Source organism: Coloeus monedula, assembly GCF_965178545.1.
Source record: "Coloeus monedula genome assembly, chromosome: 1".
In the NCBI taxonomy this organism is placed as follows: Eukaryota; Metazoa; Chordata; class Aves; order Passeriformes; family Corvidae; genus Coloeus; species Coloeus monedula.
Window position 1 is genome coordinate 15,359,038 of NC_138781.1, and position 72,089 is coordinate 15,431,126.

General features: G+C 43.0%; 2 protein-coding genes across 2 annotated transcripts; one reads left to right on the plus strand and one right to left on the minus strand.

Annotated features, from left to right (window-relative positions):
* Window positions 1–22,282: 22,282 nt before the first annotated feature.
* Window positions 22,283–36,281, minus strand: MTPAP (mitochondrial poly(A) polymerase; the record flags this gene model as incomplete). The annotated part of the gene is made up of 9 exons (XM_082282758.1): window positions 22,283–23,461; window positions 25,128–25,201; window positions 25,301–25,393; window positions 26,599–26,825; window positions 29,010–29,221; window positions 32,967–33,191; window positions 33,515–33,748; window positions 34,196–34,368; window positions 36,140–36,281. The coding sequence occupies 9 exons, from the start codon at window positions 36,279–36,281 to the stop codon at window positions 23,123–23,125; spliced, it is 1,719 nt and encodes a 572-aa protein (XP_082138884.1). The 3' UTR covers window positions 22,283–23,122.
* Window positions 36,282–43,907: 7,626 nt separating this feature from the next.
* Window positions 43,908–57,758, plus strand: MAP3K8 (mitogen-activated protein kinase kinase kinase 8; the record flags this gene model as incomplete). Its single annotated transcript, XM_082277209.1, has 7 exons — window positions 43,908–44,258; window positions 47,314–47,478; window positions 48,944–49,205; window positions 51,759–51,865; window positions 55,859–56,011; window positions 56,621–56,867; window positions 57,625–57,758. The coding sequence occupies exons 1-7, from the start codon at window positions 43,923–43,925 to the stop codon at window positions 57,756–57,758; spliced, it is 1,404 nt and encodes a 467-aa protein (XP_082133335.1). The 5' UTR covers window positions 43,908–43,922.
* Between the last annotated feature and the right edge of the window lie 14,331 nt (window positions 57,759–72,089).

The window sequence follows — 72,089 nt, forward strand, 5'->3', positions numbered from 1 at the left end:
TGGCTTTCAGCAGCAGAGATTTTGTGCCTCTTGTCTACTAAAGTGGACAGTCTGGTCCAGGGTTTTTGCTGGTGCTAGGGCAAGCGGATGCTGGGTGCAATGTGCAAGTGTCCTCCAGGCAGGAAAGGCCATGAGGAAGGTCACTTTGCAGCTGCAAAGCCCAGGTCTGGGTCTCTCTCTGGTTGAAATCTGGCTTCACTCCCAGTCAAAGCCCCAGGGACAGAGTGACCACATGGACCTGCAGGAAGAAAAGGAAGGGGCAGATCAGCCCAGCTGGTTTCCCCTGCTTGCACCACTTGCCAGGCAGCTCAGTGGTGTCCTCTGCTCTGATGGTGTCTCTGCTCTGGTCCTGCAAAGCACCTGGCTGCTGCAGTCAAGCATGGCCTTTGTGCTATTAAAGGTGGAATTGCTTCAGGATGCCTTGGTTAACAAAGGAAAACCAGCAAGAGGAGGCTTTTCCCATCTGAAAGGGAGCGTGGGAGGAAGTGTGGTGGGTGACTCACACAATGCCAACCCAACAATTGCAGGAACTTGCTGCAGGAAATGACTAAAATAGCCACGTGGGGCAGCCCTGGAGAGCAGGCTTCAGATAAATAACCAGAACATGAAAGACGAACTGCACCAGGTGAGGGAAAGCAAGCAGGGAGGGAGAGAGAGGAGGTCTCAGAAGAGGATGGTGGAGGAAATGGCTGCCAAACTCAGTGGCAAAGGACCCTCCATGGTGATGGGCTGGGAGGTCAGCATCAGTGCCAAGGGTTACAGAAGGAACCTGGACTTTCAGAGATTCTCTAGGACAGGCATTGCAGTTCATCCTTCGTTCCTCTTGATCTGGACTAGGCAGCAATTAGATGCGCCCAAAAAAAGCCAAGCAAAGGTTTTTTTCTCCCTCTTTCCCTTTTGGAAAAACATGGCCAGAGGCAGTTATATCAGCCTGACTGCACCAGGAGGAAAGTATTTCCCATGTAACTGAGAAGAAAGGTGCAGCCCCCACCCCTCCAGTGGCAGAGCTGCTGCCCTGGCGCCGTGAGCCCGGAGAGCCCAGCTCCATCACTGCGCGTGCCTTGGCCTCAGCCTCAGGAGAACGAGTGGCTTCATGCAAAGTACACAAGCCTTTGCAGAGTTTATGTTAAAGTGAGGGCTCTAATAATCAATCTCCCTGCAAAACAAGTAAACAGAGGGATGTCACTGCACCAGCCTTTGTTTTCAGAGAGTTCTCCCTGTTGGCTATTACTGAGACGAATTTACTTCTTCATCATAGATATTTCTTATAAAAAATATATAGTTCAATAGCTTTGATCTCTCCATATGCAGTACTTGAAGCTGATTCCAAGTTTTATACAGTTAAACACTACCACATGCTTCAAGTACTCAGTTCAGCCTTCTCTATAAACTAGTGTAAATCAGAGTAAGAATGTGAACTGCTTCTTGCCAAAATAGAGGGTGTGCCTCTTGCCCACGCTAAATTCCTTTCTTCGTCTCTGCTCTGCTCACAGTTAACCTGCAGTGTAGCAGCCTGGGTTTATGTGACACCCTTTACATCCCACAGAGGAACACAGCAGCTTTCCAGTGACTCATGCAGACCAAAGATTAACAGTCCAAATTACCAAATCAAGAAAGCCTTTTCAATCCTGGTTAATCCCTTCAGCATCCTGGTTACATTTGTTTGTCAAAAAACATGAAATCTTGGGAAAAAAATAGGAAAAGGGGGGAAGTCATCTGCACAACATAGAGGACAGCAAGCTTCTGGAAACTTATCTCGTCCTTCTCCATCTCACTATCCACAAGGCCATTTTAAACACAGGGGTATAATTCATTAACATGACAGCCCAGTTCAGTCCCAGGGCATCAAACATCCCTGTCTTTGTGGGAAACTACACCCTTCAGCATCTTCATGAGGGGATGAAGCCAAGGGCTTGCAGGGGTAGCAGGGTCTCATTGCTGCTGAAGGCAGCCAGTCTGTTAAAAATCAGATTGAAGCAGAGCCCAGTTTGGCCTTTGGGTGCTTGAAGATTTGTTTCCGAAGGATGCGTGCTAGGGCTAAAATAAATAGCACACTTCCGGGAGGGCAAGGAGGGAGAGTTAAAAATTCCAGTGAAGGGGAAACTCCTGCATAGCCTAGGGGTGACACAAAGACATGCAAACATGTGGGCAGCCAGGGACTTCGACTGTGGCTTTATTTGGGATGAGAACTTGATCCAAAATGGTTGATGCTTTCCGTGGTACTCAGCTGCTGCAGACAGTGAGAGTACCATGCTCTGATGTGTAGTGCAAAGCTGTGTGATTTGCCTCCATCCAAACATCCTCACAGAGCCTGGTTATCATCAGGACCAGGGCATAGGGAGCATGGCTGGTGCTGAAAATCAAGTGAGTTTTTGGAAATCCCTCTTTCTCTTTGCTTCGGGTGAAGCCCCACTGTTCTGGATTTCATAGCATAGGAGACCACACTTTCCTAGGGCAAACATGAAACAGAGCCATTGGAAACAAGGTATCAGGAGCTCATGTGTTCACCAAAGGGCTGGTTTTCACATGAGCATATTTTCCTCCTGCAGTGTCCAAGGGCTGTCAGGGGTCAGAGCCCTGTGCTGTGGTCCCTTGATGGTGGTGGCAGCTGTGAAGGCAGGACTCGGCTTTCAAGGCTGATCATTGCCCTGCTGCACTCAGAAGGTGACCCAGTAAGATTTCCAGACATTTCTCTAGATCTGTCCCAGTTTGGGTCTGGATACCACCATTTTGATCCACTGAGAAGTGGGCTTTTTGCTGTTCTGTCCTCTGCAGAGGCCTGGAGCACTGGGGGAGCTTGTCCTTGCCCTGGACCAATAACAAGAAAAGCAAGCACCTCAAGGGGGGAGGAGGATGTGGATTGATTGATTGATTTGATTTCAGTGTGTGCTGCTTGCACACACCAAGGGCTCTTTGCAGTGGTCTGAAAAATCCACTTGATTAGAAAATACAGAAACAGTTAAGCAATTACTGCTGTTTACTTTTGCAATAGGAACAATTGATCTTTCTTCCTTCTGACTTCCATCTCTAACCCTAATTCCTTGCTCAGCCAAGCACAGTTCAAACTGGGGAAACAGTAAGAGAGATTAAGATTCTGGACTTCAGTTAGAAACATAAATCAGCTTTGAAATAGTCACGTTTTTTGGCCTAACTAAAGGAAGTCATCTGTACAAAACAGGCTATGGCCACTTTCTTTGTTATAGCTAGAAATATGCCAACTTCCTGGCTGCTGGAAAATACTTCTTTTTGTTGCTTTTTTCATGAAAGTGGGATCATGTAGCTGGCAATGCTTAAAGAGAATCTTAGATCGGGGGAAGAAAGAGGCAATATAAAGGCACTGCTGTGGCAGTGGCTGACGGCATGGCCAGGCAAGAACCCCTTGGTGATACACAAAAAAGGAGCTGAATGGAGGATATAGCACAGGGTCCTGGTCTGTAAATGGAGCACATTGGAAGGAGCAAAAATGCCTCCTAATGCCCCTGCTCCTTTGGGCCATTTATTTTCATGGCTTTATTCTGTATTTGCCACACTGGGGATGACATTTCCCAATGCTGTGTTACTGGTGGATTTTCTGGAGTTGGTGACTTCCAACTCATCCCTTGCTAGCTGGCAGGTAGGTCCTGGCATGTCCTGGGACACGATCATAAGCTCATTACCACACCAGCAGAACCAGACCCTGTTCCAAGACCTGCCTGGGGGTCCCAGTGGCGTCCAGCATGGAACCTTTGTACCCTGTGGCTGCACAGCTGCGGGCACAGCTAGCCCAGCGTCTCACCTCACATGCCAGCAGACAGTTACACTTCTGAAAGTGGGTAATAAAAGCAAACTATTTGATCTGCTTGAACATATATTAAACAGATGCAGCTTTCCCCCTTTTGATTGTTGCGTCTTAACCCAAAACACGTCGCTGATTTAGTTTATGCTACAGCCCTCGAAAAGAGTTGCATTGACTCAACTGAAGAGGACAGTGGGAATGACCATGGTCTCTGCTGGAACAAAAAATTCAGCATCAAGCTTCCGCCTCATGCATGACGAAGACCGAGAGAGACCCCAGAACAGCCTTTGGGATAATTACTTTGTGTGTGAGAGGCAGTAATATATTTTCTTTTTCCAGTAAAGTGACGTTACGAAGATATGATCTAAATACCTCAGGACTATAGCAATGGGAGGGGAAGTGCATTGGGGTATAAAACATATGAAATGTCTCATGGCAGAGAATAGCTGAGAAATGCACAGGAATTACAGGACTTCAGCTTCACATCTGTTCTTAAATATGTAAAACAGGTAAAACTCCACTAGACACTTTCTACTGACAAATCTGAACAGGCTGGAATTTATATTAAAACTATTTTCTCTCTGTAACCAGCTACTGAAACTTCAAAGCAAAACGTACTGTCCTTCACTTTGGTGTCCCACTGTCCTTCTGGTGCTTAGTGTCCCATGTGACACTGATGCTAGATGAGAGGCTATTGCTCCACAAGATCTCTTCCCTAAAGAGGGAGCATCTCCTGCAAACACAGTGCCTACACAGCTCTTGGCTTCAAAGACAGGAAAATGCCATCTATTTTTCTGAAGCCTGGAATACAACCACCTTCCCGCTGGCCATGTCAAGGTGGCTGCTGCCAGCTGAGACTGAGGCTCTGTAAACAGAACTCAGAGAGGTGGGGATGCTGCCTTTGTGCTGCCAGCACTGACATCCCCTGCGGTGGGTTACCTCAGCCTGGACAGCAGTGTGCTGACAGCACTGCTTGGGTGCCTCTGCTCACCTTGCAGCAGCACATGCTGGTCTCCAGGCACCTCTCTGGTAGCAGAAGCCTGCACAGGCACACAGCCTGTCCACAGCATCCTTCACAAACTGCTCAAACACACATGGACTCTGATTTTGCAGCTCTTTGCAGGCTGCTATGTTTTTATTTCATTTCTGAATGGTGATGGTTTCCCACTGAGCTCCAGAAAAATGGTGTATGGTTATGGGTGCGATAATGGTTTGTGCTGTATCATTAGGTAAGTGAAGGGATTGCACAGGGAGAAGATCAGGGAGGGCAGAACCAGGGGGATGTGGATTACCAGGGGGCAGTTTGTCTCTGGTGGCATTTAAAGTGTGACACAGATCTGAAGAGAGATTTTTTCATGGAGTAAATGCATTATGACCTGGTTCCTGGTGCAGTTAGGTAAAGTGTCCACTCTGACCTTCCCTCCCCAAGGCAAATGACTGATCTTCACATCTACTTGGAGAAATACAGATAAATATACTGATATATATGTCTATAGATCCACATAAATATTCTGCTGGTCCAGGCATCTTCCAATGCAGTTCTTATTTCTCCCGTATGGCAGTGAGTATCTTCAGGGGAAAAAGCCTCCCAGAACAGGGTTGCAAGAAGCAGCATGTACCATCATGTCTCTACCCTTCCATCTCCAATATCCACCATGGAAAAGGACAGCAGTTGTGCAACTGTCACTGCTCATCAGCATCCAGCACCAGAGAGACACAAAGAGCACCAGAATTTAGTCTAATCATCTCTATCCATTGAGTGTGGTTGCAGAAAGTCAGATGTGATCAACCTCAGAGCACAAGTGATTGCTTCAGTGCTTCTCCTTTGTCATGTCAGAGGCAAAACAGAGGCTGCATGGATCCAGTTTTTTCCTCTGGAAGCAGTGCCACAGAGGAGCCTGGCTCATCATGGTGAGGCTCCTCCAGTAGCAAGCAGTTGCATAGTTAATTTGGTTTCTACCCCATCAGTATCCTCCACAACAGTTTCTGGTGACTCATTTAACAGGTGTTTTTCAGGGTGTACCTTGGCAGTGGGATTAACACACTGGGTTCTGTAGAAACCACTCACTGGTCATATGCAGATTAATAGAGAAGGATACCAGGTAATTAATTTTTTGTTACATGCAGAAAAAGAAAGTGCTTTATGGGATGCATCTCATTTTCTAACCAAACCTATGGGTAGGATTTCCCTCCCTTCAAGTTAAAACTGCATGCTCTAGAACGTGGAATTGAAATATTTTCAGAAGAATCCCAAACTGGCAGGGGCATAGGCTTGCAGTCAGAGACCATCAGTTCTGTCTGTTCAGGGGTTCAGTGTGCCCACTGTGTACTTGGCTTTAGACATCTGGTTTATGGCAAATGCAGCCTGCTCTGGGCTTGCAAACACAATCTGGATGTGCAGAAACAATCTGGAGATGAAGCCTGGCTCTCCACACTCACTGTCAACAGATTTCCCAGGATGGGATCGTAAGTTGCTAAATGTTTTCTCCTTTTTTTTTGTCCTGCAGCATGGGTAATATTTTGTTGGATAGAAGATCTTCTCGGCTAGCAATGTCCAAAATCCAACTGTCACACCATGGCTGAAACTACAGAAGGATCCAGTGTCACTGAAAGAGCTAGGAAGGAAAAAAGTGTCAGTGTGGGGAAAAGAAGAAGGTTTTGGCATCCAGACCAGGCAGGAAGATGGGGAGCAGGCTGGGGCCGAGGCAGGTTGCTGGGGTGACGTGGGCACATACAGAAAGAAATGGAGCGGGGCTCATCCGTTCCACAAGCCCGCTGAGGGGCTCTGCAGATGGGCAGGCAAAGGCCAGGCCAATATTTCTGAAAAGGCTGCAGTGGTGAATTAATGCAGAGAGTGTTCTTCTGCTTGAGGAGGCAAACATAAAAGACAAACAAGCACTTTGGAAAAAAACCTGTCATTTCAGAGTACGCCTACTCTCTGGAAGGGTGAGGACCAGCACGCTTGACAGCAACCACCAGGAACTCTTCCCCAAGCCTGTCCAAGGCTTGTCAAGAGCACAGTCAACTCAGGCCAGGCTCACAGTGGCAGGTGGGCTGCCATGCCGTGCTGTGCTATCCCATGCATGGGGCAGCCAGGAGAAGGTCCCCAGGGAGCAGCTCCACAGCCTGCACCACCCCTGTGCTGGCACGTACGGTGGTGCTCTTGCCTGCCATTAGCACATTTTAACATCATTAATCTTTCAGGAAAATTCTGCAGTATTCTAAAGCACACCCTGGGTAGCAAGTTAAATTTGTATGTTTAAACAGAGTCTTTTCACCTTTTCACTGTGAAGATGCAGCAACAATACCCCTTGCTGGGGATTTGATGATGTCAGTGCTGGGGACAGGATGAGGTCAATGGAAAATCTTCACCAGAGCTCACCTCATCTGCAAAATGGAGCTGAAATTTTCAAGCATACACCCACAAGGGTTTAAGCATGCAACTCTTGTGCCCCTCAGAGCAGTCAGTGTGAGTCCATGGACATGCTGCACTGCCTGTGTTCTCTCATAGGTACTGAGGGAGGAGGAGGATTTAGAAACAGGGTGCTGGAGGTGAGTGGGAGGAAAAGGGAGGGAAGGAAGGTAGATACAGAGGTTATAATTACATGAAAACCTGCTGTTGAGGTAATTTTTTTTTCTGGAGAATACTGTAGAACTGAACAGGGAAAAAATCTCATCGTCCTGTGAGCACTGCAGAGAATTAAGAGAAAATTGCATCCTTACTATATGATGCTATAACTACCCTGAGGTCAGAGCAAGAAAGACTTACTTTCAGTGGTCATGTTAGGGAGCATTTAAACAAACTGGACAGATGCAGGCCTATGAGACTTCACAGGATGTACCCATGAGTGCTGAGGGGCTGGCCAATGTTGCTGCAAGGTCACTCTGTAATCTTGGCAATTAGGAGAGATACCTGAAGACTGGAAGAAAGAAAATACTCCTCCTCTTTCAGGAGAGCGTATAATAAGATCTGGGAAACTTTGGCAAAGAAGACCGATGGTGTCATGGGCTGCATGAGACAAAGCTTTGCAGCAGGTCCCTTCTTGCACCTGGAGTGCTGTGTCCAGTTCGGGATTCCTCACTACAAGAGGGACACGGACATACTGGAGAGAGTCCAGTGAAGGATCCGGAAGCTGGTTACAGGACTGGACCCATCTCTTATAGAGGGGCAAATTGAGGGAGCTGAGACTGCTCAGCCTGGAGAAGACTCAGGGAGGAAGGATCTCACCCTTAGGTATAAATACCTGACAAAAGGGTTTACAGGAGATGGAGTAAAGTTCTTTTTAGTGGTGCCCAGTGACAGGACAAGAGGCAATGAGCAGAAGCTGAAACACAAGAAATTCCCTTTAAACACAAGGAAAACATGCTCTACTATGAGTGTGGTCAAGCACTGCAGCAGGCTGCCCTGAGACGTAAATGGAAAAAATTGCAGACATTCAACAACAGGACATGGCCCTGGGCAGTCTGTTTTAGCTGACCTGCTTTGAGCAGGAGGTTGGATGAGATGATCTCCAGAGGTCCCCACTGGTCTTATCCAGCCTTATCAGTTTGTGATTTCAATGTTACCTGGCTTCAATTTGTTACTATTTTTATCTCTTCATTCAATGATTGATCAAATGACTTTTTTAGTGAATAAGAGTTATTTGTTGGTAAGAAGCATCTGATATACCAGACTTTGTCAGCTCTCAGCCCAAACAGAAAAGTCTACAGCTCTTCACAGGGATTAAACACTGCAGCTACTACATGTACCCAACAGGTCTTGAAAGAATTACCCTGGAATAATGAGAAATTTGTAGGAAAATGTCCCAGAATAAATGGTAATATTATTCTGGTTCACGCTTACAGGACTGTGAACAAACCCTCTGGGAGGACTCTTTCAAATTCAGTTTTAGAGAAATCCATGGAGGGATGGGAAAGGTTTCCTAGTTCACCTGGGATGTCAGCAAAGCCCTTTCTGATCAATAGCCTCATGCTCCAGCCTCAGGAGAGAAGTCCAAGCAGGTTCAGAGGCTGCAAGGAGTGCTGTGGAGTCTTTGTTGTGTGCTCCTGCAGAAGCAGCTATTTCATGTTAAAAATATGTATTTTTAGCACAGCAGCTTGCAGCCTCATGCTGAGAGAAAGAAGCTGAGCCAAGGGAGGGAGGGCTGATGCCGCAAGGTCTGTGGCAGGCAGAACAGATGCATAATTTCATACTGAAAAAAGTCACCTCCTTATACAAACTGCCTCCTTTATCCCTCCCACCACTATTGGTGGCGTTTGTCTTTCTGGAAAGCGAGCCTACCATGTAGAAAAAGTAATTTATCTTCTCTTTTTAGGAGATGTTTTTGCTGGCACAGCCAGAGATCTTCTTTGCTTTTCATAGTTTTCCAAGCACTTGTGGTGGAACATTTCTAAACATCCTCGAGTAGAGCTCATCAGCACAGTCATTGTCTGGCTGGGAGCACATGCCTGCCAGGGAGAAGTGCTCAGCTTTGTCAGCCCCTTGCACCTCTGCTGGTGCAGGGCCATGTACCCCGAGAGCAGCACAACCTGCACCCTATGATGCCATGTGGAACTCCACAGAGCAGCCACGAGGAGGCTCAGCTGTGGTTCAGCTAAGCAGTAAATGTTTTTTGACAAGGAACAGCAGTGTGAAGTTTAGTCTTCTGTACTGCACTGAAGTCATCCAAAATTATGATCTACAGCACCACCCCACCCACTGAGTTGCTACTCCTGGAAGCAGACCACCCAAACTCTCTCTCTCTGTGCATTACAAGCTACTGCAAGGCCATGTCCACATTGCCCCTACACACTATGAGATGGAGAGCTTTCCAACAGAGTATTTGCCATCACCAAGCACTCGTTATGCTTAGACTCCATGCAGATAAAAGTTTTTTTCTATTAATGCTGGGGTTAAACTCAAAATCAAAACAGGAGAGGGTGTTTTGCTGCCTTCTGACTGTCAGGATCTGCCCTTTTCCCTGCTGTTGAAGAGAAATAACGTTTATCCAGAATGTGGACTTAGCACCAGAAAGGTGTAAGTGGTGCAGCTGTCCAGCATTGACTAAGCTGACAGGTGAGAGAGAAAGTATACAGAAGGCAGGAATTATTTGTCTTAATAAAGAGCCTACCCAGGGCTTTTCCCAGCACAAGGGAGAGAGGAAAGTAAGTTTCAGAGGTAGGTGTGAGCAGGCCAGAAGAGGGGGAATGGCACAGCCCAGCCCCTGAATTGTGCGATTTTAACATGACAAAAAGTGTGAATCAAAAGGCAGAGAAGCATAAGAGGTCACAAGGCAGTACCTGCCCTGGGCTACGGCTGGGCACCGGAGTTCCAAGGGGAACTGCAGAGGGCTCACAGTGGGATGCTGTATCCCCAGCTGCAGAGGAAGCCGTGGATGCACCCCACCGTCTGGTGTATCCCTACCTCCCTGCCAGCCTCCCAGAAAATGAGTGGTGAGTATGCAGGAGTGGTGGGGGCTTGCAGTGGCACTGCCAGCTGAGGCTGGGTGACAAAGGGTGATGGGGGCAGCCGACTTGCTGGAGTGGGCGTTCACTCGGGCACACACCATGCAGGGTACAGATGCAGCAGCTGCTTGCAAGGGCACAGCACCTGTACATGCACATGAGGCAGAGCAGCTACAGCACAGGGAGAGAGCAAACCACTGAGGACCCCAGAGATCTCCACACAGGGGAAAATGGGGCTCCAGCTTGTAGCACTGGTGTTTCAGATGGGTGATGGATAAAAGGCCTGTGTTTTCCCAATGTGAAGCTAATTGCTTACAAATATTAAGCTTCATATTTACACACCAGAGTCTCACAAACTGTCCCAAGTATCAAATATCAAAAAAACGTCTCTCTGAAGGGTAGAGAGTGTTTCTCTTGTGGATGTTCCCATTCAAGAAACAACAATTCTCCATGACATAAAAAGCTTTCCTGTTTTGAATTGAAGTGGGTGATGAGAAAGTTTACTCACTGCCACGTGTTTTGTAATCCAGGTGCTTGTAGCAAACTGGTTCTCACCCGAAGTCCATCAGCAATGCTTGCTCTCAGGCTTGGTGCAGTACAGAGCCACTCATGTGCTGACAGCAGCCATTTGCCTGCGTGCCTTTGCTCTCTGGTTGTAAAACAAGCGAAATTTCTTCAAGCTATGTAAATGCCTTAAAAGGGAGAAAACAGAATTAACACAGTTTTCATGCTGTCCGTGTAGAAAAGGACTTCTCCCTCCAGTGTTACATCAAGAGAAAATGTGCTGTGCATTGTATCTCTGACAGGGTTGAGTAGCACAGAAACACTCCCATGGACTTTGCAGATAAAATAGGCAAAGGAGGGAATTGGGCCCTTTCAATGTTAACAGATTTACTAACTTCCCTCAGCTGGAATTTCCATTTCCAGGAAGAAATAGAGCACTTTGCCCAAAGTTTCAGAACTGGAGCAAAACCCAGGAGTGTCACAGCAATTGGGGTTTCTTCTCTCCCTTTTTGGAAGGTTGAGGGTGATTTTCTCTGCAAACAGAAAGCAGAGCAGTCATCACTCCCATCCCTAGGGACTTCAGATGATCTGGGGAATGCAGCTTCCCAGGGAATCCCCGAGGAGGGGCAGTGGGGGAGGATGCTGAGAAGGTCCCTGTGAGACACAAATGTACCCTAAAACTTCCCCAGTCAGAGCTGGAGCTTGTTCAAGCATCGAAGCATGATTACTCCCAGCTCCAAAATCATGTTGGATGAGGACAGAGCTTTCCAGGTTACCGCTTCTACAGCTCGAGAAGCGAAAGCTGCAAGGCCCGTCCTATTGCACAAGAAGGACTCCTTTACACAGGGGGATTTCCCAAGGAGTGCAGCTGCTGAGCCCAGCGCTGCGAGCAGCTCTCTGCGTCACGGGAGGCTGTGTGGGCACAAGGCATGGTACAGCCGTGGTGGAGGTGGTTGCCTTAGGAATAAAGCCCACGTCAGTCTTTTTCTGATTAAAACATAAAGAGAACATAAGTTATTAGAAACTGGGCTGATATTTACAGCCAGTAGGCTGCACGAGCTCAAAAAAGCAGAAGAAAACCAAGTTTGTAGCTTCCGGTGTTCATTAAGGAGACGGAGGAGCAGGGAACGTGGGCTGTGTCCGGGACACTTTTACAGCCCCTCTTCCAGGGACCATCACTGCACGGCTGTGCAGGAACAGGGACAAGGGGAGAGCAGCTCCCTCGGTGGCAGCCGCAGCTGAAAGCGTGCCAAGGTCAAGCTAAAAGGTGCATGAGACTCAGCTAAAGAGTGTGCAAACCTCAGCTGAAAGGGTGTGCAAAGCTGCTGCCTTCGAGCAGCTACAGCCAGAAGTCACTCATGAAGATGCAGCACAAGTTTCTCTCCAGAGGCATGGGGAAATCGAAGGTTTCCAATGTTTTCTTGTCTTAGCCTGTGCTGAGCCACCAGAGAACATACGAATTTTACTGATGACAAGTTTCACTCGAGGATGAGGTGGTATAGCCACAGTTACTCTCTGGTAGTGCTAGAATTGCATGGGGTTAGACTACAGCAGAATTTAATATTTTTATTTTTTACTGATTATGGGAAAATTCCCCTACTCTACCTCCACTGATTAACTATGCAAAAAAAAATATTTTCTGTAAATGTGTATAAAATGCCTCAGAACTGTTAGGGAGGAACAAGAAAACTCTGATGAGCAACTGAGAAATCCAGCTTTGAACAATGTGGGGATTTTGAGCATCTTCTCAGTTGCACCCTTAGCGCCAAAGGAGAAAACCAAGGGGGATACCATTTCTCTTAATTTTTATAGTAATCAGACCAAACCTAGCACTTCTTAAAAGTAGCTTTATTTAGATTAGTGCATTAAATAAATACATATAAAAATAGCCTAATATAACACCAATTATTACACCATCCAAATCTAAATACAATCTTTAAGCCTGGTAGTCAAAGTGTGTGTGATAAAGATTCAGCGAAGATTTTTTTTCATCTTATTGTGCTACTTCTGGTTTTAGAGATATTTAAATGGAAAGATTAGAATGTAGTATATGACCTATACTCCTTTTCTTCTACTTATTTCAGCAACAAACAGTAATTGCAGTGTTAAAGAAGGTTATAATAACTCATTTAATTAAAAATATCATCTTTAAACATTTGAAATCATCATCCTATGCTTTTAGCACAGTAACAACTGAGCTATTTGTTGGATCAGTTGGATCAAGTTTCCAGACAACTTCCCGTTCTTCCAGATATACACTGGCTCATTTACAGAAACAAAGACCAAACTGGAACAGACAACTGGCTTGCCAGACCTACTAGCCATTCATCACAGCGTGATGCTTCAGCAGAGGACATGCTCCGTTTCCTCTTCCCAGCATAAACTACTCTGTAATTGATTTTTTTAGTGAATTTTCAAAGTTGCTAAAAAGATTTGGAACTCAACACTGGAGCCCTTTGAAACCTCAAGTTCATTTACATACAGATGCTTCTCTGTATCAGAATGCAGTGCTCTGCTCTGTGTTGGCATGCATTTCACATAAGAGTGCAGTAGCAGAAATAAAGATCCCCTCCCATAATTATTCTTTATGTCTTTCTCCACAATCAAGAACAATCAAGAACATTAGCTAGGGACTGCTGTTGAAAGGCATTAAGCTACAGGTACTTCCACAAACACTGTTGAGTGTTTGTGGACAAGAAGAGAAGAGAAATCCTAGAAGAGAAATCTCACCTTTGGGCAGATAGACAGAACTTCCCTTTTGGGTTGTTTTATGGGTTGTTTTTTTGTTTTAAAATAAGCCTCGCCAGCAATAAAAAAACCAGATTCAATCAAATTCTTTTGATGAGGCTGAAATAAAAACATCAGTTACCACCCACTTCCCTTCTGAACTGTGTTGCAACTTCAAATTGTTGTACATGAATTTATTTCAAACTTATTATTACCTGACTGGGTATCTTTCCTGTATGGGACAGATTTTCATAAGATAATCAACAGAACCCCAGAGAAAGTAATTGCTATAAATTCTTAGGACTGATAGGAGGAGGAGAACAGGCTCATAAAAGTCCACACTGAGCTAATAAACGTGCCAAGACAAAGTATGATCACAGACATTATGTCCAGCCATCAGGATTTATTTCCTTTCAAGAAGAAAGAAAAAAGGTACATGGTCTGATGTCTGATCTTGGAACACTGCCTCCAACTGCTTCAAAAATCTATTCAGCTCTCAAGACATGTGACAAAGAGAGAATATTTTTCCTTGAATGTGTGTGGTGTGGAACCTAAAAAAAGGATGGTTTTAGCTGTAATGTTTGTCACAACATATATTTGAGCAATGCCGTAAGGTATTGCACATTTCTCCCACTGGTATGAGAAGAAGCTGACAGTTAATTTAAAGGAGATGCATCATTTGGGAAAGAGTCATTCTCCCCAAAATTGGAAGGTGCCTCAGCTTCTCCTTGCTATAGAGCAGAATTAGCAGTAATACTGCTGTTTATGTAGATGATGGACACAGAGGATCAGAGGACAAAGCTGGAAGTGAGAACATGAGGTGTTTGCACAGACACAAGCCAGGGGACACACTTGGTCCAAAGAATGCGTGACACCATCCAAACATACCAAACAAAAGCAGTCCCAGGGTCCACCACAGGACCACTCACGTAGGGAAAGAGAGAAAAGCTCTGTTCTTCATGTTCAATTACCAGAGGGATTCCTGGAAGGAAAAGACATCAGGGGAGAGCTGGTAGACTCCCATAAAAAGACATTATAATTTTCATGCATGATGTGCAATGGGGTGTGCAGCAAAATGTTTTAATGTGTTACAAAAAATTACATTCCCAAAGCCACTTTTGACTGAGCAAGCAAAACCCAAACTGACTGCTGTACAAGCTTCTGAAGCACAGACATTAAAATGCACAAGGCTGCAAGAAAAGTCCTGAGCTAACCAAGTTAACTGTCAACTTCCTCTGATTTTTAAGTACATCATGTACTTGTACACCAGCTACTATAAGGAACTCATACTGGAACAGCAAGACTGAGTATTTCTAAGGGCCTTCTCCTTGGCACAGAGACAGACTTTAATTGCAGAGATTGGGTAAGGAGTAAATGAGCTGTTTAATGTGAAAAATTAAACCTCCTCATATATAGACAATGTCCAGCTCTGCCAGCTAGACAGCAAGTATTTGACAGCAAACTGTTCATAGCCTACTTCCATCCAGTGGAACAATTTAAGTTATATCAGAATAGTTTTTTTGCTGTCATGCTTCCCATTCCCAGACATCTTTGTAAAGTCTGCAAACAGAGATGCCAACATATCCCATTCTGACCTACATAGCAAACAATTGGACTTGTGTTCCTGCTGTGTTATCACCAAAATGAATCATTGTCATGTCTCCTCAAAGGCCTGGCAAGATGGAGACTTTTCTGCTGGGAAGTGTCAGCTGAATCCTGCACCTACTGCTCTCATGACACCAACTGTATACTTTGTGTTTATCACAGAAAAGAAAAACATCCAGCAGAAAAAGGTTCAGCTTTGAATTTTGTTCTTTGCCAGGAAAAACATGGGAACAAGTAAAGCACAGCTCTGAAAGCTCTAGCTTATTAAACTCCAGGGACAACAAAAACAAACAAAAAATTTTCATCAATCTTTTTTGAAAAACAGAATAAAGATGCCAGATAAAAATCTGCACGCACAAACCCAAACCCATAAATTGCACAAATCTTGAGGAATAGAAATGGCCATGCTACAGCATCATTGCTCACTATTTCTGCATTTGAGAAGAAATTTAGGGATATGTCCTGCTGTTACTGGAGTCAGGTGGAAAAAAGTCTTGCTAGGAATGGGGCATGAAGATAGCAAACCATTCTTTGTATTCATTCTCAGGCTTCAGAAGTCCCTAGGTCAGCTTGGCAATTAAAGGCCCCACTGACTTAGAAAGATTAACTCCAGGGGAAGTCATCCCTACCAGGAGCGAGCAGCTGGCAGTCATTAATATTTATGGTCTTCTGCTGCAATGGTGGGTAGGATCTAAAATAGTGTAGGAGATTTGGACTAGGTGTCTTTGAATCAAGCCTGTATTAACCTATGTGTTCTGAAGCTTCTCTCTTACCAGCATTTGGAGCATAAAATCTTATCATTTATGCCTAACTGCCACATACTTGTAACCCTATACATGTGGGATAAAATTAAATCAAGACAATCAGAGATGCCTGTATTCCCCCATTATAATTTATAAGGATAAAAAGCAAGTTTTTTGCCAGGGCAGGGTTCAGGAACTTCAGATATCTAGCTAGAAAAAAATTATTCTCTTCCTATTAAGAGATATCGCACGGAGTTTGTCAGACATCCAAAATGTTATTTCTGCTCTCTTCATTAGAAACCATGTTTTGTAAGTGACAGAGACATACTCTTCACAGACCAGCATTTACTTAAACAAAGTATTAATCATAAAGTGATTTTGGAAGGCAAGAAGCACTCCATCTCCAACCATGACTTGACAGCATTTGGTTTGACCTTTGTTCTGTTTGGAAAATCCCCAAAGTTAAAAATGCCTGTTGGGTGAGCTGAAGTGGGCTGACAATGAAATTGGCTTTTTCAGGGGTTTGTTTTCTTACTTCTTTGGTGAGCTCTGTAGACTGGGGCATTTAGAGACCAACCATTCCAAACCACTGCTCTTTGAAATGCATCCTCATTTCAGTAATCTCTGCCTGCATCTGAGGAAGGAAAGCACCAGATATGTTATTCTTTATCTTATCAAAGACTTCAACAGCACAATGGAACAGTAACTTAGTGAACAAATACAGAGGACATGTTTTACTTTATTATTTATCTCATAGAAGAAATATAAAATTAATTGCTGCAACACAGTTCAAAGATTGAAAATATTGTCTATAGTAAAAAGGAGGAATAAAGTCCTAACAGCCTCAGTGGCAGAAGTGTGAAAGTCTGTTGCTAACTGTAAGCATTTGCATTCTTAGAATAACTGAAAATGATAATATTCCAAATTCATAAGCCAACTGCAATCCAAACCCTCTTAAACATGGGGTGTAAAGCAGAACTGTAATCACTAAGGTCTTTAATGTCCCAACAAAACAGATTATGGTCATTTCAAATAAGACCTTACTTTGCAAGCTCAGATATCAAGCAATTACAGCAAACCCTCTTTTGATTGGTGTCCAAAGATAATTTTCAAAAGGAAGAACTAGGAATCACCTAAAGATTCACAGAAAATTTCTGTATGTTTTATTTTTGGAGTAAAAAAAATCTCTGAATCTCATTTTGTGATGGAATTGGTAATGCTTCTTTTTATCTGCTGCAATGGCTAAGTACTCCCCTCCCATGTATTGGATACTGTAGTTTCCATTCAGTATGGTCTCTGAAATCTCATCCCTCTATAAAAGTAGTGCACCACTGGACTACAGAAAATTAAGGCAGGAAAACTGGTTCAAAGAGACAAGACAGTGATGCTTGTTATTGCTGGATTGTTACACATGTTATTTTCCCTTATGTAATTACTTTTGATAATTAGTCTAAAAGTAAGTACCATTTATCTGATTACCTGAAATACGAAGCCTCTATGTATTCGCCCAGGTCTTTCTCTCATCCTGAAAATCTCTAGAAATAGCTCCTAGAGAAGGGCTTTAGAAAACCAGACTTAAGATAGAAATATTCATAAGTACTACAGCTCTTCACCCCAACAATCCAACTTCTAGCATGTTTACCTTTTCTCTGCAGGACAGCAAGGTCTTTCCTCTGTCCAACATGAGAAAAAGCAATACAGAATTATGGAAATTGTTCCATCTTGTGGAGTCAGCACCACAAATGCCTTAGTAATTTGTGGGGCTTTTACCTCCCCTGTTGGGCTGCAAGCATAATACCTACAAGACATATTCTGGGAGTTGTTCCATGCAAAATTCCTGCACAGGGCTGCACTGTTTACATTGACTACAAATCTGTATGCACAAGAGAGCTCAGCATGGGAACAAAAACCTATCTCTGAAGTAATTCTGTGAAACAAATTGAACATGGTTTTCCCCATAACAAGGGAAAACAGAAATAATCCTGAAGGGTAGAGCACCTCACAAAAATTTGCAGGGAACTGCTTTCTAATACAACAGACTGTGTTAAACAAGTCTCTTTACTGAAGAGACTTCGCAAAAACAGATGTTCAATAAAGGTGAGACCCATCAAATCCAGCTAATTGATCCCTCTACGAGCCATGAGAAATGCAGTATGGAGATTCAGTCCACACAAGAAATGAAGCAGTAAAAAAAATTGCATTGAAATGTGAGGACGACTTTTTGAAAACTACCTGTTTCTTGAATGTAGATGTATTTAATACTGCTTCACAAAATACTAGGGGAAGTCAAAGACTATTTTTTTACAGATCAGATCAGAAAGATACGATGAAAAGATGATGGGGAGAGTGAAAAGAAGCAGGGAGGTCCTGCAAAAGAAAGCAAACCAAACCCCTGCTTAAAGAAAGTATAAGAAACAGGTCTGCAAAAGCAGTGGATCAAGACTTTCAACTAAGAGGATTTATGGAGAAGGAGATTTTATCTCCAGGCACAGGTTAGCCTCATATAAATCCTAACCCTTGTTTTAAACAAACTGACCCCAAATTACCTATAATGTTTAGAAGAATTTTGTACTAGAAGAGAACCTTGGTGGTAATTTTGTGATAAGCAAGGTGAAGCATTTGGAAGTGAGCTTTCCAGTGAACAGGATGATTTCACTTTGAAAAACTTTCTAATTGTTGATTCATCGTATCTCCAAAGCAGCCCAGGCTGGAAATCTTAGACTTGCTTCAGATGAACGTGGCATGGACCTTTTAACTAGTTTGTTTGCAAAATTATTTAACTAGAGCTTCTTTGTCTACCTTTTCTTTTTCCAAAATTACAAAGTTTTGTTAAGCAAAAACATAGCCTGTACTCTGGGGAGTATAAAGACATTGAACTTGCAAATTTGTTTCTATGAGGGAAGACTTGCTGTTCTAAGAACACAATTCCTCAACGAGCAGAGACTCAGCACAAGCACAGAGCACAGCCAGGTTGTGGCTGAGAGCCTGACAGCTCTAGACCCAGAAATGACACAGCATCACAAATGTGTCAGATCCAAGTGGGACAAGTTCTGCTGGGCAGCAGCATCCTGTACCACATGACTGCACTTGTGGAAGCAACAAGGTCCCAGACACACAGCACTGTGCCCTATGGTGATTCTGCACCTGCATCACTATCTCTGCATGGTGTTGTGTTTTCTGGGGCTTTTCTGCCAGTACAATAAACCAGTCTGGTACTCACATCCTCTTATTTTCCTGCAGAGCCCTTCAGAAATTTATTTTTAGTTAGGGTTTGAATATCACGAGGACTTTGTAAGCTGGATATGCATAGTGGCCATATCAAAGCAATCAGCTAGAACAGTAAGGAGGACAACCATAACCCCCAGTTATGCCAGGCAGCTTGTGGACATGGATTGAGAGAAAAAGATACAGGGTGACAGGAACAAAAGGGACCTCAAGAATAATAAAACTTTATGAACATATACCCACCTAAAATGCACAAATAAAAATGTGTGGCAGCTGTGAACAAGCAGGAGGAACTAGAACTCCTTGTGCTGTTACTGCAATGCTGTTGGAATAACAGGTATGGTAGGAGGGTTTGCATGTGATGGGAGCACTGTGATGGATGGATATGAGTTCCTCTGGAAAGACAGGGAAAGAAGGGAAGACTCGGGGCTTTCTATGTGAAGGAACAGCTTGAACACTTGTTGTGGACAGCAGTCTGATTGAGAGCACGTGTCAGGATCAGAAAAGAAGCCAGTAAGAGTGACAAGGATGGGGCAGCGTATTTCAGCCCAGCCCACCACAGCAATGGGGACAGTCAAGCACTAGAACAGGCTGTTCCAGAAAAAGATGCAATCTCCATCCTTGGAGATTTTCAAGGCCTGACTAGATAAAAAGTCCTGGTCTAATCTCACAGCTGATACCACTTAAGAAGGCAACTGGACTAGGTTCAGAGTTCTCTCACAACCTCAAATATACTGTGATTCCAATTCTAAAGAATAGAATCCAAAACAGGAACTGTAATTTTGAAACCAAGGCAGAGGAATAGAGCATCAGCTATCAGGCAAGAAGTCTTTTTTGTGACTGTGCCTTGAAAAGCATGGCACTAGGATGCTCACCCAGGAGTCAGCTGTAGGCCAAGGCTGCAGATTCCCAGGAAGTTACAGAGGAATGATGGGACAGTGGCAGTTGCAGCAGAACGTATTCCTGCAACACCTGTGAGCATCAGACATCTAGGGAAATAAAAATAAAAATCCCTGGCAAAAAATGTTAACTTTGAAGTTAATACCCCAAAGCACATTTTCTCAGGACAAGGAACTTCCGAATGTTTTCAGTTTCCCTAACCATTTAAGAGCCAGGAAATGTGAGACTTGCACTAAAAAGTATTCCCAGCAAGGGAAAGGAGCAAAGGGGCGAAACTGTTTAATTCACTGGTGTTCCTTACCTGTGACCTTCCTAACAGCCCCACCATCCAATACAGCAGATCAGCACCAAGTTTGAGAAGTAACTAAAACCTACTGCCTCGCTCTTGCAGAGATATTGTTTACATATTTCTGGAGCATATAAATGAGCTCTCAAATCTAGATCATGTTCATAGTCCTTCTTGACATATATCCAGCTCTTGTTTTCAGTGACAGAACCATAATGATGGTTTCTAAATATCTTCAATATAAGACTGCTGCCCTCAGGAAATTATAATCATACCATCTGTCTTGATTTGATAAATACAACCCCTCAAGTCTTGGTTCTCTTCCCACAGGTGGCTTCAGCTTCACTCAGCTCTTCTCTAGACATAGCTCATACTTTAGGGAAGCTCATGGTCAGCCCTCCACCTCCAGCTACAGCCTCCTCTAGGAAAGCTGCCTGCTGGGCTTATTTACATCAATGAGAGCTGATCCTTGAAGCCTCTGGGCTTGGCTCCCTGGTCACCAGCTCCCTCAACTTGTAGGTATCTGAAAAAATAACCTGTGCATTCCACTGCTACAACACTGCTTTTGGCTTCTTTCTCCTCTTTTCAGAAACTGGCCTGCAGCCATGACAAGGGTTCAGAACTATTCCTAAAAGGGACAGGCAGTCTAAACAGAAAAATGATGCTGAAAGGTGCTGCATGTACAGTGACCATGTTCTGCCCTGCCTTTTAAGGAATACTAAGCAGCTTGAACATCTATAACCATTTACAAATGAAGCTTGTGCTTCAGCATGGCTCAACGATATAACCAAAACACAAAATTCATTGTTACTTGTCTACAAGTGTCCTGTATCTATGTGTCAAAATTCATATAAAATCTTTCCTATGTCAGTGAATCACTCTGAATATAACGCAAGTAGGTACACGCTGCCACAGTTCTGCTGCACGCTTCTGTCTTTGGTGACCCACACTCTTATCATTACACTACTACCCATTCACTTAATCTAAAAAAAAAAAAAAAAAATTCAAAAGTACTTGAGTACTGCCCTAATCTTCAAAAAGCCATGTAGTCTATTCCTGGGTAAACAGCTGAAAATGTACCTCTAGGTCCTGTAAAGATTTTGGTAGCAGCAGGCTCCTTATAGCATCTGTGTCAAGCTCGCCATCAAAGTGTTTGCGTTTGCACCAATAGCAAGTTACAATAAACTTCATACCAGCCTCCAAAAAGAAGTTCTAATCAGGATTAAGGTAGAAAATTAAGTTTCAAATTCAAGGCTCAATCTTGAAGAAGTTAATATGAGAATTAATTTCAGCAACCAAGATAATGACCATGTGAGTCATTTAAGAAAACATTTATGAATCAGAAACAGACACATGTAAGTATTATTTAAAACTCTGAATAAACTATTATGGAATTGACCTGAAGGTCTAATCCTTTAGTTTGCCAACAACAAGAAAATACTTTTCCTTGCCCAGTTTTTACAAGTACTTGGAAGTATGCATTATTGCCCACAGTATTTCCAATAAATAATGTATCAGAGAAAAGAGAAAACACACTTATAAATTGTTCAGATCAAGCCATTAGAAAAATGTCTACACGAGATCGTATACTGCAACATTACAGAATCTAAAAGTACTGAAAATAAAACAGTAAAGTAACCACAAAGATTGATGTTGCATTTATATGATTATCTCTGAATAGAGTAATTTCATTTACAGAATTTCTGTGAATAAAGAAAACACTCTGTGGAGCTGCTAACAGTGCTACCATTTAGTCTTGATGCATGAGTGGCTCTCAAACTGGACAAGTGAAATACTCACAAATGTAGAGTTCGATATTTGCCTGCCATTTCCAATTTCCTTCCTTCCCTCCCCTCTCCCCCTTCCTCTGAAAAGACTTTTTTTGTGGCAGATGGAAAGAGCACTCAGTGTTTTAAGTCACTGAAAAGCATTGACTCTGCTGGCCCAACTGATCTGGAAGGGGACAGTCACTGTTCTGCTGAATATCTGAAAACCAAGGCAAGACTGGGAACACGACTCCAGCATGATACGTGATTCTCTGGATCTCTGCATTGGACAGATCCCTCTGCAGGAATGCTTTGATGTCACGTAGTAGGCAGCAGCTTTGGGGAGAGTGATGAAGCAAGAAGGGCATAAAAGAACCCCTGCCTGAACCTGAAATACAGGTTTAAAGTGAAGTTGAAGGCAAAATAAGAAACAAGTGTGGGTGGGGATCAGTCCTGGGTAGAGAAAACAAAGGAGAGTTGACTAAAGACATTTGAAATCAGGTGGTAGACACAAGAGCAAACCCACTTTTCCAACACAAAACAGTGGCACTATCCTTGGAGAGCTGTGGTGGTGCAATGCTTTAAGAAACTGCACACCTTACTATCCAATTCCATTCTCTTTATTTTGTCTTGGCACTATCTACACGAATGGAAAACAATTGCAAAAAATAGATACATGCACTTCGGTTTTACTGGCTGCCAAAACATGGCCGGATTGGAAACAATGGTTCCAACACATTTATCTTCTTTCAGACTGTGGTTTCATGGAAGGGTGGTTGTTTCTTCAGCTTTTCATTAGCATATCATTTGTATGCTAGCCAAGAGAATTCCCAAAGGCTTTTTCTCATACTGCTCCTGTCAGCCTTTTTTACAGAAGAGTGCCCAACTGAAGGCTACTTCCAAAATGCATCTGTAAAACTTATTTGAATACTCTTCATTCATAAAACAGATGGAAAAGTGAGGAGTAAGGAGGAGAAAAATGTACAGAAAGAAAGCAGACCTGTACAAAAACCATCACTATGAAAAACAGAGATTGCTTGATTCTCCATTCCCCATAATAGAAACATTAAAAGCAATGTTCTTTGGACTGTGTGTTACATTCAATTCCTAAAACAGAATATTAGCTACTGCGTTTCTGTGCTTAAAGTCATTTTCCCACTGCTTTTTGTTGACTGTTTGCATTATTTAACTTTAAAGAGTCCAAGAGGCTTTTGATTGTTTCACTTCCTATTCCTTTCATCCTATTCTTCATCCTGCTGGAATTACTTTTTCCAAATGGTATCAGTAGTGCTGCCAGTCCCCAAGGTTCTTTATTGATCATTTGCTGAGTTTTATCTTCCTTCTGTAAAATCCAGGCACTTTCTCTGGCCATAGCTATAAATTTCTCCAGCTGTGGCTGATTAACATTCTTGCTGATATTAAGGTCTTGTTCAAAGGGATTCCAGATATAAAGAGGAGAGGACTCGGGCTTATTTACTTCCTTTCCCTGCAGAGAGTATAAAGAAAAAGCCGAAGTTGCATATGTGCATTATAGGCAGAGCAAATAACAAATCACTTGAGTTATTACATTAGCATTAAAAGTGTTTTGACCTACTAGAGAGCATTTTGCAAAACACCCAGTCATTATTAATCAAGTTAATTTTCCTGTCAACCTGACTGTATGATTCGTGTTCTCTGAATCCTCTCAGTGGTGGTTTTCTTTGCCACATTCAACTTAGATTTCCTTCAAGGTAAAGAACACACAACTACAGTTTAACCTTTTTGGCCATTCTCCCATTTGCTTTCCAACAAACCTCAGACCTCACTCACTGCAACCTCCTACTCCTAATCTCCACTTGTGTATGCCGCATCAGTGTGTCATATCAACCTGCACAGTCCAGTTTGATAAAATATTGCAAGCCCTTAAACTGTTCAAACTATTCCTCCCACAGTGCTCAGAGAGCTCACAGTGCTGGTGTAACTGAAAAAGATTGCTGCCTTGGCTGAAATTCCTCCCAGTTTGGTCTGTCTTTTAAGCACAGAGCTATTCAGGTCATAGTCCACTGTTAGGCACCTGGTATAGTACAACACAAATAGCTGACAACTGTGTAGTTTGCTATTTAAATGCACTTCCATCTCAGTGCTGATCAGTGTTTCTTAGCTGACCTGTTCTCTATAGCAGAACCTCTTCAGGCCTTTCCATCACAAGCTCTAGCAGGAATCCACCAGCGATTGCTGGTCCAGGAAGTGTCTATGTACACGTTACATACTCCTGCCCCAGGGCCAAGAGGACTGTCAGAAAAACAGCAGCAGCACAGATACCTCCCCTGACTAGCTCAGGCTCCAAATGTGTTTTTGCTTGCCTTTTTGAGGTTTAATAGCAAACAGAAGTTCTCCACCTAAATAAATCAGTTTCTAGGATCAACCTACAAAAAGAGCTCTTATGCCAGCGATCCATAATGCCCAAAGAGCAAACAGAACACAACTGAGTGCCCACACAGCAACAGGGCACTGAAATCCCTATTCTGGAAGCAGTCCAGCAGGAACAGGTGTGAGTTATGGTAGTTACATTTTCATGTATTTCTATTGTACTGGCATGCACACACAGATCAACAGGATGACTTAAACATATAAAGCAAAGCAAAGTGATAGCACAGCATTATCTTGCTATGGCATACTTACTGAGCTGCAGTACAGTTACTGTAGGCTGATACAACCTGCAGTAGGAAACCGCAGTGCCAAAAGCATACCCAGAACTCAGCTGTAACTTTTAATGTAGGCTCCAGTTGGGTCTGGACTCCCAACTTTAAATGCAAAGCCTGTCAGCACACAGGGTTTGTCGCAGACTTTTGCTATGACAGACATCATAACATTTTAAGAGCTTTCATCACACAGAAGCAAAATAGCTTTGATTTTTTAAAACTGCCACTTTTATTACAGGGCTTTCCAGTAAAATTACACTGGCTTTGCATCACTTTCTGCTTTCCACCATATCCAAGTAATGACACTGTAAATGTTCTTAATGGTATTGTAAGTTATTGGGCTCTGAGAGGAAAACACTCCTTCACAGAAAGGACTCAGTGTGACAGAAATTGGTGCTTAGCATATGTAGTTTGTCAAATGGCAGACAGAGAGATTCAACTGATAATGATGAGCAATTAAAATCCATTTACCTTTCGAAGATTTATGGAATTCTTCCTGAAATCAAAGTTTCCAAAATATTCAAAAAACTCACCCAACAATACATCTAAGGGAAAGAAAAACAAAAGCCATCAGTAACATTAAGGAAAAGTTTATTTTCAGTACCCTCATAAAAAAAAAGAAAACTCATGAAAGATCTACCTACCAAGCGTCTCTGTATTTTTTGTAGGTTTAATCTTCCTTAAATCACTAACAAATGAGCAATCATATCCTCCAATTATATGCTTGTCTTTTTCATCTGAAAGAAAAATTGTGGGCATATTTTGAAGTAATAAACAGTAAAATGCCATTGTACTTAATAAAATTCAGATAACAAACTGAATCAATGCTACCCATATTACATAAATCAAATGTAAGTGAACTTTCAGGTTAAGATTCAATTTAAGTGGTAAAAGATTTAAAAGAAAAAAGTCTATAGATGGACAAAGGAAAAGCATCATGACCAAATGGCACATTTTCAAAATCCTACAGGAATAGGATAAATGGTCATAATCCTACAGGAATATGAGTAAGATCTTTGTATCTCTGAAAATACTTCTAATAAGTAACAAACAGGGTACCTCTGTATAGAGGGCTGTATTATACACTAAACAGCACAACTCTTCTACATGAAGGTTTCCAAAAAATGAGACTCAGAGTGTTCACTGTCTTTTTCTGAAAAACTTCAGATGATTAGGAATACTCTTGTAAAATATCAGAACGTGTTTTTTGTATAAAAATTTCTACAGGATTCTAATGGAAATGTTGAAAATTATTTTAAAGCAACGGAACACAGGCCTCTTTCTCCACTGAAAGCACTCAAAGCTTCCAAGGAAGCATGTCAATAAGCAGAAGACATGAGTGAAGAATCAAGAACTTGAGATGTCATTCTCTATGCTTTCATACGATTCTCTGAAGATAACACACCCAGAATGCTGTGTATGAAACTGCCAGAACAGCTTGTTTGTGAAGATATAAGAATTATTTGCAAATGGCCTGAACAGTCTCAAGGATATTATAAACTGGGAGAAGAAAATACAGCCTTTCTTTTAAGCATTTGGTATCTATAAAACAATACACATCCTATCAGTCTGCACAAAATCCTTAACTCCAGAAACGTTCAAGACCCTGCAGGTCTTCTAAAAAACAAACAAACAAAAAAATTCAGCACAGGAGCATTGAACAAGTCAATTACTTTTAATTATCTAAGGCACAGAATAAGTCTAACCCCTTTAAATTGAATTAGTATTGTATTGAAAAGGGATTTATTTTGCCTTTAAAGATGCATTATTTTCACTAAAAAATACATCTAAAACTTGTGTATTCCCTCGAACTTAACGCACACATAATAATCATTAGTATTTGAGAGCATAAAGAAATTGCTTGCATTTATTTACCACTTTAGAGAAAACAAATGTGCAATAAACAATAAACTGCAATAAACACAGAAACGGCTGTGCTTACCTGCCAGTTCTTTAAGTTGGTCTAGTGTTGGAATGATAGGTGGAGATCTCTTTTGCAGAAAAAACATGACCATCATGGTCAGGGAGAAGTTTGTAATCCAGGTACCAGGAGCACTGTTTGTAAGTCCATGAACACGGGCCCAACATCGTACAGTGAACACTAATGCTCGTACACGGGAATCAAGACAGCCATAGATATACAAGAGTTCTGAACTTCTTATTGCAATGCTGAAGAAGAAATGAGAAGACATGTAAATGATGAGAGAATTATGAAGTATCAGATGCAGTGTTCATTGCTTATTATAAGAGAAGAGGACCTCCATAAAAAAAAAAAAATTAACTTTGACACATTTTAAAAAATAGAAGAGAATCATAGAATAGTAGAATGGTTTGTGTTGGAATGCTTGGAGTTGTCCAGGATTAAATACCTGGTAGTTTTCCATAGCAAGAAAGATACAGTTCTGGGTAAATAATAATACTGCATTTGCACTATTTCCTGTTTCCTTGTTCCACATCACAGTGGGAGGAAAAAAAACTCAAAATAAAAAAACACCATCAAGTACTGTGGAGTCAAACTATGCAGAACCGAGGCAAAAAAACATAATTTAGCCACAATTGCCTTTGAGGTACATTAGATAATATCTCTATCCTAGTATAAAACAAAATATAGATAGAACTTCTTTGACAGCTTTTATATAAAAAGTAATAAAATGCTGCACTGAAAAATAACCTAAGTGCAGAGACACAATGAAATCTGCAAAACAAGTCAGTTTGGTAATTTTCAAATGATTACTGCTTAGTCAAGCCAAAAAAACAACTAATCTCGAAGGATAAAGGTTTTCAGATGGATCAGTTTTTGATCTCCTTCATCACACTGTTATACAACCATTCATATATTGTACAAATGGGAGGACAAGAAAAAGCAGAAAAAAAAAATGAAAATACAGTATGAGAGTAAAACTTTGGTTCAATTTTAGCCTGAAGTGCTAAAAATTGTTCTAAAAATTCAGCATAGCCTTTTGGAGACATTTACTAGGTCAAAATTTTGTAACATCTGGGCTTCTAAAATATCAGCTGTGAGGTGCTTTATGGTGTCCAGAGAGGTTTGTTTCTAGTAAAAATGATAACAAGACAAGAAATGCAGTCCCTACCAGCCAAACCATCAGCAGTGAATTACAAGGAACATTGTACAGAACTACATGCTGACTTTCACTGTGGCTGCATATAGAGAAGTAATTTCATTGCAAGAAACTTGTTCAATACTGCCTTAACAACTCCTGCATATTCTGAAACAGAACTTTGGGTAATTCAGAAAACGTAGTATATCCCATCTGATCGTATCTAATGTAGACAAATCACAAAACTGCACTGAAACTGGTATCACAGAATACAAAATATTCTGAATTGGAAGGGGCCCACAAGGATCATGAAAGTCCAATTCCTGCCAGGGCAGCCCCAAGAGTCACACCCTGTGCCTGAGAGCATCATCCAAAAGCTTCTTGAACTCTGTCAGGCTGGTGCTGTGATTGCTTCCCTGGAGAGCTTGTTACAGGGCTCGACCACCCTGTGGGTGATGAACCTTTTCCTAATATCCAACCTAAACCTCCCATGACACAACTTCAGCCCATTCCCTTGGCTCCTGTCACTGGTATCCTGAAGAATAATCACACATATGTTTATATTCCCAAACAACAATGAAAAGGGTGAGTAACTCATTTTCGGCTGCATACACTTATGCCAGGGTTGTTTACCGGAGTGAGGGGGGTATTTCTAACTAAAACACGCGATAGCACCAGCACAAGGGACAGCACAGCCGCTTCCGTGCTCGGCGGTCACCGAGGAGCCCTGAGGGGCAATTCTGGGCAGCCGGCGCCCCCTAGCGGCCACTGCTGCGAGCGGCCCCGCATGGCGGGAGCACCGCAGGCTCCCGCCCCTTCCCGACGCCGGGAATTCACTGGGCATCCAAGGGATCTTCCCAGCAAACAGGTGTATGCCGGCCCTTAAGAAAAAGGAAAGGACACCAAAATAACTAGAAGCCAAAGCACTAAAAATTAACATTCTGGAACTGCTTAATCTGAAAAGCAATCAAGAAAGGCTGTGCATATGCCAAAGGGAAGTAATGACTAATGAACACTGCCTGCCCTCTTTCCAGTTATATAATCCAACCTTATTCCATAGACTGGTTTTTGAGTCTTCAGCTTCAGCTAGCAACTATTTCTGATGCTGAAGAAAGATAACTTAAGGACATCAAACTCTAAGCCCTAGAAGTCAAAAAAATAGCCTTTTTACTTTCAGAGCCAACATTCACATTTGTTAAGAACATGGAAAGGAAAAGACTAAACGGTATTACCGGTTTTCAGAACATTTTAAGTAGATAGAATTCTCTGCAAACTTTTTAAAACCAGGTCTCACCTGTTACTCACTGACAGATCACACTGGAATCCTGTCGGCTGATGGGAAAATTTCACCAGAGGGCAGCGGGCATTGAGTATCTTCTGTACATTCACACACCCAGGACCAAAATTATCAAGGCAGTCACCAATGACAGAAAGAATCCTCTGAGTTGCTAATCTTTCTGATGGTAATCTTTTCATCTGATACTCCATTTCAAAGGGACCTTTTTTCTAACACAGAATTTCAAAAGCAAGCTGTTAGCTCTCAAGCAAAAGAGACATCTAAAAATACTTCTGAAATACCACAGCAACTTGCAAAGGAGTTTGTACAACTAGAACCGAAAGACAAGAATTATTCAAAGCAGTCCACCGAACTTAAAATTCGTAAAAACATATTGCTCTCTCTTTCAGATTCTTTTTTGGTGATTCAATTTTTCCAGGTTAACAGTGATCAACTTACTATAAAAGCTACATGTTCAAACAGAAGTACAATAGTACTACATATCACTACTGGCTAAAAAAGTAATTCTGGAATTACCAGGAGAGCATAAATGCTCTGACTGCAAAAGAGGAGCATACAATTACAGAGGGACAATACAAACAAACTACCACTAATTTCAAACTATTAGTAATTCCATTTCAAATCCTCAAAAAACAATGCATTATTAGTAAATCAAGTACCAGTGTAAAGAAAAATGTCTTTTTCATTTAAAAAAGTAAAAAAAAATTAGCATGCAAATTACTTAATCCTTCAAAATTAAGATTTTCTGTAAGACTTTAAAATAATCAATTCATGTCATATATAGTTTCCCTGAAAGACAAAAACATTGTGAAGATATATTCTAACATCACAAATCAACTTCTCTGTAGGTCTTCCTATTTTGATTTGTTATATTTGTAGTTTTTACCTCAGTAACATACCTGTGAAATCTCTGTTTTCTTTATAGTCTGTGTTTTTAAGACATCAGCTAATTTTGCTTGCTAATCCAATACTTGACACTGACTTATCCTCCCCCTTGGAACATGTCATGTGTGAATGCATACTACATAAACAAAATCACAGTGACCTAACTAGTAACTGAGACACAGAGTACATTACTTTTGTTGTCCACAAATTAGTGATCTCATGGACAGGTGAAACAATTCCAAACTTATGGACCTTGCAACATTTCCCATAAAGTCACTTCAGGTGCTGAACTTCTGAGTCTCCCTGGCAATCACCGAGGTGACTGTTCCTGCTGCCCTCCTGCCAATGGCTCTCCAGTCAGCACCACGTGGTGGAACATGCCAGGACAGCGGTCCCTAATCCCATCTGGCTGTGTAGCTGCATGCTGCAATAGGGCTGGCTCTAAGTGAAAGGAGCCTGTGACTATCAACATCGAGGTAGTTAACAGGAAAGATAAAGATGGGGACTCAGCTGACCTGTGGTGGGCTGGTGTTGATATTTATATTTGTGACAAAAACCACAATGAGCCTTTCCAGACAGTACCTAACTATCTTTCAAAAAGTGAATGAAGACTTTTTTATAGTGATAAAGTAGATATTCTTAGTAATTAATAGAACCTTCATATACAGCTTTGGTCCTATCTAGGGGGTATGAAGTACTGATACACTTGCCCAAACCCTGTGGTTCTTCTGTTCTTGCCATGTCACCCAAAACAGCAAGTACAGGTAAACTATTACTTTTGGGTAAACTGATACTGTAACCAAGAAGCATAACTTCTTGGTTTTAACAAAAACTGCTACTCTAAAAATATCACAGAGCCCTGTTTTGAGTCACTCACTAATCTCCCAAACTGCCATGGGTTAAAAATGCCCTATCTGTGGTCTAGCACTGTACTGACAAACCATTCTTGGTAAAGAATGTTCCCACTTCTGCCTCTTTTTAAAATTTACAATTAGTAATCAGTTTGCCATAAGGCTCAAGAATAGTAATTTCATGTAAATAGGTGCTGAAATGCCTGATCCTCCTCCATTGTTGGCACCTTCTGAAAGGCTACACAAGTGAAGAAATCAGAAGATACCTTCTCCACTGTTGCTAAACCACCTTGTAACTAAGGCTACCTCCCCTTTGTCTCCCTCATAGTAATAAGTCTCTCAACCATCCACAGGTAATCACAGCTGCTAGCAAACACATTCATCATCAAATACTCTACATTTCACAACAGAACTTCTATCTCCACAAAGGATATATATTAAAGAAAACAACTAGTTAACAAACATGATTTGAAAATAGACATTTTATACTTGAAAGGTATTCCTTCAAAATTTAAGAGGAAACTTTACTGTTTAAATGTGAAGTGCTCCTAGATTTTAACACTTCATACACATGATGATCCTTCTCTTCAGCTGACATATCTGCTTTCATTGTGTTTTATCACCGCAGTAATACTAAAAACTATATATTTGAAGGATTATTTCTTTAAAATAACTTACATGGCAATATACAAATCGTATAGAAAAGCTGAGAGAATTTTCCATCTTCAAAAGCTTGCCCATTGTCTTTTAAGGAAAACAGAGCTCATTTTTCCCAAACTGTCTGTCACCACACAAATAATAGGAGAAGTTTTCACAACATGAGAATCACTTACTTGATTATTCATTCAGAATCTGTGAAGAATCCCAACTTCTCCACTGGGCGTTTCTGACCCAATTCACCCTTTTTCTTATCCTGATTCTCATTATCTCTCTCTCCTACTTCATTCTCCAATCTTATAGGATACTTACACCATTCACAGTCAAAAACCAGCAGCAAGACCTAAGATCCTTCCAAAAATGCCTGGTCTAGTCTTTTCCTATTCTCTATGCCTACATGCACAAGGCCCAAGACAGAACATACTCTAAATAACCATTACAATTTGAAGGTGCTCAAATACTAAGTAACTAAACTAAACATGTGAACTCAGATACATAGTGCAAGTTTCCAAATCACACTATGGGTAAAGATAGGATTCAGATGAAACTTAGTATGTGCACTGAAAAAGGCAACACTGCTGACTGCGTATTGCTTACTGGAGATCTTGCAACCCTGGGCTTCTCAAGGTACTGGTGTAAATTCTGTGCTTTGGTCAACAAATTCAAGACTCTATGCATGCTTAGTAATCTCTGCTTGTCTTGATGCTTACTGTTGTATTATCAATGAGGCATTTGAATAACTATGAGGTACCTTATGTAAAGGCTGACAACTGAAAGCATCTGCATTATTGATTTGGCTCAGCTCCTGTTTGCTCCTGGGCCCTGGTCCCCAAAACATCTACAGTTCACATATAAAAGCTCACACTCAAGCTCCTTTCAAGAAGTAAGCCAACTAGTTCCCCTCACAATGAAAATCAGGTGCTGTTAACACAGAAATTTTCTCTGGACTGTGTGGCACCTGTAAGTATTCACCATTAACTATCCCACACCCTGAGCTTTCACACCTCCACACACTCAATGTGTGTGTATACATACAGATACACCCCAGTACATAATCCAGTAACTTTCCCGGAGCATAAAGTCATCTCTTCAAGGTAAGGAAAAGAACCTGACAACCCTCCCAAAACGCAGATGTGCACACATGCACAAACTTACTTTGCTTTAGGACATGGAGGAGCCTAAAAAACAAAGTCAAGCTTCAACAGAGCATGGCTGAAGCACAGAAGCTACAGAGAAGAAAACACAACAGTAGAATTGGAAGGTCTGACTCTGCTGAAACAATTGTGGAGGATGAGGGTTTTCTTCATAGTGAAATTCACCCTAATAGTACAAAATTTACTTAAACACCAAATCATTTTCTTCCTATTGTAAAAAAGATCTCTTCCGTGTCACATTTAGCTTTTGAAAGTCTTCAAATCCAAACATTCAAATAAATTTGTTCACACACTATAGTATGAACCCATGTAAAATCTAAATAAAATCAAACTCATTGTGTGAAACAGCAAATGAACTGCTCTGTTGAAGAAATCCAACAAACTGAAGATGCACAGCACAATCTTACCATTTTTGTAGCATGCTTTCCTGTATCATGGAAGTCCAAAAACATGTCCACATCAGATCCCAGTTTGCCAAATGTGTTGACTGAAGAGCCAAATGGCTTTACTCTGCTGTCTGGGAAATATGCACGTGCAAAATCCCGAACCAAAGAACAGGCCAGAAATCGGAGCTTGATGTTTTCTTCTGTAAGCTGATACTCATTCAGTAGAACGTACATCTGACTGCTTATCTAGTTCAGAAAATAAGCACTGTAAAAATACAATGACCCATGTTCTATCTATTAACATATATTTTCATCTATTTAATATCAATGCAATTAGGTTATTTTATAAATTTCAAAAAGTTTCTTTCATACAGAGAAATTATTTTCACAATTAAAATTAATAATTTCATTTATATATTTCAATATAGGAGAACCATTCCCACAAAATTCTAATACATTACTTTTTAATATAATAATAAATTCCTTTATAAGTTTCACATGACCCCTTGCAAATCTGAAATGAACATGGTTCATTTTTAATTAAGATACATCTACAAACCTCTACTTACACTGTCTGCAAGACAAAGCTTTTGAATAAGGTCTTTCACTGGAATGTGACACTGAGGAGAGAGGTGAAGTGGTGTCTCTTCCATGCGTTGACTCACTGGGTTTTTCAATGTGAAAGTAAAAAGTCTTGATTTAAATGGGACAACATGATGCTCTGAAACATCTGGGATTCCAACAGCATCCTGTAACGAGGCTATACTGCTCTTTTCTGAAAACTCTATTAAAGCACTGATGCCCTAAGACATTAAGAATGGAAATACAGGGTTAGATAAATGCATGTAACGCATATAGGTTAAAAGTATTTAAGATGTACTATTCTTAGCAGTAAGCACTAAACGTAGAAGTTCTGAAATATATTAATCTTCACAATTTAAATACTCAAGAAACACATAAAAAAGGAGCTATCTGTTAGAAAAACGAATGGTGCTATGTAAAATTTCAAAGATTTAGTGCAAAACAGGTTGCTGGCTATTCCTCAGAGGTGTTGCTTAGCTGATTTACAAATAAAAATCAACTGCTCAACAACTTGTGAACATTACCACAGATAAAAACTGATCCAATACACTAATTGTATAGAATTGTATATATTTGCTTAACTTATGCATGAAGCCTTAACCAAATTTTCATTCTAGTATTTCTTTTTATCTAAGTCTAGATTTTAGTTTACATTGTTAATTACTTACACGATTTTCAAAAAAGAAATGACTCTTAACATTTCCATGACTGGATAAGTACTGCAATAATTTTTTTTCATTAAGTTTTGATGGGCACTTAATTAAAACAGTCCGTTCAGCTTGATCCAGCCGTTCTGTTTGCACTTCAGCAAATGTCTTCTTTCTGGTACTGACTTCAGCATCTGTGAGAAGAAACAAGCATCAAAGCTTTTCTACATAAACAGAAAGATATATAGCTGGTTTTAGTACACTTCCTCTGGATCTTTGTCCCAACTGAACAAAGGTTTGTCCTGGCTCTCCAAGATCATGACAGCAAAAATGAAAAGAATGAAAAACAAATGAAAGACAATGAAAATTGAATGAAAGAAAGAAATATAAGTGTACTTCTCTCATAAATGCATACATTTGTAATAACAAGGAGTAGGAAAGGTAGGAAGAAAACAATACTGACTTCCCTTGATGCACAGGAAGCTTCATAACACAAGGAATCTTTGTTCTTTAATTTGCTGTTCACCATCAAAGAACAGCACACAAGAGTCTGGAAATGCCAGCTAGGCTGTGAGGCAGATCTAGACCTTTGGCAAGCTTCACTGAAATGATAATCTCTCTTCACCACCACAAAACCAGCACTTCAGAACAATTCAACACTTGCTATTTTTACAACTCAGCACTTTCCTTTACAGTAAACTCCTACTCAAAATTTTCACTTAATAATACACTTTCATCTACTCCAGTACAATAAACCCACAGACCAGTCATATCTCATCACACTACTGGCAATCTGTATTCCTGCTGACAGCCTCCAGAATTCACATGGAATCAAGACATGGTGAAGATCCAGAAACATGAAACTTTTTTTCTTCACTGCATACAAGCAAATGGGCCATCTCCCAAATCTGAAATCATGATCACTGCCCTGCATACCTTTCAAACTAATCCACTGACCACATCACATCAGCAGAGCCTGAAGCTGTTAACTGTTAATACCTCCCTTTTGTCATTCGAATTGGGAAGCTGGGGAGCACTTCCCAGCAGCTACTATCTGCCACAGGAAGATTCAATAGAGAGGTCTTTATTCTATGTTTCTGTGGTTTTGGTTTTGAAGAACGCATGGCATATTGTGGCCTCAAAAAACCCTGTAAGTATCATTACATAATTGTTAGTATTACTTGATAGTAGTTGTTTTTTAAAACTCCTTTATTTTACAAGTTAACTGAGGTGTCACAGAGGCTTGTAAATAATAAGCACAGTATCTCTTTCAACAGCTCAGTTTTATACAGCATTTTTCATCAGAAAAACTAAGGAAACACTTTATGAAGATGATAAAGATAACAGTTTCCATAGCAACAGAGAAGGATGAAGTAACCAAGATGCAGAAAAGACAAGTCCCATGGATGGGTGATATGAGCAGGAAGTATCTGCTTTGGGCCAGAACGGCTGTAATTTTTGCCTGATTTACTACCTGTACATGCTTAGTCACTACAGACATGATGTGATCTGACAACTTCTGGCTCTGCTGTCCTCTGCACAGTCTGAGCATGGCACTGATGCACAGCAGCAATGGACACCCCTCACTACTTCTCGGTTTGTAGTAAAGACACAGCGGCAGTCTCACGTTTCCTGTGCCTTTTTGAGGGCGTCTCTCGGGACAAGCCCCGTCACTTGATTTACCTCTAGCTGGTACCTACATTTAACAAACCGAGTCCCGCGCACTGACAGCGGACTCTGACCTCCTGGGCTGCAGCCCGGGAAGGCACAAGCCGAGCCCACTGCCCGGCCGAGCTGCCCGGGCCCTGCGGGGCTCCTCACGCCCAGGACGCGAGCATTGCCCCGGCGCCTCCAGTGGGGCCGAGCGGGACAGGCGGCCGCTCCCTCCCCACGTCGCCGGCACAGCCCACTGTGCGGCACCGAGGCTCGCGGTGAATGCAGCGCGGCCCGGCGACCCGTCCCTACCTTCCCCCGGCTCCTCGGTAGCCGGCTGCGCGGCGGCGGCGCCGGAGCGGCCGAGCCGGGCGTGCCCGCGGGCGGCGGGGCCGGGGAGGCGCAGGCGGCCCCGCAGCAGCAGCAGCGCCGGCCCTCCCGCGCGGAGCGCCATGGCCGGCAGGGCCGCGCCGTCTGTGCGCAGGCGTCGCGTTCCACGGCGGCCGGCGGGGCTCAGCCGGCTCCGTGTGCTTTGCCTTGGGGCGCCGGCGCGGCGGTGAAGGGCTGGGGATGCCCGGGGCGTCTGAGTGCTCCGGCAGGAGGGAGCAAACCTACCAGCCAGCCCAGGGTGCGGGCAGCTGCCTGCTCCGGGCAGAGGGAACAAACAGCTGTCAGCAGTGTGCCCTGGCTGGCAGGAGGGCCAGCTGTGTCCTGGGGGGCATCAGGCACAGCATCGCCCGCCGGGCAAGTGAGGGGATTGTCCCACTCTGCTCTGCACTGGGGCGGCCTCTCCTTGAAGCCTGCGTGCAGTTTTGGGTGCCACAATGTAAGAAGCCTATAAACCTGTTAGAGAACCTCCAAAGGAGAGCAACGAAGACGATGAAGGGCGTTGAGGGGAAGCCAAATGAGGAGTGGCTGAGGTCACTTGGTCTGTTCAGCCTGGAGGAGACAGAGGAGAGACCTCATAGAAGTCAACAGCTTCCTCGTGAGAAGAGGAGGGACAGACCCTGGTATCTTCTCTGCGGTGACCAGTGACAGAACCTGAGGGAACGGCCTGTTGTTGTGCCAGGGCAGGTTTAGGCTGGATATTAAAAAAAGATTCTTCACCCAGAGGGTGGCTGGGCACTGGAACAGGCTCCCCAGGGAAGTGGTCACAGCACCAAGCCTGAGAGTTCAAAAAACTTTTTGACAACCCTTTCAGGCTCACGGTGTGTTTCTTGGGGCTGTCCTGTACAGGGCCAGGAGCTGGACTTCAATGATCCTTGTTGGTTCCTTTCAACTCAGCTTATTCTGTGATTCTGTGAGCTTCCCTGAGGCCTGAGGTGTGAGAGCTGCCTGCCCTGTGTGAGGAAGCACCCAGCAGCCCAGGCCAGGGCTGGCCGTCAACCCTTGCATGAGCCCTGCCAGCCAAGGGCAGGAGGGTGAGGGTGGGGATGGGGGTAAACCTGAAGGGTGGGATGGCCAAGGTGGTGGGGGTGTAATGCAGGTTTTGGCAGACTGACTACTCAGGGAAGTAAAACCTTTGGCCTATATCAGCGATGTTATCCAGCAGGACTAGGGAAGTGTATTTGGGACTGGTGAGGCCACACCTTGAGTGCACTGTCCAGTTCTGGGCCCCTCAATTCAGGAACGTCATTGAGGTGCTGGAGTGAGTCCAGAGAAGGGCAACAGAGCTGAGAAGGGGTCTGGAAAATGAGCCATATGAGGAATGGGTGAGGGAGCTGTGGTTGTTTAGCTTGAAGAAAAGGAGGTTGTAGCCCGGTGGGGGTTGGCCTCTTCTCTCAGGCAACCAGTGACAGGACAAGAGGACATAGTCTTAAAATGGGCCAGGGTAGTTTTAGATTGGACATTAGGAAGAATTTCTTCACAGAAGAGGAGATTGGACATTGGAACGGACTGCCCAGGTGGAGTCACCATCCCTGGAGTTGACATGGTAGTGTTTGGTGATAGGTGGGACTTGATGATCTCAGAGGTCCTTTCCAACATAACTGATTTTGTGATTCTCTTTGTCTGGTCCTGGGCCAAGGCTGTGATGGCAGAGTTACTGCAGTGAAGGCAGCACGTGAGATCAGAAATGAGGTGGTTGGGGCAGAGAGCTGCAGGGCACCCAGCAAGTAGTCATTGGTCTGCAGCATGGTTCCCCAGGCATGTACTGAAGAAAATGTCATTTTCTTTAGTACTTAAAACCAGTCATTTATGTAAAACTTGTGGGCACATCTGTAGTGTATGTTAGGGTACTTGTGTGTTAGTAGGTCTTCAGTGCAGTGCTGTATATACTCTTGGCAGTGTCCCAGTAAGTCAGGGTCTGTAAGTAATTGCTATGACCTAATTATTTTGGTTTTGTATTGTAGGATGATCATTAAGACAGAGAGTAGATTGCTTTTAAAATAGAGCATTTCAGTTTGTATCCTACTTAGGCATGCCATGGAGCAGAAACTTGTGTTTCCTCCATCTCTCCATAGCGAGTTTCCTCTGGAATCCTAAGACTTGTCCTGCCTAAATTCATTGATGTGGAGAGAGGAACTCCTCCTCTTTCCCTCTTTGAAGTTGGTCTAAAAATAGAAAAGGGTTTCATTAAAATTAATTGTGGGTTTGGGAAAACTAATAGCGCAAGCAAGTTCCTGAAAGAGGATACCCAAAGTATCCTAGCGTGAGAGCTGCTGCACATTAAGGATGTGTTACTCAGCCTCTTTAACCGCCCACTTGCAAGGTGCTGCCAATTCTGCCCTCTCCTCGGCCTGGCCTCTCCTATAGCCTAATTTATTCTTCAGTCCTTCCTCTCTTTTTTCTTTCTATAATAATCTTCAGCATTCTTGCCTTTTTTTTTCACAGACTTTTTTTTAGCAAATGCACTGGGTGGTGCAATTGAATAAGGTCAAACTCAACAAAGAATACACCTATTTCCTTATGGAGGCTTGCCAATGTATTTAACATCTGTATAGTCTGGAAAAGAAACCATGTATGAGCAAAGGTTAACCCTGCTAGCAGATTTCCAAATACATAGTTATGATGCTAAGGAAAGGAGAATCCTGTGGTGTCTAAACCCTTGTACATTTCAGAATGTCATTTGTGACATACTTTGGACCATTTTGAATGCCCTAGGAGAGGTAGCAAACATAAAACTTTTAAACAAGGAAGTCAGGGTATCTGGATAACATAAACAGAAAAGGAGTTGTATGAACTACTAATAAACGCTGAAGCCTAAGGTGAATGTTTGTCCTGAAACTTTATAATGATGGTTTTGCCATTGACTTCAGTAAGCAAATAATCTTTACACTGCAGATAATGAATCAAAAATCCATCTTGTGTCTCTTGACACCTTGAGACAGATTCAGTTTATCAGCTCCTAGTGCTGTGGCAGCTGTTTTTACTAAAGGTGCTACTTGTCTCCTTAAAAATGAACTGACTGAAGAGGAGCTATTGGACAGCACAGTTTTGCAAGAATTACTTCCTTATGGATAAAAAATAAAAAGTAGTCCTGCCCAATTTTAGCAATTACCCAACTCACGCTACTGTGTCCCAGAGTATTTTAATACTACTGCCACTAACAAATTCTTCACATTGTTGTCCTAAATTCCACCCGAGTGTCAGCTGAAGTTTGATTCAGATAATGTTTAAACTCATACGACGCTGGTGGACGCCCTCTAGGTGCGCACGGAAACATGAGGTGGTAGCAGACGGGTTCACCGATGCCACCACCGGGGACAAGCCACTGACACCAGGCGATGCCACTGCTGGGACAGGAGGCTTGAAGCCGGCCTGGGACAGGGCAGCGCTTGCTCCTGCCGGGAAAGCGAAATAGAAACCGGAGCCGGGGCCACCCCGATCCCCCGCCCTCGGCCAGGGCGGGCGGTGCTACCTGCGCCCTTCCCCGCCCCCGGGAGTTTCCCGCGGGACCTGGCGGAGCCGCGCCGGCTGCGGGCGGACGGACGGGCGGCGCGGGCTCTCCCGGCGCCCCGCGGGTGAGCGGGGCCGGGGCCGGGGCCGGGGCCGGGGCTGGCAGGGGAGGGGGAGCGCCGGCAGAGCCCTGGCGGGATGGAGCGGAGCGGCACGGTGCTGCGCTGCCGGGCGGAGGCGGCCCGGGTCCCCGTGTGGGGCCGCAGCGCTGTCGCGGGCAGGTCCCCGGCTGCCCTCGGCTCCCCGAGCGGCGTCGGGAGCTGCCGGGGCTGCGGCACCTGCGCTGTCCCCGGGGCTGCAGGGCAGGAGGGGGCTGGGGCTGGGCTCTGCTGCTGCCAGCGCTGGGAGGCTCGCGGATTTTCTTATTCCAGGTGATATGTGAAGTGGTGTGGAAATTGAAATTGTTGATATTTTTTTTCCTTAACAGTAGAAGTTTTTTTCTGAGAGATTGTGTTTTTCAAGGTCTGTCGATAAGGTTTCTTAAAAAGTAAATAGGGACACTTTTTTTTCATTTCTAGTAGGCGGTCACTTGTCAGACCAGAAAATTATTCTCTAAAAACAGTACAAGAGATCTTTATTGTGGTGTATGATTGTGTTGAGCCAGTCCGTGCAGTTTGTGGCTAGCTTTTCTTTTGAGGGGAAGTGTTGGGGTTTTTTGTACGTGTGTTTTGGGGCTTTTAATTGTATTTTTATTGTCGATTGTGTTCCGTTTTTTCCATCGTTGATCCTTGACACGCAAAAAGTCCCAAGGGGCTCAGACGTCGGGTATCCGGTTACTCTTACTTAATATGATGGATATAAGGATGGTCTCTGGCAGCACGCTTCTTAGGCAAAAGGGGTTGAAAAGCTACGCAGAGAATAGAGAAATAAACCTTTGGCTTGCAAATTACTCATGTGATGATGTTGAAATATTGGCAAAACTAGAGAAGGAGTCTTGTGCTTTAGCAACTGTCTCAAGTGCTTGCATGCAGTTTTATTTTTCCACTGCAAGTAAACCCAGTTTTTTTTACCTGAGAATCTAAGTAAAGCATACTTACTGATGTAATTTCTTGATGAACCTATATAGGATGATTTAGAATACTACATGAGTGCCCACCACTGATACTAGTACAGGATTTTAGGGATAAATAGGAAGAGTGAATTCCACATTGGAAAATGGACTCTTTTTTTTTGCTTGTAGGGGAAATATAATACTAAATTGCCGCATAGTTTAAAAAATCAATTTTTGTAGTCTAGACACTGCTTTTATTGTGTAAACATTTAGTGCTTAGAATTTGCTAGATACAGGGAAAAATAAAATCATAAAATCATTTCGGTTGGAAAAGACCTGTAAAATTATCAAATCCAACCCAGCACTACCAAGCCCACCACTTAACCATGTCCCTAAGTGTCACATCTACATGTATGTCTTTTAAATCCCCCCTGGGATGGCTTCCCTGGGCAGCCTGTTCCCAGTGCTTGGCAACTCTTTCAGTGAAGAAATTTTCCTAATATCCAATGTAAACCTCTCCTGGCACGACTTGAGGCCATTTCCCCTTGTCTGATCACTTGTTATTTGAGATAAGAGACCAACTCTCACCTCACTACCTCTTCCTTTCAGGGAGTTGTAATGGTGAAGGGTTTGCAGCTTTTCTCAAGCACTAAAAGCACAGAACTGAGAATATGCAGGTTATAGTCACTTCTTCGTGTTATTCAGAGCTTTTTGGGTAGTAGTGAAACTGCCAAGAGTATTATTAGTATTGTGCTCTAGTTTGGGAATATTTTGAGGAACAGAGCAGAGCTGACACCTCCAGAAATCTACATTTGGTCTACTCTGTACAGATGCTTTGTGCATGAAAATGCTGTCAGAGAGTAAATCAGTTTAATTGTGGTACGTATTTGTCTTTATCCACAAAAGACCAGAGTATCTAGAGGCTCATGTTTTTTTCTTCAGAAAGTCCCTCAGGACTAGTTTGTAACTTTACCTGACTTTACACATGAGGTCTCTCAGTTCCTTTTATGACAGCACTGTTTCATTTCTTAGGAACCCCACTAATTCAGCACCAAAAAAAAGCAACAAATAGAAGTCCTGCTCTGGGGAAAAATAGAAATCTCATTTATATTAAAAAGTAACCACGTTCAGGCTTTGTTAACAGCCTATAGCTTGGTCATGGAGCAGGAAGTTGGGGTGATAGGGGCTAGAAAACACCCACAGCATCTTTTGCTTTTTGTGACCTCTGAGCACCCAGGATACAAAGCCTGCAGCCTCCCCGATCGAGTAGTGCTAGTGACCACAAAGTTTCCAACCTGGCTGCCCTCATGCTGGGGGTGTGGGTTGACTAGGGCTGGGTGAACTGGTGTAGAGTGCTGGTGAAAGTCACTGTGCCTGTCTTGGGGGAACAGGGGGCACAGTACTGCTCTGCCACCGTCACAGGATTTGGGTCTGAATTTGAAAAGGAACAGGCACTCTGTTTGCCTTTTCTGATGCTGCATCTGCTGTCCTGTCCTGCCTTTTGAATTTTCAGCACATGGTCTGACTTCTTTGCCAACTCAGACACGTCATTTTACTTGGTTTTCTTCACATTAGAACTGACGTAAATACTCTAACCCATGAGAAATATGTGCCACAGAACTTCTACGTCCTTGTGGTGAGGGTAAGAAAGATAGTGATCATAACTAGAAACTACCTGGGTAAACGCATTGCTCTATGGCCTCAGGGAACCGAGTCTGCTGCTTGTCCTTGAGATAAGGTTTTGTTTGCTGCTTTTCTTTTTTCTTTTTAATTTTTTAAGTGTATTTTTGCTTGGTTGTTATTTTTTGCCCAAAAATAGATGGTGTAGTGGATTATGAAAAAGGGAAATGAGAGCTCTCTAAAGAGGGCATGCTCTAGTCAGTTCTGCTAAACGAAAGGAGGTCCTACTCTTTGCTTAAGCAAGCATGAGACAGAGAGAATAAAACTCGGGACCTAACCATGGAAAAACTATTTTTCACTACTACTTGGAAATCTGGATGATACAGTAGCTTGATTCTTTATTGAGTTGTCATCTTTTTCTGCAGAAAAATCCCCTGTTATCTCAGCCTTGTGATTACTAGCTCTTCTTTCCGTGAAGCAAGTGACCTATCTGAGTACAAACCAGTCCTTCTGCTTGAGCTGGTATGCAATGGCTTTATTTGTTTTGCCTTTTTTAATAGATTGCCACAGAACACTGCAGAATTATCATCAGTGGTAAATACGGGTTCAGAAAAACGTGATGACTTCAGGGATTCTATTGAGACGTTTTTAAATGGTTTTGAGTGATGTAATCAGGTTAAATACAAGGTAAGTGCTCTAGACATTTATGTGTTGGAAACTATTTGTGTCAGTATTTTAACAACTGACCGTGCATACGTTTTTAACTTGAATATGTAACTCTCTGGAATAGAAAGGGACTTTCTGGGAAGTTGAACCCAGCTTGCTGTAAATCCATTCCAGCAAAATAGTTGTAATAACCTGAAAAGTTATTGTTAGGATTAGTGGGGCAGAACAAACTGCTGGAAACCACTTCAAAAGCTCATTGACTTTATGATAGCTCAGTTTCTTACTTTCTTCTGAAAGTCCGGGTGAAAATTTCAGTTCAGGTCTAGTTCTGACTAGTTATTTGCAAAAAAAATAGGGATTTTGTATCTCACGTGGTGACAATTGTGCTTTGTTCAATGAAACAGATTCCTATTACTATTACAAGGAATGACCTTGCTTTGTGACCTTTCTTTCTTTCTGGATACACCATATAAATTGTCAATAAAAACTTAGACATAAACTAATTGAGAATGTTAATATCTCTGTCATTCTTTTCCAAACAATGAATTCCTTTGTTTGTATTGAGGGTGCTCCTTCATTTTTGCATATCTGTCACAGTGGTGTATTCTTACTGTACCTGTTCCTCTAAGGAAATGCTTTATCGTAATAAATTCCAAGAATGAATGACAGGGCAGGTTAACTAATAACTTCTAAATAAATTTCACTAGCAAATATTTCTCCATTTGGTCTTCACCCAGGATACTAATTATGATTTTCTTCATAATTCAAGTTATTAATTTTAAATCCAACTGTGTAATGATGAGCTATTGATCACTCTGATAACTCCTTTTCATTCTTACTTTGCTAAAACAAATTTAGGTGAAAAGTGTTTTCAAGTTTGCTTCTTTTTTTTCCAGGAGTGATTTTGCAAAGTGGACAGTGATGGAGTATATGAGCACGGGTAGTGATAGCAAAGAAGAGATTGACTTGTTGCTAGCTGATCTAAATATGTCTGAGGTGATAGCCATCATGGAAAACCATTATCCAGGTGAAGACATTGCAGTCTATGAAGACAGCTTAATTACAATGTGTGAAGAGGCAAATCAAAATGATGAAAGTGCAGAATCATTACTGTTTTGTGAAAGGGAGGTCTCTTTTATGTCCTCCGTCAAATACGGGACTGTGGAAGACCTGCTTGCTTTTGCAAATCAGGTGTCTAATACTGCAAAACAATTTAAAGGATGCAGACAACAGGAATCTGGAATCCTCTTAAATATGGTACGTTGGTTTTCCTTTTACTTGGCATTTCATAGACCTTAGGAATTAGAAGTTTTTAATGATTCTAAATAAAGATCAGTTCCAGGAGTAACAGGCTGTGGTTTCCTGTGCATTCCTGGGGCTGGAAGGCTCTGAGCCTATCAAGTCTAGCCCCTGCAGCCTCAGGCTGCTATGGAGGAAGGTCTGTTGTTCAGAAGGATCCATTCTGTTATCTCCTGGTATCTCTGGAGATTAGAAAACATTTCCCAGTATTGAATACAAACTTGAGACAAGCAGTCGAAAAGCAAAATCAACATCTCATTTTGTCCTTTCAGTACTTAAATGGGGCTTACAAAATCCACAACTTGTATAAAAAAGAGAGTGACTTTTTAGAAGGGCGTGTAGTGATAGAACAGCGAGGAACAATTTTAAACTAAAGCAGTAGAGGTTTCTTTACTCTGAGGGTAGTAAGGCACTGGAACAGACTACACAGAGAAATTGTGGATGCCCCATCCCTGGAAGTGTTCAAGGCCAGGTTGGGTGGGGCCCTGAGCAGCCTGACCTGGGGGTGACATCCCTTCCCATAGTAGGGGAATCGCACCTAGATGATCCTTAAGATCCCTTCCAACCAAAGCCTATCTATGATTCTATGAATTCTGGTGGTGTACAGGTCTGGGAGACAGTAAAAGTCTTCCAGTGCCTTGTGTTCATGCAGTAAAATGTTCCCAAAAATAAAGAACTGGGATCTAAAGATATAGTTCTTAAATTCGCTCTATATGCACAAAATGTCAATAGTAGTAATGTAAGGAGAAAAAGCACATACTATAAAGTGTGATTTTAAGAGTTACAATATTATGTAATATCTCACACTGCTAAATTCAAGTATAGATGTCTTGTTTTGAGATGTTCATTTTTTTCCCTAAAATTGTTTGTGTTCTACAAGCATCTCTGGATATTAGTGTCATTTGACTTCTGTTTGAGATCAGTTGCTCTGGAAACAGTGTTGCAATGGAATTCTATTCATGTATGTTGGTGCTGCTGCTGTATTTTTTAAAGATGCTCTGCATCTATCATCTTAAATACCTTGTCTGTAATGTATTTTGTATGTGAACATTGGTTGCTTGAGGCTTACTGGTTACTCAGGTGTGAAATACCCTAGGGTATTGCTTTATTCTGATTTGGAGGGAGTGTTTTGCAATTCACAGTATTGCAAAACAATCACTTTTCAACTCTGTAACGTTAAAATGACACTTAGTAATATTGAATGTTTCCTATACTTAGGGTAGACACTGTTCTACATACTCGTGGTTGTTTTGCTTGCATATTGTTTCTATAGATGCATACAACTGGTATGAACCAAGTCCTATTAGGTGCACGTGATCCCATTATGCAACTGAGGGTTGGAGGCATTACCTGTGCACACGTTTCAGCAGGGGCATCTGCTCTGTAAATATCTACAGCATTTTGGTTAGGATCAGGAGTGTTTCTGATTGCCTGGTGACCCTCACTGACTGCATTGTGGCTTGCATCGGAAACGGTCTTGAACTGAACAAGCTGGATTTCTTTCAGTTGAAACTGAACTGAAAGATCCATTGTTGCCACAGACAAACGTTCACAGGGTCAAGCTAGGAACTAGTCCTAAAAGCCTCCTGAAAACATGAATAGTATGGTGGTCATTGCTCTCTTGCTCTGTAAATCAACTCTTCTCAGCCTCTCTTCCTTTCCAGGATAAGGTGTAACACATGTGGATTAGTCTCAACCCTTTGGAATGCAGTAAGCAAGCAAGAGGTACAGATTTTTAGACATGTACGGATTGCTTTACCCTGGCTCTAATCAGTAGAGGGAAGGCTTGTTCTCTCTATCCTAAGCAGAATACTTTTTATTAAAGGACAGTCCCTCATGCCCCCTTGGTCAAAGGTTAAGAATTTCTCCTCCCCAGATTTAGGAACTTGGAAGAATTAATTTATTTCATGTAGGTACAAATCACAAATGACAATTTTAGCAGTCAAGAAGGTACTTTCCTGATTGAAAAACATGAGGGTAGATTAAAAATGAAAGATTATATGTTACATCTTAAATAGAAATCTAAACCAAATAATCTTCCTGATATGCTGTTATCTTAAAAAGCATAGCTGAAGAGCTGAGTATTTGAGGTCCTCTGACAGGCATGAAATAATAAAAATCCTTGATGTGATTTTACATCTCTTCAAGAATCTTGATAAAGTAGCAGTAAGGAGATTAATGATATTCCAAATATTGGCTGAAATAATTAGAAGCATATTCATGGGAAATACTATTAATTTTGTAGCTGAGAGACTGAAGAAGCAACATCAGAGATCAAGCAGTACTCACATGGCTGTAGTTAGGCGTTTTGTCTCTCTCTGTCACGTGCAGAGGGAGGGAGCTGTTTCAGAGGAAGATTTAGGACATGATACTGACTTAGGTGCCCTGAATCCCCTCCTTGCCTAGTTGGTGATACAGAAGAACCAAAGCTCCCAACATTGCCCACCTAGAGCAGACAATGTTATTCGCACTCTTCTTTTTTAAACTATGGTGTAAAACTAGAGGAAAGTGGCTGGTAGAATCATGGCAGACTTCTTTGACCTTTTACTAAGCAGCAGAAACTCCAATACAAGATGGAAAATCAAACCCCTAGCAGTACATGTGATATTAGGAAATGCTGAAACTCTTGCTCATAGATAACCTGAGTAACAGGTATGTGGCATAACAAGTTAACAGATTACAGGAAGGACAAACATGTGCAGGTGAATCTAATAACAAGACGTGGGTAATTTCATTAACCCAGCTGCTGTTGTTGTTGTTTCAAGACAATTAATTGCAACTTACACTTCATAAATTAGTCACTGGAGAGAAACGTGGATGCCTGGGCTGTGAATGAATGCCACACCTCACATGCTGTTCCCATTTGATGTTTCTAAATAAAGACTGCTAAGCAGATCATGTGCATCATACACATAAGTGATATATTTTTATTCCACTATATGTATAAAGTTAATTACATTTGAAGTAGTTTTAACTTCACTGTGATTTTTTTATTATTTATTTAACTCCACAGATCACACCCAAGAATGGGCGCTATCAAATTGACTCAGATGTGCTCCTGTTTCCATGGAAGTTGACTTACAGGAACATTGGTTCTGATTTTATTCCTCGGGGAGCTTTTGGGAAAGTGTACTTAGCCCAAGACAGAGAAACCAAGAAACGCATGGCATGCAAACTGGTATGTTAGTTCAGTAGTTTTATCTCTGAGCAAATATTGTATGACATACTCCTTACAGTATATTTTCAAATATGTCTGCATCAAATTCTGCTGTTGGCTGATGATCATCTTGGTTTTGTTTGCCTAAACAAGGTGGGAAAAATGCACACTTCTGTTCACTTGTTTAAATTTTTTGGCTGTGAAGCTGCAAATATCTCAGCATCTTGAAAGTATCTGGAAGTGTGTGTAACTGGCACATGGGCTGTGGTGCAGAGTGGATTTTCTACTTGTTCTGCTGTTATCACTGTGGTAAAATATCAGTGGGAGACCACATCCCTGTTGAAAGTGGTAGCAAAATCCTGCAGCTGCAGACGGTTTTACACTCTTGTCCTTTAACTGAGGTGCTCAGACTTTAGTTTTCTTTACTCCAGTACCATTAAAGTCCCTGAGAACTCAGTATGTGCAACTCTTAATGTGTTTTGGGCACTGACAGAGTTGTGAGATGTCTCAAGAGAACTGCTGAGCACTGCCCTACTTTTATGCAAGCCAACATTTTCTTTCAGCTATGCCTTTTAACATACTATTCAGAGTGAGCAGTAAATATTCAGGGCCAGTAAAGGCTCAGCTGGGACATTGCTCTAGATCCCCCAGCTTATGAATAAGTACCTGTATTAATTCTGTATGCAAAAGAGTTGGGAAGCTGTATGTCCTTCCCTTGCAGCCAGCCTTGTGTCCTCATGGGGACAGATTTAGTTAGCTGCTTCTGCATAACCCACTGCAGAATTTAAAGTATCTACTGTTTCTGAAAATGCAAACAGTATTTCTCACTGAAATAAAAATACCAGCCTCTTATTTGGTTCACAGGCACGAGTCCAAGGGAAGAAAACTAAAAAGAGCAGTAGTAGCTTTCCTGTGTGTAAGCAAACACTGTTTTTATTGTCTCTGCAATCTGTCGTCAGTACTTTTTAAAGAAATACGGTGCTGCTGGCGCTCCCTTCAAAGCAGGTTTCATTTCTTGTAAGCTATAAACCAGTGCTGATAAGGACTGAATTGAGGTCAGTAATGGTCCTGAGCACTGCAAGCACTGATCCACCTGTCAGGTGGGTGTGTAGTCCTGGTAGTGCAGATGAGTGCACAAAGCTAATGGAAAAAGCAGTGGGAATTTTATCTCCTTCACCAGGAAGTTTGCATAAAGCTTTTGCGTAATCACTGGATTTTGACGGGAATAACTCTTGCTACATTGCTTTTTCTGGAAGATTGCACTTTTTATTTGGGCATGATTCCAAAATATCTCTCAACTTTTAACAGGATGTCTCTCAACTGCCAAGGAAGAAAAGTTGCCGGAGCAAAGTAAAGCTCAGTATTTTAACAAGTGTATGCGAGTGCTTTACTTTCTTCTTTTATGTTAATCTATAGGATAATTAGTGTCCATATGGATAACTTGTTTATTGAGCTGCTTTTCTTTGATTTTGTTTCAATGTCATAGGTGCCAGTGGATCAGTTCAAACCATCAGATGTTGAAATACAGGCATGTTTCCGTCACGAAAACATTGCTGAATTATATGGTGCTATTTTGTGGGATGAGACGATCCATCTCTTTATGGAAGCTGGAGAGGGAGGATCTGTCATGGAAAAGCTGGAGAGTTGTGGTCCTATGAGAGAGTTTGAAATAATTTGGGTGACAAAGCATATTCTGAAAGGACTTGACTTTCTCCACTCCAAGAGGATTATCCACCATGATATCAAACGTATGTTTGTGTGGTTCCTTGGGGTACTTTCTGGTCCAGGCTGGGCTGGGGCCCTGGTGGAGTGCCTGGGACTGAGCTGGGGCATGTAGCCTTACATATCTGAGTGGGAGCGATGCATAATGCTTAACAAATGGCAAGGTCAGGTTCTGGAGATAATAGTTACTTACACTATTTATTAATTCACCCCAGCAAAGAGGATAATTAGAAAGTCATAGATCCTATGCCATTCATGAGCAACTCAATTTAAACAAAACCTAAAGAGTGAAATTATCAGTCTGTGTTCAGCCAGAAGTTTCCTGCTTTCAATATAAATTCATCCTGAATGTTTCCATGCTCACCTTCAACGTGCACCTTTTAAGTTTTACATTTCTACACAGCTGTTCCTCAGTTTGAGACGCTTTGGAAGTAAACACGTAATTTGTGTTGGCTTTTTTACTTTCAACAGTTACAGAAAATTTTAATACATATTTGCTTTCAAAAAACTCTGGATATTAACATGTATAAACAAATATACTGATTTTAAGTTTAAATTAAATATGCTAGTATTAAATTACTTCAAAATTCAATTTTAATGTGTTGCATTTAAATCAGTGTTAAATGTTGTTTCTCCCAGTACCACCTTGGCCCACAGATAGATGCATTTCTGTGAGTTTATTTAGCTAAACTTGAGGGTTTAAAATAGAAATATTCAGACTGAAGCATTACAATAGTTCACAGAAGATGATTATTAGGAATTGCTAAATTTTTATCTCAGTTTTGCATTTTTGTATTTTTGGGTTTTTTTTAATTTAGTATGGGTCAGTACTTTAGATGTAAGCTTTTGAGATTCTGATGACTACAAAGCTGCTTATTTTTTCCCTTAATTGTTTTTTTCACTTGTAGTCTTTCCTATGGGTTTATTTTAATTGGCAGTAACAATGACGTTAATTAAACGATCTAAAAACCAAATCAGCCCAAAGCCTACTACATCTAGATAGTGACTAGGAGAACCAGCCCGTTGTGAATGTGGTGGATATGAGTGTTTTTCCAGCCTTTTCCTGTGTTGGTGGATGCAGGGCAGGTGATGAGGCAGACGTTGCCTGGAACAGATGTGGTTGCCCAGAGGTGCCTGGGGTGAGCCCTGACCACACTCCTGCCTGTTTGGCACCAGGAGTGAGCTGGGTAGTCCAGGCCCGAGATAGAGCCATGCCCACTGCCTGGAAAGGCAGCCTCCATGCAGGGAGCAGTGTGTGTTTTCTCTCCCCAGGTGGAATCGATAGAAAAGGCTGTTTCCCAACACCTCTGATATCTTCCTCACTCTGTCTGCTTCTGTTGAGCTGCAACTAAGTCTGTCCTGCTGAAGGAGATGAGGATTTTATTGAGATGAAAAGGGGAGGAGGACATTCTGGTTCTTGGGAGGTGTTCAGTGCTGCCACTCATTTTAACCCTTGGTTGGAGAGCAGTTAAACCATGAGGCTGTTTGGTGGGGGGAGCTTCAGTCTAAAACCAGCTGCAGCTGGGGCTGAGTACAGTCCCAGGCAGGCAGCAGATCCTGCTGCACTGTGGCAAGTGTGGCCCCTTGCACCATCCATTACGGGGTGTTTAAAATTCATATCTTCAAAGTTATCACTAAAATTACAGATTTACGTAGTATATAGTACTGGTAAGGAAGCAGCTGTGTGAAGCATTGCTTCAGGAATCAGTACTGCTGAAATCAAGTCTGCCCTCCCACTGGATGATCATGGTAGGCACTGTCAAGATGGAAAATGGCCCACAATTTCCTGTAAGAGAAAATGTGTTTCTGTTGTGTAACTTGGAGACTTAATTTTACCACATCTTCTGAAACAGCAAACAAGAATTTCTCAAGGCTCACACCAAGCACTACATTCATAAATATTTGATCAGAAGTGAAGCCTCTGAGTACAAAGTTGTGCCTTAGGCAGAGATTTATGAAGGAAAGTAAATTAAGCTCCTAGATTCTGCTGCAGTTCAGAGGGAGTTTGAAATGCTCAGTCTTCTATTACTTTTGCAGCCCTTGTCTGTCCTGTTGTGCTGTCCTCACTGACCAGTGCAGGAGACCTGTGTGGCTGCTGTGGAGGGGCCCTGGTTACTCTTCTGTTTCTGTCTTCACTTAAACTGTACTCTAGAAAAACCTCTTGGTAAGCAACAGTTGTGCTGTTTATAGCCAGAGCTGCACAGCATGATCTGCACCTTGGAGACCATTAAACATCTTCAGAGCACTGTGCTGAAGTGCCTGCCAGTCTTCTACTTTCCTCATCTACCCTTAGCCTTTTTCCCTCTCTCTCTCTCTTTTTTTTTTTTTTTTTTAAGCTAAGAAAATGACCAAAAATTGATTCTTTGACATAAACCAGTCCAGTTTGATTTTTAAGATATGATTTAAAATTGAACCAAAGCATTACCAGAGCTATTTTGGCTAGAAGGATATTGGCTGTAGAGAGTGGTTGTGCTAATCTCTCCCTTTTCAGGCTAGCATCTGAATGAAACAGGAGTGTTGTAAAATAAATCCCAGGCATGCCAGAAATTTAAATGTTGTCACTTTTGCTTTTCTTTTAGCAAGCAACATTGTCTTTATGTCAACTAAGGCTGTTTTGGTGGATTTTGGCCTGAGTGTTCAAATGACTGAAGACATTTACTATCCCAAAGACCTTAGAGGAACAGAGGTAAGAAGCTGAAGGGACGAAAGCCCTTATATTGCATTAGTCCTATGGTTGTGGTGCTTAGGCTCAAATTTGAAGCTGGAGGGCTAGAAGCCTGGCTAAAATAGTTACTATAAAACCTATAAAAAAGTTACAAACATTAATACTGTCTCAATTATATTTTTATTTTCAACTTGCTGAATGGAATGCTTTGAAAGCCATGTCACTTTCTCTGCAGTCCCGTTTGTTAGCAATTATTCACTGAAGTCAAACAGTACTCTGAGGAGGGTTGTTTGCAATGTATCAGCTGCTGGTCAGAGACATTTCAAACAGGAATTTGTTCTTTGCTCTAGCAAATATTTCTTCTGAGATACTTGCTATGGACTGGGGTGACCTGCTCAACACCATACTTTGACTCCTCCTCCAAAACCACAGAAATTATAGATGTCTGGGTTTCATCCCTTAGCACTTCTAAGCTTTGTTCCCCAGCTACATGTAACCCTTTGGTCCTTCAGAGGTTGTGCATGGCACGGTTGATGATTATCTGTTAAAATTGCTGAGACATTACTGTGATGGAGGTGGGGTCCTTTTAAATGTTCTCAGTGACTTTAGATCCTGCACACCACTTGGGCTGCATTCCTGCCGAGGTGCTTCCAGGGCTGAAGATTTAGCAAACAACCAAGCAGCAACAATTAGCTTGGATAGCTGCTGCAGATGTGGCATTTGTGCTCTCTGTTGCTTGAGGAGATTGTTTACAGGAAATGCTTTATTTGAAATGTTGGCACTTACCCTTTTAGTAGTCTGCCACATGTGTAAAGAGGAGATACTTGTGTAATGGACAAAAAACATTTCACTTTTTAGAAGAGTAGGATAAACAAAGATTTCACAGAAGGTCAGGCTTGTTTGTTTATTTTTTTCAAGACAATCGAGAAAACACTTGAATATTTGTTTTCAATGTCTGTAGTCAGGGGAGTTAAAATGCTTGCTGAACTGGAAGCAGCATGCTTTCTGGCATTTCATGTATGAGCTTTGCGGGGTTTTTACATTGGTTTGGGGTTTTTTGTTTGTTCAAGGGGGTTTTGTGTGCTGTTAATGAGAATAAGAACAGTGGTGGGTATGAGTTGGTAGGGTATTTCCCAAGGATGGAGATGTATGTAAACAGGAAATTTCCATCATTGTGGAGCAGACTGGTGAGGATCCACTTCTGGGTCTTGGAGGATAGGCCAAGTTCATGTTGGTAAGAACAAGTGAAAAGTGAAAACACTTCCGTGTTTTCACTTTGCTGAGTGAAAAATACTTAGTTCTTCATTTAATAGGAGGAAAATGATTCCACAGAGTTTAATACCTGTAGTCCTGTCCTCAGAAAGCTGATAATCCCCCCCACCCTGAAATATGGCCATGTTTGGTGTTTGCTCTCTCAGGAGCAGCAATCGTGCTGCAGCATCGCAGCCAGAAGTGAGGTTGGAGAGAGAGCACTGAGAAAGGAGATTTTCAGATACCAGTGAAAGACTTACACACTAATGTTCCTGATGCTCCTATAGGTTTTTCTCCCTTCAGTTCCTCCCACAGTCTTCATCTTCTTCTCCACGGTGCCTAATCCTGTCACCCACAAATGCCCTCTGTAGTCTGGCTTTCTTAATTTTTTTTTTTTCCCCCCAAAGTAAGATCTTAAGTCTCCAAAGTCCTCTTGAGTTTTGCATCCTGGGTTATGCAGCCTTAAAAAGTGGTGCAGTTGTCCTGCTGTTTCTGCATGCAATTGTTCAGCCCCTGGTTAGGGCTCTGTCACTGCCACACAGCGTCGTGCCTGTGAGCTGGCTGGTTTCTCTTACATCTGGTATTGGCAGGGACTCGTGTCCTTGAGGGAAGTGACAGGTGGAGTAACCTTTGTCCTATGCATGTTTTCCTCTGGGAGTTAGGAATTTTATTTGCTTCTATAGCACAGAAAGTCTGAATGTAGTAAATCTTCTTTGTGTTTATAAAAACAACGTGATTGAAAGATAGTTAAATTTTGTTCAGCTGGTGTAGTGTGAAAAACCTGGTGTTCCTCCTTTTGTGTACAAGTCATGCAGAACATTAAACTGTGGTTGTTATGAAACTGCTCTGCAGGAAATACTTTTTCTAGGCAGTTGCTATGCTTTCTGTTATGCTTCTGTCACTTGGTTAAAATATGTAAGCTTCAGTTACAACCATTTGAGGGTAAAAGTTTTCTGTTAAAGTTTATTGAGTGTGGAAGGTATGATTCATTTTCAGGAATGCTAAACTAAAACTAGCTCAGCATGAAGAAAGGACTGGTTTTTAGCTGGGCTGTTACACTGGTCTGACTGGCAGGCAAGTGCCAGCCCACCAGTCAGAAGGAATGAGAATGGGAAGGTATCCATGGCTTGTCTGCTTTGGTGACAACAGACTCTTGGACCAGTCTGGAATCAGAGCATTTTTGATTTTTGTCCCTGTGCAGTCAAGGTACATCTTGACCATTTTCTCACCTTAACTGCAAGACAGGATCTTGTGCCAGCATTCTTTTTTGAAGGCAGCTGCTTTTTGCTTATGTAGATTTCACTCAAGTTGCACTGCATTTTCCAAAGACTTCTTTTTACAAAATTAGAAATTATGTTCTTTGCACTTTATGAGACTCAAAGGTGGAGGGTGCAGATGCACTGATTCTTCCTTAGCCCTGAGGAAAGCAATGGATAGGAGTCAGCAGCAGCTGCAGACACCTGCTGAGCCTTTGCAAACACTTCCAATTTCAAGTTCTGTTTGCAGATATGGAATGTAATTTACTGGGAAATACTCCTTGGAATTTGTGTGAGCCCAACAGCCGTTCTCAATCTGTGGTAATAAGTCAAACCATGTGGTGATGACTTAACTTCCTGCCCTCATGTCAGTTAATGGCTTTTAATGTGATTCTTTGTGTCAAGATGACTTGAACTAATTAAAGTTTTTTTGAATCCTTTAGAGGGAAATTGGGTGAGGGAAAAGTAGAAACCAGAAGCAAATATGGTAGCTTGCTGACCTGGTGTGCTGTGGGCTGTGCCCATGTGGTGTTGTAACCTGCTCTCTGGGCCAGTGGCGGCGGCAGAGCTGTGCAGGGTGTGCCTCCTGCATCCTGTCTGTCTGGTTCTCCTCCAGCTGCACTCTGAGTTGCCTGTAGCTGGCAGGAGCTTCCAAGATCCTTATTCAGACTCTTGGCAAATTCAAATGTTTCAGTGAAATGTTTGGATGGAACCTATTTTGGTTTCCATCAAGAAAGATTAGAATTCCTGGTTTGAAAAAAGGTTAGAAGAGGGATTCTTGTCTTCATAGCTGCTCTGGGGGTAACCTGGTGGAAAGGGCACCTAACTTTTAATTTATCCATTGCCTAGACCTGGCATGTTCCTCATCATCCCGTTTATCAGGATAATGCTCCAAAATGCAGGTTACTGGATAAGAGGGAGGAGGTAAGAAGAGCAAGGAAGACAGGAAGGTGTCTCTCTCTCAGTTCTGCTCAGAGCGGTTGTGTAGTATTCTATGTAACAGGGATCTGAGGAGTGGATTCCTACCCCCATCTGGGTGGCTGTCAGTGCAGGTCACCCCCTGTCTTTAGTTCATGCACAGCCACTGTTCAAGCAGAATGGAGCAGTCCCAGCACTGCCCCACAAAACAAACTGGCAATTCAGGCACCTCCTTTTGCTGTAGAGGGATGAGGTTTCTGCTACTCATCTGAATGAGGCAGAGCCATGGCTTGAACCTCAGCCTCTCACAGCTCAGCTAAGGCCCATAGCCCCTGAGCTGTGGCCTGTCTGAGGAGGGCAAATCTGGAATATGAGTTTGTCCAGGTTCTGTCTCTTTGGTTGTACTCATATGCAGAACAGAAAAATCTTATTTCCCAAATGGTGCTTGGTCTTTATGATGCAGGTACTAGTGGGATGCATCTCTTCAGAAGGGGGTTTCCAGGATCACAAAATGTCACTAAGTCATCTTTGGTTGTTGTTTTCTGCTGTTGAGTAATCTTTTTTTTTTTTTTAAAACTATTTGTCACAGATTTACATGAGCCCTGAAGTTATCCTTTGCAGAGGCCACACAACAAAAGCAGACATCTACAGCATGGGAGCTACTATCATTCATATGCAAACAGGCATCCCGCCCTGGGTGAACAGATACCCTCGTTCTGCATATCCATCCTACCTCTATATTGTAAGTGTCCTTAGGAAAGCCAGCTCAGTATCAGTTGAAGGGTTTCCTGTACTCTTGTTGGGAAAGCTCCAGTCATATAAAAACGATCAAAATATTTGTCAGAGGTGATATCATCCTTTTTGCTTCAGGGGAGGGAGGGAGGGAAGAAGTGGGTTTTGATCATTTAGGGAAAAACAGAGACTGAGCTGGAGTTGTCTCTGTGATTTGCGTTTCAGTTTACAAACCTGGAGTTTACTGGAAGGACAGGGTTAGATCAGTGTGAGACCCATCTGTCTTCTAGTTGTCTATTTTCCTTAGAAGTTGCAGATAAAAACTGGAGCCTGGCAGATTTGATTCTCTGGTTCCTCCAGTGTGGTACAGAAATCTGGTGAATTTGCATTACACTGGATTTTACTGAAGTTTCTTTGAGTTTTAAAATTTGTTACGAAATCTGATTTTTAAGAAGTGGATTTTGTGTACTTGCCTGTTCTGTTCTAGTTGATCACCCCTACTTAGGGAGGTGATGAATCCTAATTGGGGGATTCCCAGACCATTCGTGTGGTTATCTGTGACTTCCTCTTCCATTGTTTTTGGAATAACTGTTTCCATGGTCTTTTTTCTTTCCAACAGATACACAAGCAAGCTCCCCCCTTAGAGGATATTGCTGAGGACTGCAGCACTTCCATGAGAGAATTGCTAGAAGCAGCTCTGGAAAGGAATCCTAATCACAGGCTGTCTGCAGCAGACTTACTGAAACATGAAGCCTTACACCCACCCCCAGAAGAGCAGCCGCGGTGCCAGAGTCTGGACTCGGCGTTGTTTGAAAGGAAAAGACTGCTTGCGAGGAAGGATCTGCAGCTGCCAGAAAACATTACAGGTAATGGTATCAGGTTGCCTTGTACTTAGTAGACTTCACTTTGTGTCAAATCTTGATTTGAAGGAGTGGTAAGGAACCAGCGAAACTCAAAACACATCTGGAAAGCGACCGGTGAAAATCCCACTCAGATGAGATCAGACTCAGAGGCCATTAAGTGATCTGTAAAACGCCCATTGACTTCAATGGGGAGGAATTTAGCCTGATGTCTGCGGGGCTCCGGAAAGACTGGCTCTTGGAAAAGCCATGGCAGTCATTCAGGGCACTTCATGAAGTGTAAATTGTTGTCCCAAATGGCCTCAATTTGCCATGGTACCAGAGATGTTTTATACTCTTGATTTGTAAACAAAGTCCAACAACCACCAGCAAATCCAACACTTTTTGCCTTTTTAAGGAAGAACACACACAAAACCGTAACTAATGTTGTTGAGTGTCAGCAGTACAAGCCCTTTGTTTTAAAACCAAAAATGACTGTGGGATAGAATGCACTTGCCCTTGTGCATTAGTAAGTGCTTAATGAAGGATAGTACAGAACCAGGTAGGAAATAGCCCTTTTAAGCCCAAGCAAGATTTGGTGCCAACAACCTGCCAACGGGCTTCAAAATGCTTTTCTTCTACTTACCAAATACATTAGGAGGGTTCTGACAAAAGGCATTGAAAGACTCTTCCCAGACAAGTGGTTTATTTAATTGGGATAAATATTTTTAAAGATATACCCTATTTGTGCACTAATGACATGGTTTCTCTATTTTCTTACTAGATTCCTCCTTGTGTAATGGGAGCATGGAAGAGTCAGACCTGCTAAAGAGACAAAGATCACTCTACATAGACCTTGGAGCTCTAGCTGGTTACTTCAATATTGTTAGGGGACCACCAGCCTTAGAATATGACTGACTCAGTAGCATTTTATGTTGATGGGTCAGAAATGGACCTCTACCTCTTAAAACTTGATTTTAAGACTTGATTTTCCAATTTGTACATAAAACTGTTGCCATTATAGGCTGTCAAATGTGAATAGTGTTTAAATTGCACAGATGATTAAGCTAAACCCTTAGGGGCTCTGATAAGCTGATCCCAAGCAGTGATGCTTGTGTGTCTGTTGCTTGACAACAAGATGATGTTTAAAAGAACACTGCTGGGAATGTCTTAATCCAGGATATCTTCCTGAGCTGGGCCTTGCACTTTTATAAAACTTGTAATATATGCTTGCAAGTAATGTCAGGAAAAAGTATAATATAATTGAGCATGTGGATTGTAAGATTCAAGTCTCTCTGAGCTGTCCTTAGAGAAAACCTTCCTGCCAACCCCCCACCCTGCCACTCCCCCCCAAAAAAAAAAGTCCTTGATTTAACCAAAGACTGGTTCAGTCTTGTTCTGTCTTTAAGACTTGGTCAGTCTCTAGTCATTCTTAAAGAAAATCAGGGCCTCTGAGCTAATTTCTATCAGCTGTCTTTGGAGTCAGATTATCTCTTGTTTACAGATGTGTTTTAGATTGCATCTTCCCTGGGCAGTGGGAGCTAAGCAGGAGGCTGTCCCCCTTCTCTGTGGGTCTAGGGAGCCCTTCACTGGTGGTATCAGTTAGCTTTGGGATTAGCACAGCAAGTTGGCCCTGACAAAGAATGACAGTGACTCCAACTCCTTCTGATGTTACAACTACTGCAAGGTAGGATAGTTTTCAAGGGTAGATCAAATGTTATTCCCTATTGGTAATAGTGCGCAGGCTCCAAATTCTTGCTTTTTAATACTTTAAAATTGTACACATGTATAATTGGTGTGAGTGCTATGGTTTGGAAAGCGTGTCATTAGTGACAAGCAGTGTTTATGTTCCTATGGAAATGGAATTATATTGTTCTTGCTGTCCCTCATGCATTTGAAACATGATGTTTTGGATGATAGTAAAACTATGTAAACTGCATAGTTCTGTACATCCCATTGGATGAGAACGTAAACTTTTATAAAACTCTCTGATGCTTAGAATGACTCTTTATAAGCATTTGTGTTAAATGGCATACTGTGTATGTTGTACTCGGAATCTTTTCTGAAGCACAGTCTCTTTTTCATGTCTGTTATTTAATGCTGCTCTTCTCTAACACATGATCTTAAACAGATGATTTCTAGTTTGATACTGATATGGTCAAATGAATAAATCCAGCTCAGTGCCTTGAGACGTGGTCGTTCTTCCTTCATCTTCAAAAACAGCATGGGGCTGCAGCTGCATTTGGGCCAACACCCCCACCATAGCCCAGGTACACTACAGGCACCATTCCATTTATTGGGATGTTGGGTGAAGGTGATTGTTGATGGATTTTGGACTCTGGTAATAGATGGTAAGTATTTCTGGCAACTCTCCTTCTCACACCCCAACATTCCTTATGGACTGCCTGCGTCTTGCACAGCAGTTGTGTACAACATGGAGCACTTCAGTCCTGATGTTAATTGCTGCAAAGAATCCTGTTGGAATAACCCACTGCTCTAGTGCTTTGTGCAAAATCTCTAGATGATTAGTTGCTTGGAGGAGAGCTGTGTGAGGGAGCCCTCTTAGTATTTATGCTGACTGATCAAGATATTCAGGGATCAGACTTTGAGTGTGGCTGACTTAAAGAAAACATGACCAAATGGTTTGGATGGTCACCTTTGGTTTCAGAGACCTGTGTTCAATTTTATGATCTTTTGCTGATAGCTTTTGATCTTTAAGGAGATTAATAGAATTAGTTGGAAGCAGCTTTTCAGGTAACTGGAGGTGGGTTTATAATCTCTCCCCCAGTTTCCCTTCTATAAAATGAAAGTGTTTATTCTCACAAGACAATGGCTAAGGGTTATGCAAATGCTTATCGAGTGCTTGTATACTTCAACAATGAGATCCGTGTCAAAATTGGAGGCTGTTAGGGGTCTTTTACCTTTGCTTTAAAAATGTTACACTGTCTTTTCTTCTTTTATTTTTTTCTGCAATACCATTCTCCTTTCCCCCACCCAGTTAAATGTTTTAGCATGGAAGTCTGCATATGGAGACACTATTTAATATAGGCTCACTATGTAATATTTGGGTTTAGTTATGGCTGTTATATATCTTCTTACTAAGAAAGTACTAAGTGACCAGGTTATCCCAAATAATTACAGTGTTATGTATTGGCAGACATAAGTGATAAGGTTTGGCTGAGTGAACCAATAGCTCTTTATAGACACATCCACATGTCTAAACAGTATGAGGGCTTCAGGATAAATATTGCTTCAGAGGACTGGTACACAATCAACAAGCAGCTGCTCAGGGATGCTGAACACCAATCATTGCTTCCAGCTCTGTCAGCTTTCTAATAGCTGAGGACTATTTCTCAGGTGACCCTTAGGCTGCAGCATAGCAGGAATTTCTCTCTGGAGCAATATCCCAAACATACCACTTCACTCAAGCATATCCCACAGTAGTGATCCCTGCTGCATTGTGTAGGTCCACCTGTTTTACACCAGCACCTGGGGAATGAGGTCAGGGAAATGAACTGGGTTAGAAATATCCTGGGAGGGGGAAGACTACTCCTCTAATCTGGTTGCCTGAGCACCTGTGTACTCAGAGCAACTGAGGCTGGAGGTGAGGGGGAGGGAATGAAAATGGATGGTGGGGAAAACCTGACGAGAACCAGCCCCAGGGTTTGGCTGGTCAGCACTGAGCCATGGGATTTTGCAAATTATTTGCCTCTGTGTTGATTTCTGGGGTGTAGTTTCATTTTCTCTTGAGGAAATACTGAGACTCATGCCAAACTGCAAAGGAAAACAAGTGCATGGGGAAACCCACTGCTCAAAATAACTGATTGTGCTGGTTTTGGCTGGGGTAGAGCTAATTTTCTCCACAGTAGCCAGTGCAGGGCTGTGTTTCAGCTTTGTGCTGAGAACAGTGTTGGTAACAAGGGATGTTTCTGTTACTGCTGAGTGGGGCTTACACCCTGTTAAGGCCTTTTCTGCATCTTGCCAGGGAGGAAGCTGGGGGTGCATCAGGAGCTGGGAGGGGACACACAGAAGCGGGCCCCTCCTGACCCAAGGGATATTCCAGGCCATATGATGTCATGCTTAGTGTATAAAGCTATGGGAGGAAGGTGGAACATTCTGAGTGATGGGGTTTGCCTTCCCAAGTCATTGTTATGCATGATGGAGCCCTGCTCTCCTGGAGATGGCTAAACACCTTTCAGCCCACCACCATGGAAAGTGGTACATTAATTCCTTGTTTTGCTTTGCTTGTGTGCAAAGCAATTTGTTTCACCCTTTAGACTGTGTTTATCTCATACCATGAGTTTTCTCACTTGTACCATTTCAGTCCTCTCCCTCATCCCACCAGAGGGGAATGAGCAAGTGGCTGCACAGGGATTGGTTGCCTGCTGAGAGTAAATCACAACACTGATGAAATTAGGGAGCCAAATGTGCCTTTTATTCTCCTGGGTTTAGGAGGTTTCTTAGATCAGCCTGTGCCCCTGGGACTGAGATCACCACCATGCTCCTCAGCAGGGCTTCCTGATGTTTGGAAGCTTGAGAGAAGCTGCAGTAGAAGTACAGAGCAGTTTGCCAGCCCTCCCTGTGTGCAGAGCTGACAGGAATGGGGAAGGAGGCCCTTGGCCAAGCATTAGTCTGTTTGTTGGGACCTTGAGGAAAACAGTGTGTTGCTCTGGCTAATGGGCAGAAGCAAAGAAGCAGCTGGGGAAGAGTCACTGGAGGTGTGATCCTGCCACAGCTGGGAAGGCCAAGTTGGTTGTCTGGGAAGGACTGGGATGTAGGGATATGGCTGGTGCTGTGCACGGGAATATTTTCATGGCTGGGTTCAGCTTCCCTTGGGGCTGTGCTAGCTCCTTCTGAGGCAGGCTCAGACATCATGGATGAAGGCTTTCTTTGCTTCCTTTTCTTTGCATCCCATGTCCAGGGACTTTGTAAATTCCTGTCATAAGACCACCAAAGCACTGTTTGGAGCCCAAGCAGCCTTCCTTTCCTCATAGGAAAGGCCCAGCAAAGTCCATTTCTAAAACTTACCATCCAAAGCTAACAATCCAGGCAAGGTGAAAACAAGTCCTTTATAAATTGTGTGCTGACCAAACTCAGCAACGCCCAAGAAAAATCCAGCTAGACTTTGGGAGTGGCTCATTATAATCCCATGGGTGCACTCCTGCTGCTTCAGGCTGGTCACCAGACACAGCCATGCTGACAGATACTGGGGCATGGTGACTCACCAGGAAGGAGGCGAGCTGCTGCGACAGCTTTGCTCACCTGCACCCACACCTCCTGGCGAGGCAGCAGCACGTGGCACCTGAGCAGGGAGGTAGCATGGCCACAGGGGCGGCCTGAACATGTCCAGGGGCAGGTGGGTTTGTCCAGAGAAAGGCTGCCAGAAGGAGGATGCTCGCAGAGTGAGGTGTGCAAGAGAAAATGGCTGTATCTGATCCTCATCAAAGCTACATGCAATGACAGCCTCATGCTCACCCTTAAATCTGGTCTTGAGTGTGAACCCTGTTCCTGCAGGAGCCATTGTCAGAGGAGGGATGCTACCATGGTGCCCATGCACAGAGAGACCCTGCCACACTTGCAAGCAATGACACAGCATAGCTTTGTCAATATGTAAAAGTCAAATAATTAGTGATGTTTGCAAAGTTTAAATCCTTCCTGGTGCTGATAGCAAGTCACATGCTGAAATCATGCAGCCGAAGAAGGGCGAGAGATGGAAATGAGTGAAGGCAGGGAGGGACTCCACGAGGTGTATGTGTAGCCCAAGAGGACAGGGTGGCAGGAAGGTGTCCATCGAACCTCCAGAGATGAAGTGCCACAGCCAGTGATGAGCCTGGGGGCTTATCAAGGCTGCTGGCCAAGCAAAGGGTTGCCCTGTTCTCTAACGCTCACTTACAGTAAGCCAAGGTCAACTTTTCTCCCCCTTCTGTTACGATTTAACCACAGCTGGCACCCAAGTACTGTGCAGCTGCTTGCTCACCCCCTCCCCATCCCTGGAGGGAAAGAAAGAACACAAGGGACTCAGGAAAAAAAAAGGAAAAGAAAACAAAACTTGTGGGTTGAGACAAGAACAGTTTAATAATTGAAACAAAGTTAAATGTGATAATGATAATAATAGTAATAGATATTGTAATTTAAAAGAAGAAAAAATAAAGCTGAATAAAAAATGAGTGATGTACAATTCAATTGCTGACCACACACTGACCAATGCCCAGCCCATCCCTGAGCAGCAATTGACTCCCTCTGACCAGCTCCCCCCAGTTTATATATTAAGCATGATTTTCTGTGGTGGGGAACATGCTTTGGCCCAGTCAGGGGCAGGTCTCCTGGCTGTGCTCCCTCCCAGATTTTTGTGCTCCTCCTCACTGGCAGAGCATGAGACACTGGAAAGTCCTTGTCTTAGTCTAAGCACTACTTAACAACAACCAAAACATCAGTGTGTTATCAACACAAGTTTTGTTCTAAATCCAAAACACAGCACTGTACCAGCTACTAAGGAGAAAAATAATTCTATTCCAGCTGAAACAAGAACACATTCCCCCTCCAAAAAAAAAAAAAAAAAAGAAAAAAAAAGGAAAGAAAAACACAGTTTGCCCAAAGAGGAAGTCTGCAAAACTCGTGTGAATTTCCAGTGTAGGTCAAAGTTTTCCCTTTGTCAACTGCTTGTTCAAATTGCAAGTGAACGGGAGCTGCTGCATGTGGTCCTGGTGCAGGTAAGCTCATGGCAGAGCTGACCCTGAGCAGAGCCTGTGTCTGTAACCCACCATCTCTGCAGATGCTCCTTCAGTAGCCTTTATTCACCAGTGGTACAAAGATCCCCTCCGAAATCTGAACTGTTTCTCCTTATTTTTGTGTGTAATGACAGTAGTTTCCAAGCCTGACCTGGTGTCCCCACCACCCATGCAGCTTCCCTCCCATCTCACAGTGCTTGCTCTCCCTCTGCAGCTCTGTCTGGTCCTCAGGAGCCACTGTCTGCACTGCATATCCTGCAGTGCCAGCCAGCGTGGTGGCCCTCTGATACAGGTGCAGAGGGACTTAGTGGGAGGCTGGCACATGGATCCAGTACACCCTCTGCACTGGGTCCCCAGCCCCTCAGATGGCATCTGCCAGTAGTGGCACAGGTGGAGGTGTTTAGGGACCCCTGCCTCCTTCTCCCACTGAGCTCCTGCCATGGTGCCTGGAGGTGTCTGGTTCCAACTGCTGTCCTGAGCAGAGCCAGAAGCATGGCTGTGCCCCAGGGATGACAGCAGCCCAGTGACACTGTGCTCCCATCCCCCACATACTGGTGACCCAAAGACAATCTGGACCCCTGGGAGCACTGGGACACTGGGGCTGGGTACTGTGAGGACCACAGCTGTACTTTCTGGCATACAGAAATGGCAATAAGCCAGCAAAGGCTTCCACTAAGGGACGTGTTTGAAAAGTGGTCTAAAAACCCCATGTGATGACTGGGCTAACTGGCTCCCTGCCCACCCTGCAGACCCTCTGAGGAGGGACACGTATACTGCATCCTTGTGGGTTTGAGTGTAGGTGGTTTTGAAAGAACAGGAGACCAGATTTCACTGTCTCAGGCAGAGCTGGCCAAACACCATGGCATTTCCAAGTACGCACTGAGTTGTCTTCAGGGAAAATCAGACCGTTTTCTGCATAAGAAAAGATATTTTAAAGCAAGCAACAAGTACCCTGTGACGTTAAGTTGGCTCTTTCTTAGAAATATGAAAACATCTTTGGCTACAACCTATCGATAATTCATTTTGCCGAAAGAGCAACATTTCCAGGAAGAGAAATAAGCCAAATAATGTTAAAAATGTTTGGGAAGTTCTGTCTCCCTTTCTGCACTGTTTTATGCAAATAGTACCCCAGCTAGGCTGTACTTCCCAGCCTTGCAGCAAGACTCCGGTATTAACTGCAGCATCTTCTCTTGGCCTTCTCTGTACTATGTGTGGGTAAGTGCAGATTTGATAAGAAGTCAGAAATTACCTGGAAGGAGGAGGTCTCAAGGTGAGTCTCTGAGTGCACATATCTCGAAGAGAGGTGTGGTATTTCTTCCTGCACCCCATGAAGTTTGTAAATGGGGCTGAAGCATTCCCTGTTCCATGGTGAAGGGGAATGACTTCCAAAGCGAATTTGCACATTCAGACACCTGAAGTCAGAGTTAGTGCACGTGCCTGTCCCTGCACACCCCTTGTTCTGGCATACCAAAGGACAGGAGGGGCCACCCAGAAAACCCCTCCATAGGCAGGTCTCAGGCAAGAGCCACTTTTTTTTGCCTCCAGACCACTTGTTAGGACACATGGTAAACCAAACCAGCATGGTAGGAAGGCTGCTGGAGATGGGCAGCAATAGAGACCTTCCATCACTCAGCTGCATGGGGAAAGGAGGAAAATTCTGTATTTATACAAGGAAATACAGTGCTCCTTCCAAACTTTAGGTCCTTGCAAACTTTAGCTAACTCCAGCTGTTGTATGCTGGTATTCTGCCTTTCCTTAGACTCTAATGTTTTGCATGCCCAGCCTTTGCATGTCAGTTGATACTATTCTAGATTTTGCAATACTGCTGGTTACAGGACTTCATAGTGCCTTTTTGATGGGAAAGGCTCTTATTTATATTTAAGAAGTGTTTTAGTGAACTGGATAGGGCTGCTATAAGAAAAGTCATCATGTCAGAGTCAAGCTTCTCATAGACGTAATTAGTACGAGAAGCCATGAAGATAGATCATCTTCTCTGAAATGATACTGTTGGTGTTGTATTAGTAAATGTTGTTCCAGCATGATCACCTCTGTCCCTGAAAGATTAAGAAATGAGGCAGAGTTAGACACCAGGGAAACATGTTCAGCTATTAAATATGGGTCTGCTGAGGATGACTCGTGTCTGCAACATTCCTGGCCGGGTGCTCCTCTCCCAGGTCCCTTGAGGGATTATTCAGCTGAAGTCATGCACTGACAGTGACATAACAGTTTCAGACCCGCGGCTTGAAAATACAAACAAACAACTCGGTGCATAAGATTGCAGACACAATTTCAAGTTTAATTTATAAGGTCACTTTAAGTTTGGAAAATTTTATTTTTACAGACATGGGGATATATTTTCAAAGCTTGAATGGGATAGCCCAAATAACTGAGTGTGACCTTGCAGTCTGCTCCATGTGGAGCAGGGGTTGGACTAGAGATACTTCCTGATCCATGGGCACCCAACTTTGAGGGGAAGCAGGAGAAAGCTGGGCCACCCTGCAGACCGTTGCCCACTGACCCATGTTGTGGAGAGAGAGTAGAGACTGATACACAAAAATACAGACGCAAAAAGGCAAACCTTGTCTCCCTTCAGCATTTGCCTGGACCCTTGCCTCTGTCTGATGTCCCAGAGCATTGGGATCCTTCCTCTTCTGTGCTTGATTACCCCAGCCTCCTACCCAATCTCACAAGATCTCAGGAATGGATTTTATAAATTTCACCTTCTCAAGACACAGTGTTTTTCATTCCCTCTCCCTGCAATTCTCCCAGGTTATTCCTTGTGCCTGGATGAAGCTACAGGAGGAGACTTGTTTCCCCCATTCAGGCAACTTCTAACATGCTGTGGGGCAATGTCCCCCCATGCTTTCCTCCTGCCTGCCTCTGTCACCTTCTGTCCCCTCTCCCTTGCAGTCACTGAGAGAGGGGCAACCAGGACCTCAGGGCCTTTCTGAGTGGTATGATCCACATCATAGCTCTGTGACATGAAAGCCACTCCCCTCTCTTCTGCCAGCCCCTGCCAGGGAAGGTTTACTGGGAGAGAAGGCAGGCAGAAAGCCAGGAAGGATACAAGCCTTTGGTAGAGGTACAAGACTTGGCATAGATACTGTGTACCAAAATGTGCTGAAGAGCAGAGGTGACCTGTGCCCTGTGCTTGCCCTAAGTCAGTGCCCTGGCAGTGCTGGGCTGGCTTGGATGTCATGTATTTTGGGAAGCCAGTGGTTATGGGATCAGGTCGTGTGCTACCCACCAGCTGTTGCTGAGTGTGGCTCCCAGCACATTGCTGTAATACAGAGTCCAATGATTAAGGATTATTTCCACTTTCCAAGCAATGTCAATGTCTCCACCTCATTTCCTCTCAGGACACGAGACAGTACATCCAAAGCTGTTCCAGTGCCAATGTGTGAGTCAAAGCCATTGGGTGATGCACGCACCAAAAGGAAATGGGGATGCAGAAGCTGTCCAGAGACACAGGATGTAGTCTGTTTATATGCCTGGTGCATTTACATAACATCCACATATAATTTCAAATAAGACGTTTACTGGCCTTTAACTAGCACTGCACACTTTTCAGGACACTAACTAGCAACTCTCTGTGCCATGATGAGCAGGCTGGTGTTTCTCACTTTAAATCCCTCCTCTTCTCTAAGAAAAGGAACAGTGCACTTTGTGTTACCCTGCCCTCAAGTACCCTAAGACATTTACACCTTTGCTAGGGTGATTCTTTCATGCCCCTTGCCTTGCATCTGCCCATATCCCACTAGTCTGTATGGAGCTATCTAGGCAGCAAAACAGGCAAGCTGCCTGCTTTCAGTGAGCCTGCTCCTGCCCCAGCCCAGCCATGGCAGCTGAGCTGCCCCGTCACAGCCACTTGAGCCCTGAGCCACTCATTTACAGCAGTATCCTTACAATTATCTCCTCCCCAGCAGCTGGCGGCATAGTCCTGGGCATGCACCTCAGAAAGCCCACACAGAGCCCACCTCTTTCACATCTGCTGGGTCAACAGGCAGCCACATGTACTTAAAGAGATGTGTTGCTGCTAGTGATGAGCTTCCCACAGCTTTCCATCCCCGGGTAGTGCACGCAGGATTATTCACAACCTCCACAGCTCCCACGGGCTCACTCCTGGTGTGTTGCTGACTCCCTGTGTCACGCCACTGACTGTACAGGCCTGCTGCCAGCAGCAGGAGATCTTCTGTGCTTGTCCTGCTTGGTAAATGGTCTCCCTCACTGAAAGGAAAGCTGTGGCCCTCAGGACTGCAGGGGGAATGTAGCTCCCCCCAGTTTGGGCTGGGCATTTCAGCAATGGCATATTTCCTGTCTTGTGCCTCCCTCCAAAGTGGTTCCCCAGCCTCTGAGGTGCCTTCCACAGCAAGGTTTTGGGGAGTCCCTGAGGGCTGGTGGAGATGCCCTGGGGATCAGGCCTTGCTGCAGACCAGCTTGGACAGAGGAGAAACCTCTAGTGTGGGGCAAAATTAACAGAGCAGATGTGTGAGATAGAGACAATAAATGGTTGAGAACCCTAAAATATGAAAGGAATAATTATCATTTTGTCTAACCTGTTGCATAAGACAAGCTAAAGGACTCCTCGCAGAAACTCCTTCAGCTCCTCTGCCCTGCCCTGCCCCCAGTGCAGAAGGACTAGAGAGCAGTGGATGAAGTACTTCAGAAATACAAGAAGACCCAAATGCCACTGCTGAGGGATCCCAGCTGTAAAAACTGGCCTCATGGACACGAGCTACGCGGATTTCTGCTGCACACAGAAATGCAGGAGGACCTGCACTGAGCCGGGCTGGGCAGTGTGGGCACTGTGAGCACCCCTGCGCTGGGGCAGGAGCAGCAGAGGGTCCTCTCATGCCTCTGCTGATGGCAGTGCAAAGTGCTATGTTGGAAGGACACCGGAGCTGGCTATGGTCTCAGGTCCATTCCATGCTCCCAGCATTGTGCTGGCCACTCCAGAAGTCACACCCCTGTCTATGGCTTCATCTGTCTCATGTCTCCATGTTTTTTGAGTCCCTAATCCTTTCTGCTCTCATCCTTCTCCTTTATGGAGCAACGAGACCCAGGCTTTGCCTTCTCTCCCAGGCTGTTGCTTGATGCCCCAATGGTTTTAGTGTACTTTCAGCAGATGGAGTGAGCACTCATGGGCTCCAAAGTGTTAGCATTCCCCTGCCCACCTCCCCTGTGACTTGCTCACCCTGCCCACCCACCTTTCTTGGACAATGTGAGCCCACATGAAGGGAGAAAGGGAGGTGACCCCTCAGCAAGGGGCTGCTTCCATTTTGCACCTTCTTACAATTTTCTTGGAAAAGTCTGTCTCAGGCTGATGTTTTCTTATGAGTGAGATGAATGCAGAAATGAGGTGGCAGTGAGGAAAGTTTGCTCTAAAACCCACTTTCGTACTTAGCTGAATGCAGAGAAAAGGGTTTTTTTCCTGTTATATTTTCAAGTGCCTTTCCATACTCCTGTAAATCTAGGCTAGTTTTATTTTCAGCCCTTCTAGCTTGGGGATTTCCTGAGAGCTCAAATGAGGAAGGTGTCTGCAGCCAGATCCTAAAAAGGACATAGGAACCGATGTCCAGCACCCGATCAGCTGATGCCAACCCTTGATCATGTCTAAAGGCTGTCTATTTTTTCTTTATGCCCAGACTTCCCTAGAAACTGGAGGAAATCTAGAACTACAGAGAAACTAAGAGGATGTAGTAAAAAATACTGTCAGGGAAAATGTCTGTGCAGTAGTGCTGGGTTTGTGCAACACCCCCAGCACTGCTGCATCACACAGCAGCCCTTGCACAAAAGAGGAAGAGTTCCCACCAGGGAGTTCTTTCTCCACTTCATTTAACCCATACTTTGCTGTTTGTTTTAATATCCTTTGACTGATTTTACATGCCTCATGACCACTCTCACTTTCCCCTTGCACTGAGGTGCCCAAGGCATGAACTCGTCTGCTCAGAGCCTTTCCTTGCCCCTGTAGGTTCCCACTTACACCTGAAACCCTCCCTCTGCTACCAACTCATTCTATTGGGGTTGGAGCCTTTCCATACCTTCTTATTTCTCTCAAGAAGTGTTTCTCCAAACATCTTCTGCATCTTGTTCCTGCTGGAGGTTTGAATAGTGTATAGCCTGTAAGCTTGTCAACACTTAACACCTGGATAGGGAATTGCCCTGCCAGCCCACGGCCCATTTTCTGCTGCTCTGGCTATCAAGGGCTCTGTGTTTTTTCTCTCCTACCTGATCTGTGAGCACCTGTCATTAAACCAGAGACAGCTCTTGGGCATGCAACAGCGTCCCCCTGGAAGAAGGGGGGAAATGCGGCAGGGACATGTCTGGTTCTGCAGCAGGGGTGGATGTCACACACTGGCCCTGCACCTCAGCACATCCAGTTCACAAGGGAAAAAAAAACCTCCTGGCCTCCAAAATTGTCCCTTCTCAGGAGAATGCTATCACAAATTTTACCTTAAGAAATGTATAACAGATTCCTAACACTGCCATGCTAGAACTTCTTTATGACCAGTTCAACAAATTGAATTTTGCACACATCAAAATTACTTTCTTTCCCATTCCCAAAGTGAGGAAATCTGTCCATCCCCTCCCCTGTACTATTCTCTTCCCTGCTCAATATTGACCCTACAACTTCAACTGAGATTTCTGCTGCTATCTCTGTACTAGCTGATTTCATGTTTTTCACTGGAAAATCAAGATACTCCTCCATTTTATTACCTTTATTATTTATTTATGGCTGCATTTATGCATGATCCTTTTTCTTTTTCTTTTTCTTTTTCTTTTTCTTTTTCTTTTTCTTTTTCTTTTTCTTTTTCTTTTTCTTTTTCTTTTTCTTTTTCTTTTTCTTTTTCTTTTTCTTTTTCTTTTTCTTTTTCTTTTTCTCCTTCCTCTCTTTCTCTTCTTCTCTCTTTGTCTCTTTGTCTTTCTCTCTTTCCTTCTTTCCTTCTTTCTTTCATCACCATATTTCTTAATGGAAACAGGCACAATTCTCTCATTTACTGTTACATTTCCTTAGTAGCTGTCCTTATCAGCATGACTACTTCCTTTCTCCTTGATGCACATTCTCTTGCCCACTAGACTTCTTGTATATCCTATTCTATCTTACTATTCTCTTCCTGTCTAGTGAGAGTAGGCACAGCAAACAAAGATTTTCAGCAATTGAAACTTGGAGCTGAATGGGAAGTCCCTCTGATGACATGTCAGAGGCTGCAAGAATAATTCCCTCTCCAGATCTAAGCTTCAAGAGGTTTTTTTTGAACTTGAAGTATCAACTAGGATCAGCCAGGACAGATCCAGCCCCTAAAGTTTAGTCTTTCAGCTACACAGATTTCATGTTGTGCCTGTATTTTAGGTTGTCACATTGCCAAAATGTCATTACTGCGTGAAGTCTTGAAATATCTCTTTGTTTTCACTTTGCAGTCAGAGGGCTTCACTCTCCTTTCTGTGGCCAGAAAACTCCACTGGACATCACCTTAACTTCTTTGCCGTGAGCCTGCTGCTGACCTACTCCAGTATGAACAGTCATTTGGTCTAACAAAGAAAACCTGCAGGCTTTCACTACTCTCAGATGATCTTTGCACTTTCAGATCTTCACTTTGCACTTTCAGATCTTCACTTGGTGTCATTCCTCTTGGCAAGCACATTTGCTCTGCACAGAAGCTTGTGATCCTCCCTCATAAAAAGTGTACAGGCAGATAAATGGATCTGGATCTCACCTCTCCATCCTGACCTGTTGTTCTTTTGTTTTTTTCCTGAAACCTCTTTGTCCATCTTTGGTTTCAGGGTCCAGGCCATCTTCACTACATGGCAGCATTGTACACAGGGCTGATTTAGAGCAACATAAAAATCAGAGCCTTTCTGTTGGATCTATTCCAACACTTCTCATGATATTTGAGTGACTGAAGTTATCAGAGGCTGTCTCAAGACTTGATCCCCCCATGCATCCTTGGTCCGTAGTAGGAGGACAACTGGGAGGAGAGCTGGGTGAGCTACTGAAGCACAGCTGTGCCTCTAGCTAAGGCACTCCAGCATTGTTCTAATCTCTGCCACTGCATCTCTGGGTGGCTAACACCAAACCTGTACAAAAGAGTTACTTTGTTGTTACTCAGCTCTAACTTTGGCAAAATTTTAATTTTGCCGTTCTTTTGAGACCTTCGGATGGGAATTCCGACTGGACAGCAGAATATTATTATTCATAAACACCTTCTGCTAGGCAAAACTGGGACTAATCTGTGGATGCTGATACTGAGCAGGTATTCAAGAGGGAGGAGAATTTGTGGCTGGTTCACAGGGTAGGCAAGTGTCAAAGTTTGATTTGCCTTTAGCTAAGCACAAACCAAATTATCTCATAGTGCCCCTGTTTTGTTTCTAAAACCTCCTGACTCTGCTTGAACCTAAAATACCCTGAGAGAAGCTTTTCTTTCTGTTTTCACTTCTGCTTTCAGTGGTAACTGGAAACCAGAAGCTCCAGCACACACGAAAACGGTAGTGACGGGAGAAGGAGAATTACGTTCACTCCTTT